A 72089-nucleotide genomic window follows, 5' to 3' on the forward strand; every position below is an offset into this window, starting at 1 on the left:
ATTCAGTGGCGTGAAAGTATATGCTGGCTGTCCTACACCGGATGGGGGTGCCATTCTTTTTCACATCACTTATTGCTCTCTTGTACACTGCGCCCACGGCCAGAGTTAGAGTCAACGGTCACGTGTCTTCCTCATTTCCAATACAGAGGGGGACGAGGCAGGGCTGCCCTCTGTCACCGTTACTATTTGCCATCATGATGGAGCCTTTGGCCTGTATTTTGCGGCAGAGATATGCTGAAGGGGCGTTGAAATTTCCTCTCAGATCTTTGGCTGTGTCAATGTACGCTGACGATATGGTCCTGTATGTCAGGGACCCGGTACTCCATCTAGACAATATACTCCGCGAATTCATTAAGTTCGGTCGGCACTCAGGGCTAACCATAAATTGGGACAAGTCTATAGTGTTACCGCTCACGGATGCAACCAACCGAATCCCACTGGAATTCCCTCTGGAATGGGCGACAGAGTCGGTTCGATATCTGGGCATCTGGGTACATAGGGATTGTCAGGAAGTCATACGGGCTAACTATGGTGTTGCCATCTCTAAGTTGGAGGATCAGGTAGCGCGATGGACTCGTCTCCCTCTGACACTGGCAGATAGGATATCCTTAATTAAAATGGTAGTGTTGCCGAAATTTCTTTATCTTTTTGTGAACATTCCTGTCCCGTTGAAGTCGCATTTCTTTGCGAGAATGAGGTCTCTCTTGATATCTCTCACCTGGGCCGGCAAGAAACCATGTGTGACCTGGGAGGTATTGATCAAGCCGTATGCACTGGGAGGGTTCGCCCTACCGGACATGAAGCTTTACTATCTCTGCACGCAAGCGCATTTCGCGAGTTACTGGATGAACGCTCCACCATATACTCCGCATGTGGCACTTGAGGCGAGTGCGGTTTTGCCATATCCACTGAGGGCCATGATCGCTAATAAACATTCGGTATTCGAGAAGGGGGAGATTGATACTGTGAGGATCACGGTGACCGCCTGGGAGGGCCTTGGTAGACGGGCTGCCAGGTTGCCATTATATGCACCGGCTATGCCACTACTCTATCACTCAGATGTTTCAGTGTCCGGTGAGGTTGTATTCCAGCTTCCTTTAAAACCTGTAATCCTCCAATCAATGGGTGACCTCTTTCCAGGGGCGTCATTTCTCTCTCTGCAGGCCATGACAGCTTGCTCATCTAATACAGGCATGGCTACCTTTATCTATGCTCGATTGGGGGCAGCGATAAGAGATTTGTACCCAACGTATCCGGCAGAGCCTTTGGCACTCGGGGCATTACAGCTTCTTTACACAGCTAAAGACAGGACTAAATTGCTCTCTAAACTATACAAAGCTGCACAGGAAGATGAGGGAGGGGAGGCGGTCTTGGCTAGAGCACGATGGGATAGGAGCCTACCAGAACCTCTGAATGATGACGAATGGAATGAATGTTGTAGCATGACTGGGGGGTATGTGATAAATGGCAACTTCCGACTTTTGCATTATAAATTTCTACATCAGTGGTATTACACGCCGGTTCAGCTGGTTCGATATGGCCTTCGGGCTGCTGCTCAATGTGTCCGGTGTGGTGCTGAAGATGCCGACTTTGTACACCTGGCCTGGGGCTGTCCGCGCGTGTATGACTTCTGGAGGGCGGTGACTGAGAGGCTGACTATCATGACGTCAAATGATGTTAAGTTGGACGTGCGCCTATGTCTTTTGGGTATTGCTTCTGGTATAGCAGCGCAATCGCGACGGCTTGTGGTACTAGCGCTACAATTGGCTAAGAGGAGGGTTGCTATAGGATGGGGAGGAAGGAGGGCTCCTGATGTGCAGCTGTGGCTGAATGACATGGCTTACTGCAGGGACCAGCTGAACTGTTACTATGAAGGACTGCCAGAACAGTCCCGCCCCAAGACGTGTGGGCACCGTTTACGCTCTATATGTTGTCTCTGGCGGATTCTGATAGTGAGAGGAGTGCGACCGCTGAATTGTCAGGGGGAGACCAGGGGTCTGCTTGAGTGCTACTCGAATGCGGGGGGGTCGAATGTGCTATGCTGTGTGCATGAGCGATGGTGCTCTTTGGGGTCTTCGTATTGATCTGGGAAGTAGATGTGACCTACCCACCTTCTGGAGTCTCGCTGTGGTTTTTGTATAACAAGAGGAATGTGTACCGATGCCTACCAAATAATGTATTTTCTGCCAACCACTGTACCGCCTAACTTTTGGACACTGTGCATGTCAGACTTGGAACACTCACTAGGACCGGGATCGGGAGGGATTGGGGGGGGGGGGGGGGGGGGGAGTTGGGGTCGGTTGACGTTTGACTTGTTTCTGTAAAAATTGGAAAAATAGACCGAGATCACATAAGGGCTGAACGGCCGGAATCACTGGTGTGCTTTGAACTTTGCAGCTAATTCATTTGTTGTGCCTTCATGAGCTAAGCATTTTCTGACCAGGCGCTTGAGCCGACGAAATTAGTTATTAAGCTTGTATGCATTATGTGGTACACTGATTGCGGCCGGCCCTGCAAGTGGGTTGTAGGCACACCGCTGTGTATATGAATAATGTGCAATAAAGGTCTGCCAAAAAAAAAAAAAAAACTGTAGGATGTTACAATCCCGAGGGTTGGCGGGACATACAGTGGCGGCTGGCTTCACGACACATGCTCGGGGGGTGTTAACTTGGGCCAACCCCTCCTCACAATTGAAATTGATCCCGGTACAGGAAGACACGGAGGGTCGATATGTCCTGGCTAGGTGTGTGGGTAAGGGACTTGACCTGCTGCTAGTTAACGTTTACGGCCCCAATTATGATGACCCTGAATTCTACGCTGCCCTGTCCGCCCACTGTAGGTCTCATGCACAGCCTGGGATGTTATGGGGGGGGGGACTTTAATTTTGTTTTTGACCCCGCAAGGGACCGCTCCGCGGGCCCTACTCGGCGACCGGTGGCCTCCGCCGCCTATATGAGAGCTGAGTTGACCAAATTAGACCTAGCAGATGTCTGGAGGGACAAACACCCCACAAAGGGCGGCTTTACGCACTATTCAGCCTACCACAACGTACACACTAGGATAGACTATTGGTTGGCGTCTCCTCCGGTCCTTAGTGGTATTAGCGCGTGCGAGGTTCTCCCGCGAACCCTCTCGGACCACTCCCCCATTCGGTTGCACCTTTCCACTGTCAGGAAGGGGATACCGGCCTTCACCTGGAGGTTCCCTCCTTTCGCTCTGCTGGATGATGCCTTTCGGGGTGAACTGGCGTGTAAAGAAGTTAGCAGTCCAGTAGCTGGGTGGGCGGAGTTAGGTGGGCAGAGGGGAAGAGGTGGGGACAGGACAGGAAGGAAGTCAAAGGAGGAACGCATCTACGAGCACCAGAGTCACTTACAGTAACAACCGGAAGCAGCATGGGCCAGAAGTGGTAAGAATGGCTAGAGGACTTCGAGGACTATATTGAAGGGTCCAAAATAGAGCCGGACAAAGAAAAAATAATAGCCCTCCGCAACCTAGGGGGGCGTGAGATAAGTAAAATTGTGCGAGAAATCCCAACTACAGAGGCCGACACCTATGCCAAGGTAAAAGATGTGCTAAATAAACGTTTTCTGCACAAGAAAAATGTCGACTACGAACGGCACAAGTTCCACCAGCAGCGCCAAGGAAAAGAAGAACCATTGAGCTCGTTCATACATCGACTGCGACGACAATCACAGTACTGTGATTTTACAAACTTCTCGCCTGATGCAGCCATCAAATCCCAGATAATTACGGGTTGTCACTCTGAAGACGACGATTGCTAAGAAAACCGCAAGAACTAGAAGAAATTGAAGAAAACTCCCGGTTGTACGACAAAGCTGAAGAAGACGCGGCAGACATTGAAGCCGGACCTAGCACCAGTCGCGAACACGCCAACCGCATCTCGGAGCGAAGTCATGGAAGACAGACACGGCGCGACAGCGGAAGAAGAAACCCGCGAGACAGATCACGTCGCTCTAGATTCTCGCCCAGACAACGCCCGGACTACCGGAGGAAAGAACCTGAGAGGAGGGATCGACGTCCCGAACGCACGAGGCGGTGCTTCAGTTGCGGATACGACTACCCTCACATCGACTCCTGCCCTGCCATGGGCCAACAATGCAAAAAATGTGGACGGTCCAACCACTTTGAAGCCATGTGTGGGGACTACCACAGAGAAAGACGCAGTGATAATGACAGACGAGATGGCCCGCAGAGGCCCTCGAGGTCGGAGTCCAAACGTCACCAGATCAGAGCGGTTCAAGGAGAGCCCCCTAGATCTCCTGCGTCATCCCATTCCAGCCAAGACTCTCGACGCTCCAGATGGGACCGTCGCTCTCCATCGAGGGAATCAAGATCATCCTCGTCAAAGCGGTCTTCATACACCATTGAATACGTCAACATTGCTGATAATGATCAACTCAAACGATACCCACGTCTCAACATCAAAGTGGGTAACCACGCTGCCAAATTCGTGATGGACAGTGGAGCGTCGCTCAACTACATCTCGGTTGCAGAACATGAACGCATGGACCCACAACCTCGCTTGCGTTTCGCGCCTGTCCGTGTATACACCTGGATGTCGAGGAAACCGCTCCCATGTCTAGGCAAATTTGACACCACCCTTACGTACGGCGACATCTCCATCCCAGCAGTCATCCACGTCATTAAAGGACCTGATGCCGACTGTCTGCTAAGCCTTCCCACCGCTGAACGTCTTCGATTGGTGCATGTCCTCTTCAACGTGAATGACACCTCAGACTGTGCTGAGAAATTTCCGTCACTATTCCAAGGCTTGGGAAAATTGAAGGGCCGGCAAATCCATCTGCACATAAATGAGCAAATCAAACCAGTGGCCCAGCATCCGCGACGGGTGCCCTTTCACTTGCAATCGGCGGTTGATAATGAACTGCAGGAACTCCTGGACGCTGACATCATCGAGCGCACTGAGGGCCCCACTCCCTGGGTGTCCCCGGTGGTCATCGTCCCCAAGAAAGGGACCCCCAACAAGGTCCGACTCTGTGTGGACATGCGCCTGCCAAACACAGCCATTGAAAGGGAGAGACACCCCGGCCCACACTTGAGCGACATGATCACAGCGCTCAATGGGGCAAAAGTGTTTTCCAAACTGGACTTGAACAAGGGCTACCACCAGCTCGAACTGGATGACAGTTCTCGCTCCTTCACGACATTCGCCACGCACCTTGGTCTATTACGTTACAAACGGCTCAGCTTTGGCGTCTCGTCGGCTGCTGAAATCTTCCAGGAGGCCATACGACTCGTCATCCAACGCATACCTAACGCCCTCAATTATAGCGATGATATCTTGGTCTACGGGTCTGACACGCGAGAGCATGACATCGCCCTTGATCGCGTCTGCCACGCCTTAATGGAAGCCAATCTGACCCTCAACAGAGGAAAATGTGAATTTCATCAATCCACCTTGAAATTCTTCGGTCACATCTTCTCGTCGAGTGGCATGAAACCGGACCCTGACAAAATCGCCACGCTCAATAACACCAAGAGTCCGACTGACGTCAACGATCTACGCTCCTTCCTCGGAATGGCGAGTTACTGCGCCCGCTACATTCGTGATTATGCCACGGTTAGTCACCCACTGAGGCTCCTCACGAAAGCTGGCCAGCCATTTGTATGGACCCCGGAGTGTGAGCGTGCTTTCAAAGACATCAAACACGCCGTGGAATCGGCCGATTGCCTCTCCTATTTCAACCCCAGGAGGAAAACGGAAATCACCGTGGACGCAAGCCCCGTGGGTCTAGGAGCCATCCTGGCACAATACGACAATGAGTCGGATCAGAGGCGGATCATCGCCTACGCCAGTCGGAGCCTAACTGACCCGGAAAGAAAATATTCCCAACCAGAAAAAGAGAGCCTGGCCGTTGTGTGGGCGTGTGAGCACTTCCACATCTTTGTATACGGGAAACATTTCACACTCATAACCGATCACCAGGCACTCGTCACGATCTACGGAAACCCCAAATGCAAGATGCCCCCCAGGATCGAAAGATGGGGTTTACGGCTACAAGAATACACTTTCACAATTGTCCACAAACCGGGGAAGGCGGAGAATCCAGCCGACTACATGTCCCGCCACCCCCGAGAATCCTCAGAGACTGAGCCTTCCATCGCGGAGGAGTACATCCACTTCGTGACTGGTCATGCTCGTCCACCGGCTATTCCCATGCACGCCATTCGGGAAGTGACCAATCAAGACAACATCTTACAAATAGTGCTGAAGCGCATACAATCCAACCGGTGGAGATATCACCCACAGGAGGAAGAGGAAGACTCTGCCGTCAAGAAGGAACTCCAGGCCTTCCGACACGTCTCTGATGAACTCTCTGTAACTGCTGACGGCATCCTCCTAAGAGATCACAGACTAGTCATTCCTGCGACACTGAGGCAAGGAGTAATAGATCTCGCTCACGAAGGCCATCGAGGAGTCGTGTCCACCACCAAGAGAGCACTGAGAGAGCACGTCTGGTTTCCGGCCCTCGACCAAATGGTTGAAGACACATTGAAAGATTGCCACCTCTGTCAACTGACCAGCCACAGCAGTCCACCCGCACCTCTACAAATGACCCCGTTGCCGGATGGGGTGTGGCAGGAATTGCCATGGACTTTTATGGGCCCCTGCAATCAGGGAAATACGTGGTCGTCATCATGGACGAATACTGCAGATTCCCAGTAGCCCAGTTCATATCATCCACCAGTGCCGCCTGCACCCTCAAGGTACTTGAAGAAGCCTTCGCGACATGGGGCATCCCCAAGGTCATCAAGACGGACAACGGACCCCCATTCAACAGTCATGAATTCAGCGATTTCGCGAAGCAAATGGACTTTCAACACCGCAAAGTCACGCCCCTCGGGCCACAAGCCAACGGCACTGTGGAGAGATTCATGTCCACCATTAAGAGAACTTTCCAACAAGCCACTGCCGAGAAGAAAGACCTGAGGTCAGCGCTGAATGAGGTCCTTAGCGCCTACAGAACCACTCCACACTCCACAACAGGCCAGTGCCCTGCCACTCATGCTCGGGAGGACAATGAGGAATCGGATCCCAACCTGGGACGGAGCCCTGAAGAAGCCCCTCTCGGACCAACAACATCGAGAGATGGCCGCAATCGATCGGCTTCACAAAGATAAAATGAAAGAGTATGCTGACCGCAAGCGGAGAGCCCGGTCCCCCTCCCTGAAGGAAGGTGACAGAGTCTTTGTCAAGCAGGAACAACGCCAAAAGACTGACTGTCGTTTCAAGGATGAGCCGCTAACAATTGTCCAACAAAAGGGCACCATGGTGACTGCGGAATCGGAAACCCGGCGAGTCACCCGCAACGCTTCTCACTTCAAGAAGTGTTCTCCCGAAGACCATGAAAGTACAACCTCAACCACTACGCCTGAGGGCCGGGACAATCCTTAGTCTGTCGCACCCAACACCGGACCTTCATCGGCAGAAGAACTAAAGTAGAGGGCCCTGGGCCCACACCGACGAGACCCAGACGTCACGTGCAGCCTCCCAAGAGACTGATCGTGGAGATGGACTAATCTCTATTTCATTTGTTGCTTTAATAAGAAAGGGGGAGATGTAAAGAAGTTAGCAGTCCAGTAGCTGGGTGGGCGGAGTTAGGTGGGCAGAGGGGAAGAGGTGGGGACAGGACAGGAAGGGGTTAGTTAGAGTAGGGACAGGGTTGAGACAGGTTGCAGATAATAAAGCTCCTGAAATATAAGAACCTGTGTCTGTGGTTCTTTGTAGCAAGACGCTACATGGCGGAAGACATAGAAAAATATTTTGCAACTAATCTAGGCACGGTCGATGACTTTTTCACGGTCTGGGGAGGCTTTCAAGGTGTTCATTAGAGGAATGGCTATGTCAAAGCACTCCAGTGTGCTACGTTCCATTAGGCGGGAACTTGCCGCTTTAGAAGCTAAGCTGGCAGAACTGGAGAGCCGCCAATTATTGGCTCCTAGCACTGACGATGGCCCGGCGCTCGCCCCGTTACTGTCGGAGTATCAGTCACTGGCGGACAGAGAAATTCTCTATATGGGCAAATACGCCACGGCCCGCGTTTACGGTGAGGGGGGATAGGCCAGGCACACTGTTGGCTCGCATGGTTAGGGGCTCTCGGAGGCCTCTGGTCGTGGAAGAATTGAGATCCCCGGAGGGTGACACGGTCGCGGACGAGGAACAAATCCTAGAAACCTTCAGACGGTATTATGCTGAGCTTTACCAGTCCAAGACGCAGGGCGTGGAGAGCGAAATGGACGATTATCTGGACCATATTGCCATGCCATTCCTGCAGAATTCGGATAGGAAGTTTTTGATGGCCCCCTTCCATGAGAACGAAATTCTGGAGGCCCTGGCGAGCATGAAAGCGGGAAGTGCGCCAGGTTCCGACGGGCTTACGGTTGGCTTCTATAAAGCCTACAAAGACATTTTGCTCCCGCACTTAGTTACCCTCTTTGACACAATCTGCGAGGACGGTGAGATGCCACTCACCATGCGTGAGGCGTTGCTGGTCACTATACCGAAGCTAGGGACACCCCCGGATCTCTGCAGTTCATACAGGCCACTTAGTCTGCTGAACGTGGACGCAAAGATTTACGCCAAAGTCCTTGCCAACCGACTGGCTCTATTAGTACCAGAGCTGGTCGCACCGGAACAGTCTGGATTCGTCCCATGTAGAAATTTAACCTACAACATACGCACAGTGCTGGGCACGATGCAACATGTCAAGCAGGAGAACCGAGCGCTGGCGATATTCCTAGACATGGAGAAGGTGTTCGACTCTGTCGAGTGGCCCTTCATGATCGGAGTACTACGGAAGTTGGGCTTGGGCGAACCGTTTCTGCAGAGGATCGGGGCGCTGTACCATCGCCCGTCGGCCAGACTGCGGTTGGGAGATAGAGTGTCGGAGCCGATCTACATTGGCAGGGGAACCCGACAGGGCTGCCCTCTGTCGCCGTTGCTCTATGCGCTGGTGGCGGAACCCCTAGCTTGTGCTATAAGGGAGTACCACAGTCTGGAGGGGATAAGGTTTCCCACCTACAAAATAGGGATCTCGACGTACGCTGATGACACCTTGCTGTACGTCCGGAACCCGGAGTCGAATCTGTCCGCGGTTCTTCGGGAGGTGGTCCGATTTGGATCACTCTCGGGTCTGCGGGTGAATTGGGACAAATCCATCGCTTTCCCTCTCACCCCGGTGATACATCCCTTTGACATGGAGTACCCTCTGCAGTGGTCCACGGACTCGGTCAGGTACTTGGGCATTCGACTGCACACTGATCCCGAGGTCCTGGTTCGGGACAACTACGGCGTAGCATTCAATAAATTAGTCGAGGATGTCGACGCCTGGATTAGACTCCCGCTATCCCTCCTAGGCAGGATCGCTATCATGAAAATTATAGTGCTAGCCCGGTTCCTGTTTCTTAACATTCCAGAGGTTCTGTCGAAGACGTTTTTTAGGCAGCTCACACAAGTCTTGATCCGACTGGCCTGGGGCGGCAAGCAACCAAGAGTACGATGGGCGACTGACTCTCCCCTGCGAGATGGGGGATTTGGGGGCTCCGGACTTGGAGCGCTACTACCGAGTTGCGCAAGCTGCTCATCTGCACTCATGGGTTCACGGTGACGCACGCACGCCGCATCTCATTCTGGAAAGGCTGTTTTTGCGGACCCGCTCCCCTTGCCTGCCACGATCTGCCTCCCGGCGGATCGTTCAATCGGACGGATGGACTCCCTTAAGGCGACCAACCACGCATGGCATGCCCTGGCGCAAGCCCGCGGCTGTGATCTGTTGTACTCCCCACTGATGCCGGTAGAATGGGCTCTCTGGCTGGACCCCTTGGGCGAGAAGGGTGTTGTAGAGGCTTTACGTGCTCTTGGCATAGTGAAAATGGAGGATTTGTTCTCCGAGGGTACACTGAAGACCTGGGATCAGCTCATTCCTACGGAGTCGGGCCCCTCTTTGCTGCAGAAATTCCAATTTCACAGGCTCCGCTCGGCGTTTCGGGAGGTTCTGGGCTCTTCCATGGAGGAGCCTGAGGAGATCCCTGAACTGACTCAAATCACCCGCCAAATTAATCTCTCAAGTCAACAGGTTGGGGGTGACGCATCAGCGCTTACAATCCTCTAAGGCTAGAGCAGCATGGCAGGACGATCTGCAATCACCCATTGATGACATGTGGCGATATTGCTGTTCCAGCACGCGCAAGATCTCCCTAAATGGCAGGCACAGGCTGGTGCATTTCAAATTCCTTCAGCGGGTGTACTACACCCCTGAACGATTACACCGATATGGCCTCCGCCCCTCGGCGGAGTGTGAGCGTTGCCGAACACTGGTAGCTGATTTTTTTCATATGACGTGGCTCTGCCCTGGGGTACACGCTTTTTGGGGGGGGAGGTATTTACTGAAATCGATCGGATTTTGGGGGAGTCGCTGCCTCGAACACCAGCACTTGCGCTCCTCTGTTACTCTAAACCTCTCGCCCCTTCCCTGGGCGGCTGGTCGATATGGCACTGCTATTAGCCAGGAGAGTAGTAGCAGCCTGTTGGATGCGTGGGTCTCTCCCTGCCAAGACAAGATGGCTAAGGGATTTACAATACTGCTGTACTCAAACAGAACTGTACAGCGAACTGCTGCCACCCAGGAGCAGGCCGAAAAATTTCTGGGACCTCTACAAGGAACACCTGCAAAAGGGGGAGGGCGACGGCTCGGAAACCTCCGAGGTAGTGGATCTCCAGGACCAAGTGTTGGAATAGTGGGTTGGACACATAAGGTCCTCTTCCCGAGGGGCGAGGGATGGAGTGGGTGGAGGGGCGGGAGGGTGTTGCATTGAAGTCCATGATCCATGGGGGCGGGTAGGGGTGGCGACTGGGGGGGGGACACCTACACCGACGGGGGGTTGGCACGGGACACACTGCAGACACACCATGATTCGCTCATGATTGGATGATGGTAGTAGTTCTACAATCACACTCAGGGGAGGGAGGGGGGAGTTGGGATGGTAGTTCGGGTAGTTTTCCTTTGACCTTACTTCAACATAAGACCTTGCTGCCGCGTTTACATTCTGGGATGGCCAGTTGTCGCACTGCTCTACTTACTGACTACGGAGGGGGTATCTCTCTTGGTTACATTGGACTAGCGCCACTACATCACGCCGCCGGGCCTCCGGGATGCCGGCTCTATGGCTGTGTACAGTATTTCTTTGTTATTAACCACAAGGTCCTTGTGTTGTGTAACCCGTGCACTGTGAAACTGTAAGAGAATCGGTGGCGTCAATGGCTTTGCTGTCAATAAAGGTCTTTCAAAAAAAACCAAAAAACTTATTAGTATTACTCTTTTCCTTTTTATACAATGCAAGTCTCATTTTTCCTACAGATGGTTACATTTCATTATCCTTAACAAAATGAACCCCCTCTGATGTAATGACTTGCTGCGTCGTTCCTTTTTGCTTAAGAGGCAAGTCTTTTTTTTCCCCACTGTCCTTAAAACAACCTATCATGTTTTGAGTTTATTCTTGATATCCCAATCGTGATATTCTTATGTTTATTCTTCCCAGTTTAAAGGACACAGGGTTTTGGTCGCTTGCAACCTGGTAAATAGTTGTTTCGATCCCTTATATCACATTGATCCCGATTGACCTCTGACAGATTGTAGTCAATTACTTCTTCCTTTGTATTTGATCCCTCTTTTATCCGTCACGGTCTCCTAATATCCCTTTTGATCTTCAGCCAAATCGAGGTAATGGCTTCACTATCTCTGTATCTCACCAAAACCAGCCAGTGGTTTCCTGACCCATTTTTCCTCAATAATTCCTGTGCCCATGGGTATCTCCACCAGTAGCTAATTATCTAATTCCCATAACCTTAAAACTGCTCACCCACGCATACAAGGTCCTTCACAACATCGGGCCTGCATACCTAAACAGCCACCTCTCCTTTCACACACCCAAAAAACACCTATCAGCCCAGCTCTCTCTGGCCACCGTCCCTCGTATGAACAAGTCCTTCTCCTACCTCGCAGTCAAAGCTTGGAACACCCTACCCTCCCTTATCCACCTCCGGCAACCTCCCACATTGCCAGAGTTCAGGAGAGACCTGGCTCTTCAGATGACTCCAGTACTCAACGGAGCCGCCCCCAAGCACCTTTGAGACCCTCACGGGTGAGTGGTTGCGCTTTATAACCCCTGATTGATTGGCAATTGTGTTGCTATTGTCAACAGAATGTCAATTTAAGTGTTCATTTTGAGAGGCAGTCTGCTCAGAGCCTCCACAGCAGACAGTAATATTGTCATGGAATTTAGAATCAAGGCTAATGGGTCTGATTTTTCTTCTACCATCCTTTCGGGTCTTATGCACCCTTCAAAGCTATTGAGGCTCAATATATTCATAACTCATGGCAAACAAAACTAGGATTCATTTTGGGTTTGCACGTTCTATTACTAAGCCGCCATTGGGTAGCTTGATTTTTTATTCTCTCCTTCCTCCGAGTAAAACCTCACTTGCTCTGAATCGCTAACTAATCTGGGTCCATTACAAACCATTGTTTTCATATTTATCGCCTAATTGTAGTCATGTGTTACATTGTAATTTTAATCTGTCCATTTGCTATCTGGCTGCAGGCATGGAGGGTTTAATAGTCTAGCAGTGGCCGCACTTATCTCTCGCAGTGGCTTGTGATATAGCCTATTTACGTGACTCAAGCGGTCTGATTTCTTCGTGCTCCAGCTGGTGCTTGTTAAGCAGTCCCAGTCAGTTAGTATTGCGCAGGGAGAGTCCAATACCAGAGTACAGAATTCATATTATGAACTTGAGCCCTGACAAAAGCGGATAGTGAAGAAAATTTTAGGGATTAAGGCAAAACGTATGCACCACTATTTAAGTACCGTGTCTAGATCCAAAATGAAGGTGCTAGAACCAGGAATGTAATCCCTATACAGACCCAACAAAGAAAGTAAGGAACCCTACTTTCTTGGCTTACTAGACTTTGAAAAATGGACAGCACCCTTTAACATTAAATACACAATGTAAGATAGATGATGTCTCAGCATTTGTTAAATCACATGCATCCAAAACTGAATAAAGGACAGAAAACTGAAGACAGTCTCTTGTCTATGTATTTGTTGGGAAAACAATCATGATACTGTAACATGTGATTTAACAAATGCTGAGACATCTATCCAAATGCCGAGACATCATCTTACATTGTGTATTTAATGTTGAAGGGTGCTGTCCATTTTTCAAAAACAAAAGCTGATAGTGTTCGCTCTGGCCAGTTGAAAGGGGTTCATTGTTTCCTTTGGATTCCAAATTGACATTAGAACCCCATCTGCAGGATATCAGGCCCCGATTAACAAATGTTTTGTCTCCTTCTGCTTTAGAATTCCAAGACAGATGGTCACGCAACTTTGATGCCTGCGGTGTTAATTCACACAGCACCCCCTTGCTACGATGCTGCTTTCTTACTTCTGCGGTGTCTCTTATTTGCTTACAGGCTCTACCAAATAAGGTTGGTGGGCATTTCTAGTAGGTTTTATGGTATTCCTGCTTCCTCCCTCCCCCGATGTTAAAGTTGCACGCTGCGCCCCCCCCCCCTCAAGAGTGCATTCAATCTTACTTTACACCTCACAAGGGTAGCCCCCTTCATATCGGTGCACTTTATTAGCCGCATACATTAAGTGTGGTTCACACAGACCTCTCCATATATGGAAGGTAGATGCTTGTGCATCATGTCTATTATCAGAAGTCTATTACACACAATGGTGTAAGTAATGTGGGGGTGGGTGAAGCAAAGGGTGCTATTTAACACCCATATGGATCCTTGCCCTCAGCTTTCACAGGGATTCAGAGCCACACAGGCCCACCAACCAAAATTCACACTACTGATCTATCACAAAAACATGATAGGCCTTTTACCCCACTGGGCATTTTCCTGGTGGGTCATAGGCTTATTTTGAAGCCTGTCACTTTCCCAAGCACCCCTAATTAACTGCAGCAGACACGAGGAGGCTTCAAGAGAAAAAAGGAATGTAGAGCGGAAGGAGAATTAGAGACCGAATGGATGAAAAGAGGTTGCAAGAGGAGACTAAAGACAGGGGGCTGGATTAGAGCATTTTTGCAAGGGCTGCTTTTGGTTCCACAGTCCAGCTCTGTAACCTGCATTACCCCCCCCCCTCTTCCTTCCTCATCTTTTTTTCTCTTTCCCGTACACACATTTTTCTTTTCCTCTAAGAGGTCTCTTTTTCATCATTCGATGTGTATTAGCTCTCACGCAGGTCTCGCCTTCCTTACTGTTCAGCTATTTTCACCTCTCCCCCATCTGCTTCTCAGTCTCAAATGTCTTTCATATTGATCTATCTTTATTACTGCTCTTCCCATTCGCCCGCCCACAGCTGATACTCAACAGTATAACGGTCTCACAACCGTCCCCCATAGCTGTTTCCTATCACTCATACCTGTTCCTTCCTAATCCTTTCTATGGAAAAGAAAAGCTATCCCCCCTGTATCTCACTCACATTTCCGTCTCACTATCACATGGCCAGATCCATCTTGCTCAGCCATTTCTTTCTTTCCTCTCTATTACCTCTAACTGTCTTTTAGATAATTTTGGTATTTCCTGACTCTGTAGAACAGTAGTCTTGTGAAACTGTTGAGGTAAAGAATTTGCCAAAACCTGTTCTTAACTGTTTTTAGATATTTATTAATGAATCTATATTATTTATTGTTAAATAAAACATGAGATTTTATGACTTTATTTAGGAAGGAAAATGTGTGAGTTGATATACTGTTTCTTCCTTTGTACAGGGAGGTAATTTAAATTTTTCTATTGACATATTGTTTATTTTAAACTTTGTATTGCAATGGTTTTAAGTAACTATGCAATAATAAACTAAATCTACATCTCACCTCTTACTCACCCGTCTCCCCTTCTATTTCTCTCAGATGACTCGCCTGTTACATGCACAGATGTCTGTCCCACCTTTCTTTCACACTTCTTTACCCAAGTCTCAAATGTCCACACCAATATTGGTCACGCTGAACTGCCCTGTACTCAACTTTCATGCACCTTTCCATCTCTCGAACTCCGAGCTGTCCCTTTATTACCCCATTCTCACACCAGTCTCCTGCCCTCTCTCTTTATGTACTCTCTCAACTACATTTTTCTCTGCTCAAAAGTAAACAGTGTTGTGGGTTCTCATCTACCAGCAATATCCCAATACTTTTCAACATTTTTACTTGTGCTTCCTGACTAAGACATGGTGCTGCCGGGGATATACTGTGCTGCAGGTTGCAGAAATAGATACGGGCCCTCGTCCATGGTGGGGGGCAACAACACCCCCCACACTGCAGGGCCATGGGTTACACTACTGCCTAAACCTATTCGAAGATGCAGCTACAAGCTTGTTTATGACTAACCTCCAAATCCACAGGAAAACACTTCAAACAGGTCAGACTGCACTAACATACTTGTGTACTTCAGTTAGAATGAAATGCTGAAGCAACATCTCATGCTCATGTTCTCTTCAAATTCACATACAGGTATAGCAACATTAAGTGCATACATCTGTTGACACAGGACTGCAGAAAAACTCCCCATACGGGTGAATCAATGAACACACACTTCCATCTATGGCACTCAATGGGAGTTGTGTGTTATCCTTCCACTAATGTGACCTGGTAGGAGTATGAAGCACTGTATAAATACAAACTACCTGAGAGCAATTTCACTACAAGGCCATTATATGGGCAATACATATCAAGGCTACTGCATGGACATATCCGATCCCTCCCTTCCATAAAGATACTTGCACCGCAGTTCACAAAGCTGTATTTTAAATTCAGATCCAAGCGCAAATGGATACTTGCAAACAGTAATTCTGTGCTGTACACCAATTATGACACTCCGCAACAACCTTCCAGATTTCACCAAAAAGAGACAGGAATTCTCAGGATAAAATGCTAGGACATTAAATTCAAAACATGCAGTAATCAGTGTGATAAACACAGGTGGAGATGTTAGGCTTCATTCTGAGGTTGGGTACTCAGAAGAAGTTACTATGTTACCCACACCAGGCTAGCTGTAATTACTGTGTGCACTAATTATCGCTAGGATTCAGTTTAACTTGGAACAAGGCCCTGCATCTCTCGGAAGGAGGAAATAAAAAAAGAAGAAAAAATAGAATGAGCTCACTCAAGTAACAGATGAAATTGGCAAAAAGGGCCATCATCTTGAAACCGCTTTTCAAAAATTGTATCTTCAGAAGCTGCTTTTTAGTTGTCAGATTACTTATTCAGTAGCCTATAAACATGGTCGAATTCACCTTTTTGCTATAATTTTATTGGGTTTGATCAATGGTTAAAACGCAGAATTTATCACTATTTTCTTGTAATGGCTCCAAGGATAGCATTGTCCCATTGTTTGAAGTATTAGCCCTGCCTCCTTTGTGTGACTTGTTAACCGTCCCCAAAGAACAGGGCTAGGTGCGCCCCTGCCCAGTCTTATATGCATTAAATATTACAAAGAGACATCCTAACTGTCCACATAAGTCATCACACATCCGTTCCTCCTCCAGTCTTCGTCCCCAGCAGGTTCCTGCTTTCCACATTACTGCTCATTTAGCTTCACAACCTCAAATAAGTCGCTGTGTTTCCCGCAGATTTAGTCAGTCCAGTTTCTACCTCCTCTGAAACTCCTCGCCTGCAATTATTGGCCTTCTGTTATCTTCAAGTACTTAACAGTTCAGCATACACAAAAGCACAGTTTAATTACAGAACAGAGTCATCACAGTAGACAGCCAGTTGGAATATTTATTTCATGGACATAAAATTGAAGGAAAATGTAATTTCCAATATACAATCCCGGTTCTGGGAGACTTTACAGACAAACCAACCAAAATAAAAAATAAAAAGTATAGATCTATGCATGGACGAGGATGAGAGCTGGGGCGAGAAAACCACTATAAACCCCCAAACATATGTTTGGTCCCAGTTTAAATAAGTGCAATCATTAAATTCCATCCTGAGCCACCATGAAATGCTGACTGCAGAGATGAAGGACTCTCAAATGAAGATGAACTCTGGGCTAAAGGCGACATGGCATGCCCTTGCCACCAGCTGGCTGTGGAAGATTCCTCTGTCATTCTCCACTACCGAGTGACGACGATTCAATCTTATCAACAAGGCAATAAATATAGAGAGGCTAGGCACAATAAATCAAAGGCAGAAAGAAGGTCATGCAAGACGGTTATATATAGGTACCTGTGGCAAGCCACGATCAGTGTGGCATGGGCAACCTTCACATGGGGTTTCCCTGCTTAGAACACCTCTTATTTTATTCCAGAGATCCCCAGAAACATACATTTTAAGGGTATTCTAGGTCTAATCTTTTCTGATCACAGCCTTTTACAATCATCTGCAATTCTGAAGTCTCACAAGAGAGTTCTCGAACTGCTAAGAAGCAGCAGTTTTCCTACCACAAGCAATACCAGACGTGACAATGGTAAAACAGGATTTATATATCCAAGGCCGTAAGATCAAAATCTGGCAGAAAGGCTTGAAGATCTTTGAGCATCATTGACATCAGCATGTAGGATCCTTCATGCAGTGCCACAATCTCTGTCACTAACCAAGCTGACATACAAGGCGGTCTTACACAAACTGAACCGGTCACAGGTAAGCCATAAAGCTTTTAGATTGGACGCTGATTTGGCATAACAAAGTGCTACTTCAGGGAAAGAATGGAAACAATGGCACTAGGATCCATACGAAATACAAGAGAGTTGAGCTGGGTCGTATACAGTCTCCTGAGGAAGAGTGTTGACGTCGCAAGCTGCGGATCGTAGATACTGTTGGAATAACCACATGATTAAAAAACAGACCACCAAGCATTCAAGGTCACTGTTCAGGTCTTTATCCAGACCTTTAGCAATAAATATCTTAAGATATTCAGCCCAACACCTACACTTGGTACATGCCATTGGTAATCAAGAGACATACTAAAAAACACAGTCATCAAGCTCAGCTGTAAAACAGACTTGGCGTTCACACCAAGGCAACATTGGTGTGAGGCACCAGGACAAGGTTATCCCACAATTTCTGATAAAGGATTAAGCCAATGATCCCTACAAGCCGCCATGTCAGATATGGACCTAATAAGTATTGGTTTAAGTCTAAATACTGCCCCCTCAAAAGAGAAGAGCCATCATGATTCATTTTCAGGGCAAAACAGTAAAGCCACCAAACAATTAACTATGCCCCCTCCTCCATATCCTGCATGCTCCATCTTGTTAACTTACTATTCAATTAACATGGAGCACCCAGATTCCTCATCTCAACTATACAGTCTACAACGAAGAGGCCCTTTTTAATAAAAGTGAAGCTTTACAGGCCCTGTAGGAATTGCCATTTTGAGATGCGACTTTCAGCCACCACTAAGACACTTTTGCAGATAGTACTGGCCAATTGTGAATACTGGACATTTAGAAAAAGTAAGCAGACAAGTTCAGTTTTTTGCACAATTCCCTTCCCAGGAGCACAGAATTAAGGCAACACGGTAACACAAACAGCAATGGATGAACAGACAGCATCACTAGAAACACTGCAGAGATTACGTAATGTGCAAGAGTAAAAAAAAATACGAATCAGATGAAGGGGCAGCTCTCCATAACACAATATTCTGATAAGTATTCAATATTCAAGGAAAGGAGGCGATTTGAGAGAAAAAAGGCTGCTGTGCACTCTTCTCAGTCCTTCCCATTAAGAATCAGTGGGAAGCTAAGCAAAATACAAAAAGGCTTGGGACTAAAACACCTCAAAACCAGATTAATTCCTAGGGGATTCAGCATATCCCTCAAACAGCATATGGACAAAGCTGCAGCAGAATCAGCAGGGAGGGGGGCAGGACATAGTTTAAGTTTGGGGGAGGGAAGGTTCCACCAGTAGATTTTTTTTATTTTAAGTATTAGGTATCTGGAAGAAAAAAAATCTGCTGCTTTCATCTGTGGAAAGGGGAAGCGAGGAAAAGAATCAGAGCGCCAAGGGCTTGGGAAAGAGGCACTAACTAGCAAGGATGACAACGTAGAGCTTGGAATATAGATGAGGAAATCAGACAGTGGTAAGGGCAGAACTTGGAGAGGAAGGAATACATTTGTACTTTGCAAGAACTGGATTCAGAGTGAGGGACGTCGGCACTCGTAAGCAGTTTGGTTCAGAGGATAGGCATTACTTGTCAGTTGAGCTTGGTACAGCATTAGGAAGAGTGAAAAACGGTGGGGGCTTAAAATAACATACGCCATTAACACTTGTGAGGAATGTCAACACTTGGGATGGTCTGGAATAGAGTCCGAGGATATCGGCACTAAATGGGATGGGGTCATCAGGACCCGTTAGGGAGGGGTTCCTGGAGGACTGCTAAATTTCTTGCACTCTCTCGCCCCTTGTTGGCAGCTGGAAAATTCAGTTTTTCCAGTCCTTGCAGATGTTCAGGTTCCACTCCCAGGAAAGATGGTCTGTTTTGTCGTCATCTGTAAAATAGGATTTGATGTTGTAGCTGCCCCTGGCCAACATGCCCTTCGGTGCTTCTTCTATGGGGGTCAGGTACTCGTACTCTTCCAGGCGTGGCCCGTAACTGCCAACCATGTATGTTGTCTTGTCCACTAGAAACAAAGAAAGCAAAGAATCTGGTTACGTTCAACAAACAATTCAGTCAAATGACTACACCCTCAGAACTTCAAAAAACCCACACAAGGTTCACAGTATAAGAGGAGATTCAGTGCCTGCAATTTTCTTCCATCACTGAACATTCCCTTCTGCCTGCTAGTCCCCGCTCTAGTGTCCTCCATGGTTCCCGATCCAAACTATGCCCCTTTAGGCACTAAAATACTGATTACCTGCTTTAAGTGTCTAAATCCAGCCATCAATTATCTTTTGTAGCACGGGGCTAATTTGCGATCCCAACTTCAGTTCAAGCATGCTGGATAGTGTGTGTTGATGCATGAATACATATTTGACAAGTATGTCGGTATGTTGAACATTGTCAGTCTTCTCGAGTAAATAGTTTTGAAGTCCATTCTCATATACTACCCAGTTGGAACGCTATTATACTGAAAACACAAGTGAGATACTTATTACTAGAGGGCACAAACCTTTCCCATTTCGGAGGGCATTCTAGTAGTATTTTAAGAGACATCGAATTAGTTGCGGTGGAATTAAAATGGGCAGGTCTCTCACAAGTACAAGGTAGTTAGTTCACTCGCAGACTAGCATGAAGGCACCGCTAATTTGCTAGGCTAAACTGGAGGTACAGTTTCTATCCTACTCTACCGCACAGTACTTGATAGTAAGTGGAAGGGGATGCTCAACTACTGAAGGGAGACAATTCGACATTTAGGGGAAAGGAGGACGGAAATATTCTTCTGATAGGAGGAAGTGAAGATGCGCTACTACTGAAAAGAGAGAGAATTCTTAAACCTTTTACTGCTAAACAGCTTAATATTACCATACCCCAATTTGCACCCTCACAGTCCTTCTGAAGTAGCTATTGGCACCCTACAAATCATTCATCCATTCACAACATTTAAAGATGAATGAGAACATAATTTGAGGACATCATTGCCTAATCACACATTGCAAATGCCCTAAAATACACATGGCATTCATATTGCAAGACTAAAATAAACTGGAAAGGAGCTAAAATTCAGACGTTTTTATAAAAAGAAACAAACATACTGTAGATACATTTGTATCTATCTTTTGGCTTAACTTACAAAAAAAATGACATTGATAGTTCATAGCAGCATTTTAATGATACATACACCACGCCACGCCAATGCCTCCAAAGGGCATCTCAGGACAGAGATTATTCTTAAGAACATCAAATCATGTGCCATACAGGAGCTGTGGCACGTGTGGTAGGGGTTGGAGAAGAATAGGGAGGTCGGAGTTCTGTCTTTAATTTCTCCCTCTAGAAGCACGACTCTTTGATGGGTATGTGTCACTGCTACAACCTCCATGCTGTATAATCGGTCATATGTCAGTCACTTACCTTTAATCCCTTTCCTATAGGTCTGCTGCAGAAACTTCAAACCAGATACAATCTCTTTTTGCACCTGAAGAAGAAAAAATCATAAGAGCGCTGCACAACCTTGATACCTAACCATCCCAAGACAATATCGATTCGCCCACAGACACCAAGACCCCTAGCAGCATTTTGTAGAAACTAGGCACCCCAAAACGTTTTCTGTACCAACATACATCAACAGAAAGAAAAATAACTAAGAAATTGTGCTGAAAGCTCACGTCTATGCAAATCTGCCAAGGCAACTGACTACTACACGGTAAAATGACTGCCTTGAAATTGTTAGGGTCGAAAACAACCGTAGCACCAAGACAGCCGTAACACCATATACAGTGATCCTGCAGCCAGTCAGAGGCTCAAGAATAAATAGAATGGCCCACAAGCTTGTGCCTGGCACGCTGACCATCACAAATCAGCTGCCTTATTAGTGTAATAATCATAACAATGGACAGCAAATCAACTCACCTTAAAGCAGATTTTTATCTTGTATTCTACACCCTCCTTCAGCAGGAATGACTGTTTCTTAAAGCTCTCTAGGTCTCCTAAGGAGAGAAACACAAACATGGCAAATGTTCAGCCTCAACCAGAAATCACCAGGGGCAAGAAGATGTGGGTTAAGGAAGTAAGGATAAGAAGCTTAGTAAATTTCGAAGGGTCGGTGTATATAAAAAGGTACTTTAGCTTTCATTTTTAAACTAAAATCTGTCCGATGGGATTCAGTTGGAAAAGTGGCAACAATACAATTAAGAACAGGTTGTGGAATTCATTGCACGGAAATGTCACAGCACAGAATTTTAATCACCTCACATCAAGAATAGCCTTCACAGATTGTGTGGTACAAAGTACGATCTTGTTGCTTTACCTCACAAGAAACAAAACTAAAGAGAACACAATGCCCCGGTTACTTACCGGTAATCTTCATTACTCCGAGTCCATGTCTTCCTCGCCACAGTAATATACATATGAGCCTCCGGCTCCACACAGAACTCCAAGTAAAATAAAAGAGCAGCGCTCTAGTTTCCCCTCCCCCCTCCAATAGGGCCCCAGAGGCTTCATCCAATCCTATAAAAGGATACAGAACAACCAGCCCAGCCTGAAAAACCAAGCCGCAGACATGAAGCCACCACCAGGGCCGGGAGGGAAGGGAAACTATACTGTGGCGAGGAAGACATGGACTCGGAGTAATGAAGATTACCGGTAAGTAACCGGGGCATTACCTCCTCGTCCTGTCTTCCTCGCCACAGTAATATACATATGAGCCGATACCAAAGCAATCAGCTTCATGTAAGGAAAACAGACCACACCAACAGTGCAGCGAAACATATTTTAATATACAGAGGCACAACAACCCAAAAAATGGACAACCTCTTAAGGCACCCCAGCAGTCAAAACAGAAGAGGCAAACGAAACAGAACCCCCACCCCCAATCTGGAGGCGGTAATGGGACATGAAGGTATGCGGAGAAGACCACGTAGCAGCCCTGCAAACATCCTCCATAGACACCCCTTTGAAAGAAGCCCAGGATACAGCAACAGACCTGGTGGAACGACCCTGAACAGGAAGAGATGGAACCACAGATACCGAAGCATAGGCCAAAAGAATGGCTTCCTTAAACCACCGACTGATCGCGGACAGGGAGGGCTTCATACCCTGACGCGACAAACCATAGTTTACAAACAAGCAGTCCACCTTACAAAAGGGAGAAGTGCGAGAAATGTAAATCAGTAAGGCACGCCGAACATCTAAGAGGTGCAAAAGGGACTCCTCAGCCGAGGAGGGATCAGGACACAGAACCGGAAGAACCACCTCGGCAGACCGGTGAAAAAAAGAATCCACTTTAGGAACAAAGGTGGGATGAGGGCGCAAGACCACACGGTCCGCCAAAACCAACAAAAACGGGGCAGAACGAAGGAAAACACCCAACTCTCCCACACGGCTGGCAGAGGCAATCGCCACCAGAAACACCACCTAGAGAGTCAAAAACTTCAGGTCCACCGACTCCAAAGGCTCGAACGGAGCCAACTGCAAGGAACGCAAAACTAAAGGAAGGTCCCAAGGAGGAGGACACATGATAGGACGTGGCCGCCGGAAAGAAAGAGACTTAAAAAGTCGAGCAACCAACGGAGAAATGGAAACCAAAGGCAGGACATGAAACGCCCGAATGGCGGCCCACTGAGCCCGAAGGGTCGAAATGGCCAAACCCAACACAAACCCATCGTCCAGAATGCGAGCTGGATCCAAAGAATCCAACGCCAGCCCACGATCAACACACCAAGAAGCAAAATGATCCCAATGCTTGGCGTAAGACTTAAGCGTAGAAGGCCTCCGTGACTGCTGAATGACACCAGCCACAGCCACCGAACAACCGCCACGTATCAGACTCCCTCTCAAGAGCCAGGCCCGCAGACCCAGGTAACGGAACACAGGCAGCGGAAGAAGAGGACCCATCAGAGGATACGGCACGAACGGCAAGGGCCACCCCGGAGACACAGCCAATTCCCTCAGAAGGGGAAACCAAGGGCGACGCTTCCAACAAGGTGCAATCAGAAGCACCAACGACCCCTCCCTCTTGATCTTCTGTAGCACAGCCGGAAGCAGGGGAACCGGGGGAAAGTCATACAGCAGACCCTCCGGCCAAGGGAACGAAAGGGCGTCCACCCTCCAGGCGTCCCGGCAAGGCATAATCGTGCAAAAACAACGGGTCTGGGAGGCAAACAGGTCCACAATCGGACAACCAAACATCATCCGCAACCTCCTGAACATCCACCTCGTGAGAGACAAGGATCCCATGGAAGGAAACACCCGGCTCAGACCATCCGCCACAGTGTTCTCCGCACCAGGTAGGTAGATGGCAGACAGGGACATCAGATGCACCTCCGCCCAAGAACCAATCCGACGAGCCAGGCAACTGAGGGAGCGAACCCTGCACCCCCCTTGATGGTTCACAGAAGACATCACAACCAGATTGTCCGTCCGGATTGTCACGTGGTGACCCCGAACAAGATCTGAGAAGTCCAACAGACCCAGAAGTTCCTTGTAGTTGGAGGAACACGACAAAAACTGACTGAGGCCAAATCCCTTGAGTCGCCGAAACCCCCAGAGTAGCACCCCATCCCAGCAGGCTGGCAACGGTAGTGACCACGCGGGTGGGAACAATCAGAAAAGGGCGGCCCTTGGACAGAAGACCTACGTCCAACCACCAACTCAGGACCACCCGAACCCCCTCCGACATAGGAACCAGAACATCCATATCGAGGGAACAGGGGTCCCAATGCGACAAAATGAGGGACACCACCGGGTACATATGGAGGCGAGCCCACGGCACCGTCAACAATGAAGCCGACATCAGACCCTGAACTCGTAACCACAGGCTCACAGGATGAGAAACCCCCACCAACCGGGAACGAACAGTAGACATCAGGGACAAAACACGGGGAGGGGGTAGGAACACCATCCCCAACCGAGTCTTGAACAGAGCCCCAATGAAAGTCCATTCTTGTGCAGGAACCAGGGAGGACTTTGGCACATTCACGAGGAACCCATGAAGCGTCAGGACATGGCACACCTACTGGACATGCAACTCCGCCTTAGGAAGAGAAGAAGCAGAAATTAGAAAGTCGTCCAGACGAGGAAAAACACTAACTCCCTCACCATGCAAAGTCCAATAAGAGGAGCCAGAATCTTAGTAAAGAACCGGGGAGCAGAGCAGGGCCCAAAAGGCAATACCTGGAATTGGTAATGACGACCCTGCACACAAAACCGGAAAACTACTGAAAGACCGGATGAAGAGGAACATGAAGGTAAGCATCCCTCAGGTCGATCGATGCAAGGAAATCCCCCTGAGAGATCAGAGGAAGGATCAAGGGAAGGGAAACCATCCTGAACCGCAGGTGAGGGATTAAAGTATTCACCCACTTCAGGTCCATCACCGGACGAAGATCCCCTGTGCGCTTGGACACCAGGAAAAGTATCGAAAACACCCCTTTTCCCAACAGATCGCTGGGCACAGGAACGATCGCCTTCTCGACCACCAGGGAAGCAATGCCGTCCAAAAGCGCCAAACGTTTCACAGGATCTCTGGGACAAGGAGTGGCCCTGAAACCGTCTGGGGGCGTCCGGGCAAATCCAATGCGCAAACCCTCCGAGATCACCTGAAGCACCCATTGGTCTGACACAGTCTCCCGCCAAGAGTCCAGGAAGCAAGTGAGTCGACCCCCAACCGGACCAACACCAGGAGTGACCCAGTCAGGATTTGGAAGCAGGAGCGGAGGAGGCAGAAGCGCCGGAGAACCGGGACTAACCAAAGGAGGGAGCACCCCGGCCACGCCCCCGTCCACGAAAGGGCTGACCAGCCCGACCCCTCTTCGAGGTACCAAAAGACCGCCGAGAACCAAAGGCACGGAACCTGCCAGGACGGTCAGGAGCAAGCAGTGTACGGTCCTCCGCCGTCTTCTTCACCATGTCGTCAAGAGACGAACCAAAAAGTTTAACCCCCGAAAACGGGATATTCATAAGCAAGTTTTTCTGGGCAGCATCAGCCTTCCAGGAGCGGAGCCACAACCGACGCCTCGCAGCCACAGAGGAACCGGCCGCAGAAGCAGCAGCCCCCAGCGAATCAAAGGAGACATCAGACAGCAGACGAACCTGCTGCTCCATCATCGCCAGGGTAGAAGAAACATCCTCCCCCTGGTCCAACAACTCCGACAGAGACAGAAAATCCTTGAGCAAGGACTGGATCGTGTAAGACGAATAGGCCGCAGCCCTGATAGAAAAATTGGCAGCCGCAAAAGTGCGTTTCACAGCACCATCCACCTTACGGTCAACCGGGTCAGCAGGAGAAGAGTCCTCCGAGACAACGGACCCATGCGAAGACATGCTCGCCAACAAAGTCCACATCCTTCCATACATCCTCCAGGACCATCAAGACAGAGGAATGGAGAGGCAAAGAATCAGGCTCGGGACGACGATATTGCGAAAACAGATCGTCATCCAGAGGCACCACAGAAGCAGGGAACATCAAGTTTTCGCGAATGTGTCCCAGCACCTCCTTCAGGTCGGCACCATGCACAAAGCGACCCCTGACAACAACCACTTCCTCATTCTCAGAATCAGCATCATCAGCAGCGCCATCAACCCTCGCCTTTTTAGGAGGAGGGACAGGAACATGACCCAGCAAAGCAGCAGAAACAGCAGTATTTACCATCTGCGGCAAAACTTCCATAGAGGGAACATGCACCCCCGAACCGGAAGCCACGGCCAAAGGAACAGGATCATCCCGGTCAGAAGAATCCATGATCGACAGCCCAGTGAAAGTAAACAAACACAGGCATCACGAAGAACAGCCCGGTAAAGAAGGATCCCAGTTGCTAGGCAACGGAACAAACTCCACCCGGACCGAAGCCGATGTCAATAAAGCAACCGGAAGAGCCGCGCGCCGCGGTAGGAAGAGGCCCTAGACCGCAGCGCGCCAAGCCCAATCATCCCCCAAACGCGCCTCCCGCTCAGCAGGAAACGAAGAGGCAGAAAACGCCGCCGGCGCGGAGACCGGCATCAGGTAAGCCCTCAGACCGGATCACCACGAAGCCCCGGCTTCCTGAGATCCCGCACCCGGCCGTGCAACGTCCGCTCAGCAGGACGCGCGGCCGGGAAATGCGAAAAAATTGGCATCATGTGTAGAAGATCCTAAACAGAACCAAACCATGCCGGAAAACAAACCACGCAAGTCCGCTTAAGCAGGACACGAGGTAGCAAGGCAATAGCAGGGGGAAACAAAACTTAAGAAAAACGAAGGTGATAAAGTAATGTAAAAACCAAACATAAGGCAGTAAACGAACATCCCCCAACTAGATACCACAGGACAAGGGGAAACCGCTAAAGCAGGAACCCCCTCCCACTCACCTGACCAGCAGGGAAACCACAGCACTCGGAGAAGTGCAGAAAAAAAGAACAGGCTGGGCTGGTTGTTCTGTATCCTTTTATAGGATTGGATGAAGCCTCTGGGGCCCTATTGGAGGAGGGAGGGGAGACTAGAGCGCTGCTCTTTTATTTTACTTGGAGTTCTGTGTGGAGCCGGAGGCTCATATGTATATTACTGTGGCGAGGAAGACAGGACGAGGAGGTAATGATTTCTACAGTATGGCAGTACATACGAAGATCGTAAAGTGAACTAAAAGGCTGTGTGAGGGCTTAAGATTGGTGGAAAGTTACCATGTACGAAAGAGGCCAAACACTAAAAATGTATGAATATTTCTCAGTTGAAACCCGTGGAGCAACGCCCATACTCATCACAACCAAGTCATAGACTGCTTTCCAAACATCCAACAAATGTGGAGTCAGAAATCGCACCTTACCTGTAAGGTCAAGTTCCAATGGACCTGGAGCTTCACTGCATACAAGGACGAGTCTTGTCACCAACACATTAGGGGCGTTCGGATCTAGAGAGAAAAAAGGGGGGGGGGGGGGGGGGACTTAGGACCACAATGAATATAAAAAGGAACGGAGTATCGCATGCAGGAACACGGGCAACAATGGAAGTTCAATCAAAAAATTGTAAGCGTATCAGAGAAAAAAAGCACAAAAAAAAAAAAGAGAAGAAAGGCAAGCCCATGAGAGCAAAAGAGGACGTATGGTACAACACGGGAACTAAGTAGTTGGATTGGTAAACCCAACAAACTTAAATTTGATGAACCCGACACTCACCTATTGTGTCTGGCACAGGACCCAGGAGAGCCTCTTTGTATTTGCGAAGGCTCTCATCGTCCTTGTCGAGCTCCTGAATCTCTTGAATGCTTTTCTGAGCAGGTGGTCGGTAGTTAACAGAATGTTCGTCATCCTCGTTCTCGGCTGCAATCTGTGCAAGCTGCTCTGCGGTGGGCTCGTGTTCTGCCATCTCTGAACTGGGAGAGAAAGGCATGTGTCACCTGCAAGTGCATTACAGGCACTAATGTTGTACGTTACTAAAAAAAAACTGCCTGAATCCATCACTTAGCCAGCAGTGGCTTTACAGAGAACCAGACACTTGCAGCAATGTTCTCTCCATAACAGCCGCAAGATCTTTGTAACACTCCTGTACATACTTTTCACAATCTCGTTCATCCCATGCTTTGCGGTGGTTCTCCACTGTATTTAGTAGCTTTGCGGAAATGTTGGCAAATCTCTCCACATTCCCACTAAAGCCTGTTAAAATGTCTTCATAAGCAGTGGTCTTTCTTTTGTACAAAATGTTTATTAAAATGAATTTCATAGATCCTAAACAATACAAAGAATAATACAGAACAGTAAGGTATAGGAACATATTGCAAATACAAGGATTATAAAACATCCATTAGCATCTAAATAGAATACCTTTCACAAAACTATTATATACATGAGATATAAATAATAATATAAACAAAAAAAGAGCTACATTGAACATATATTGAGTGGTGAAGACTAAAATATGATAAGCACTGTAGTCTTGATACACTTCCAACTCCTCAGTAGTGAACCACTAAACCAGCTGCTTTCTATTCCAACATAGGGCAAGACTTTACAAAGCACCTACTGTGAACCCCTTCTCAAAACCGCAACTAGCCACCCTAACATGCTAGCCTTACCTGGCACTCCATGCATGCCAATATTCACAGCCTGTGAAGCTACACCAAGTCTATCTCAAGTAGCGGGCAACTTTAGTCTGCCTTCGATTCCTTTGTAATCAAATGATGAACTGTGACTGCCTAACCACAGGATGATTCTTTTAAGCTTCTTATTTAAGGTGTCCCAAACACGCACAATAAGGCAAACAACACTGTATCTTCTAAACTAGCATATGCTAAGTACTTGTTCCACATACTAGGGTTCTGCCCAATAGAAATGCTAGTTAGCTAAGCCATGTGTGCAAGTTCACTACAGAAAACCCGAAGTACTCTTTAAAGAACAATTATCTTGAATCTGGCCAAAATAAGGGCATAAAATAACATTCCATATTGAAGTGTCGGTATTGAAATAACTGCTGTTTCTTAAGATCGATCGCGGTCAAATAATTCATCAAATCGAATCAAAAACAAAGACTGGAAGAGAAGCTTTCCTGGATACCAAGTTACAAGCGGGTCTGCAACCTTCAGAATTCCGTGTCTGCATATCCCCCTGGACACGTCGCTACAGTAGTCGTTTGCTTTTGGGCGTCTTCTAGTCTAAACAGTCGTGGCATGTGCAAACACTACCTAAAATGGAAAAACATTTGCACCCAGTGGTCACTGAAAACCTGCCAGTCAAGTTTTCTGCCCCAGGACAACATAGTAGGAGTAGTTCTTGCTCAATAGCTAACCGAAAATAGCATGTTAAGACCAAGTGCCTGCAGTGATTGGAATATTTACAAAAAAGAAAGCAAGGAGTAATCTGGGAGCAGTGTGACAATTGGCAGACATGGCATAATAAATTAAAGGTCCCTGTGCCAGACAACGTGAAACCAGTCTGATCTTAGCAACAAGACGTTAATTCTGTATAAACACATCAATGCAGCACCAACCTTGGGGGACGCTACTTCCAGGTTAGTTTCAACACGGTTATGTGGTCATTTATAAGGAAACTTTCTGCGATACCCTGCAAAATACTTCTTCCGTTTTGTATTAAATGTAATATTAGCTTTTCGGCAAGAAATGTATGAAATGCTACATAAAGAAAACTATTCGAAGTCGTGTTGGGATGCATGTTAGAGTGACTCTTGCATGAATCTGCTACCTGCAGGTAAAGCAACTGTTCTGACGTTAGAATGGGCCTGCATACGCAGCCTGGACAACCCTGACTGTTAAACATTGTCTGCCACCAACTCATTGCACCCATATAGCGTTAGAGGTCAAATAGAAGTGCCTTGTGACTGGGCAACACGTTAAAGGTAAAGCAAACCAACAGTCTTCAGCCATAAAGAACGGGATAAAAAAAAGCTACAAAAACACCTTGCTAAAATGTCCAGCTAGTCACAGACAGCACAGAAAATGAGCTGTTTGTATGTTTCTAGAGCAGAACGTGCATCAGCATATGTAGGCACAGACAAAAGTGTCTAATTGCAGGCAGAAAAGCACTGAACTGTGTTGGTCCATTACTCACGACTTTTCCGCATTACGATTTTGGATGATCTTCAAGCATAGTACATCTATCCATCCATTTCCCCCTTCACTGCTATGCTTCCAGTCGGACGAGCTACTCTAATAAGGCTTTACTTCCAAGTAAAGTTCAATATGCAAGTGTTTTTTTCCTTCATTAATTTTTGGTACGGGACTAATTTATGCCGTTTTTTAATTCACATTTAAAGAGAGGGCGGGTGAAATCGACAAGTGTTTTATTTAAGTTTTTGAGTTATACAAACTCAAAATAGAAAAACTGGCTTGGCATCCGGGTTCTCACGTCTGAGTTTTTTGTTTCTTTACATTACGTGGCATATTAGGACTGCTGTTTAAAGAGCGCGTTGTATGCCACATTTAAGGCACTTTGAATTTAGAGGACACCCAATATGAAATCCATAAAACAAATATAACGCAGAACTTGATTATTCCTTCTAATTTGCTCTGTAATACCAGTGCTTTGCCTTCACTGGCCTTCAAAGACTCCTCACAGGAGCATTAATAGACGTGCAGGCTCTGAAAGTAAAGGCAGCTTTCAAAAATGGACGATTATTCAAGACAACTTATTTAAAAAAAAAGGATTTTAAGTTACAGCTTTAATACTGTAGCCATGTTTAAACCTAAATAAATGCACAGCCTTTGTCCAGAGGATTTAAAGAGCACTGCAGTGGGGGAGAGAGAAGCAGTAAGAAAGTACTGATAACTTGTACTCGAGATTTAGCCACAGTGCTGGAGCATGCACTTCTCATTACCTCACTCTTCAAACTGTAGGTGGCTACACCCTCACGGAATCACATTCCTATACCAAAGACACTAGACAACTTCGCATTCCCCCTCCGAGCAAGACTCTCCTCTGACCACACCTTCACAACCACTTTTCAGGTATAAAACAAGTTGATGTGGGAAGCACCTAGTCAAACATATGATTTTTTTCAGATATGTAATACTTCTTCCCTTTATATGCTTCATATAAAAAGGACATACATTCATAAAAATTGATACATAGGCCGAGTTTTTCAATGCCAATCCATAAATGGGGGTACAGTTCAATAGTGAAGGGGCAATATGTCCACTTTTGATACTAGGACCAACTGAGGTCATAAGGCTGTCATTTATAGGAAGCACAAACCCTAATCCTCTAAAAGGTGACATTCTTTATCATTGAACATGCTCCTTACCCTTTATGACCTCAGTTGGCCCCATCACAAAAAGTGGACATATTGGACAATCACTACGGAACTGCACACCTATTTATAGATCTGTATTGTTAGGGAGGACGTGTGCTGGACCGAAACCCCGCTCTTTAAGCAGAACATATTTTCCAATTGACAGTTCAATCTTAAAAGCTTTCACAGAAAAATCAAGTAGTTCTTTCACAAATTGAGTAGATCCGTCATAATCTTGGCTGCGTTGCAAATCGTTTGTCCTTTCAATGATTAACGGACTCTCACAAGGTACAACCAAAACGCGTTTCTCGTAACAGCACTGCTACTTCAGGGTTATCATAAATGAACAGAAAGTACAACTAGCGAAAGGGTTCGGTCCCAGTAGTGTACGTCCTAATAAATGGGTTTGTTCTGTTAAAACAAGATGCCCAAATGGGAGACCCTTACCTAAACTATTATTATAGTAAGCCTGAAGTGGTGAAGGGCAGAGGTGAAACTGTTGCCTTTTCCAGGCATTTTCAGGACGTAGAGGTAATATCTATTGACAGCATGGATGACTTCCCGATTTTACATTTGCTGAGACTCAAGCTATCCAGGACCACAGAACTTGCCCTTTTCTCCCAAGGGCGATAATTCATACTACCTCCAAACATTTTTACTGTGACTCCACATTCGTACCACAGGTCAGAACCTTACATCTACGCCTTGAAATAGCTCCAGGCCTGCGCGCCACATGGGGGTGGGAGGACACGTGTTTGCTATTTTACTTTTGTTCTTCACTTTGGATTACCAGAGCATACTGGATTAATAATTAAAAAAAATCTAGAAAAGGCAACACCATCTGTCCCTACTCTGGATCACCAACATAACTTGGATCAATATTAAAAGACTGACCCATTGTGGTAGAGGATTTTTCAACCATTTATTTTGCCAGCTCTATCCTTCACCACTTCAGATCATCATAAATTAATCACTTCTCTCCTATCACGCTACACAATTGTTTTTTGATATTACTCAAAATAGCGTTTTATGGGTGTGAGTTCATGTCTAATTACGGGATCATTAGTTCTTCTTTAATGTCTAGCTAGTGCACTTCAAAATCAAACAACATTTTGGATTATATTCTAAGAGTCCAAAAAAAGAGTCCATACCGGAATTCCACAACAACTAACAAATCAAATCGCATTATAAGACATCTCAGCGATGGGCTAGATCTTTATGGCCCGGTCAGTTCCATATCAGTTAATTGGTGTATACTTTTCAGATGCCTCAGCATAGTGAGACTACAACAACTGCCAACAGTTTCAGAGTTGACACCCCATCTTAAGTATAGCTTAATCACACTGGACCTTCTAACCTGTTCCACTTTCCCTTGACCCAACCATTGTATTTACTCACAAGCTTACACCATGCAGGGAACTAAATCACCCAAATACCTATCATTTCTGCCCTAGCTCACTTCAAAACATACCATGGTGTCAACTTGCACCTTGCCGCGATCAGTGTCCAAAGACAGTCATCTCTTCCCAAACACTATACACCAAACGATACAGGATCCTTGTCCTCACTCAAAATCGAATAGCCCTCCAACACTTTTAAAATAAATAATTTGCCTACAAACTTACATTGTCTTATCATGAGGTGCATCTTTCACACACTTCCAATATTTAAATATCGCCTCAAAAACACCTTCAAGAATAGCAAGGTGGTGATTTAGTTGTTACACAGTTAATAGCAAACATTTAGTGTTACTTGTAAATATTGTCCAATAAAAAGTTCTCACACCAACCACCTACATTTCTGTGCCCACACATTTTCTTGGTCATCAACGTTTCCCCAATTTTTAGGTCAAAGCTTGCCAGATAGCACAAATGTCTTGTTACGAAGGACTTATTAGGGACGTGTCGATAGCGGACATGGAAATTAATTCTGCTGTTGCTTTCCTTTTTCTGCTTTTTTATTTAGCAGAAGACAGATTAAAACGGTAATTAATACACAGAATTCAATTTCATGAATGGACACCATTACCGTAGATATTTGAAATGACTTTACAGAAAAACATAACATTCTCAATGACTTCCATTTCTAAAGTGCAAAATGCAAATTAGTCATCCATAGCAGTACTTGTTTAAAAAATGTGAAATCTGGGGGTACCCCAAAAAAAGCTTGCTCCGATCACCACACCTTGTTTGGACCTCCTGCCAAGTAATACATCTCCCGCCGACTATAAAATGACCCAGCTCTTTAAAACCGTTGGCTTCCCAAAACCTTAAATTACTCTTCTGGATTTGGAGGCCCAGGCTTTTACAATCTGTAAGCTGCAAGTGCTCACGCCCTGTGGAATGAGCCTTCATAGAGCAGAATGCCTCGAGTCTGATGGAATACTCCTGCAATGTCTTGCTTTCCATTGGCTTTTGTTTTGTCACTTTGTTTACTTGCTTTCTGTTCACTGATATGGATTAAACTTCTGAAGCACTCAAATGCCAATGGTGTCTTGGCGCCAATGTCAAACCTCTGTCCAATAAATAGTTCAGGGCAAAGGCCTACTGAATAAACATATAATGTGCCAGAAAATAACCATGTTTTAGGCGCCTTCCTAAATCTAAGCAGATTAGGCTGTCTTCTCAGACGTTCAGGGAGATTATTCCATACTATAGTTCAATTGTGGAACAAACTCCTGCTGCCCCACGTCTCTTGATTTTATGTATGATTATTGTCCAGGAGTTGATTGTACTGTCCTGTTCAGTCTATACCAGGAAGGATTCTTTTTCAGGTATGCTGGGGCATTTCCATACAGGGTTTTATGAGCCAAGTTTAGAGCCTTGAACTTGACTTCTTCAGTGGAAGCCAGGAGAGTTCTGGGATAGACTCAGCCACTGACTCGGATTTGGTTCAAAAGTCTTGCCGCATCATTTTGTTAAACGTGAAGCTTTTTCAGAGAACGCTGATGAATGCCCAAGCAGAAGGCATTACAGTAATCCAGCCTCGATAGCCCTACGGCTGTGACCAGTAACTTTTTTTTTTTAATTCAAAGGGAATAAAAGGAAGAGTCTTCTTAGTCTTGTGTAGAAGAAACAGGAAGAAGTGAGCTTGTTAATCTGAACCTTGAAGGACAGATAAACGTCACCAGGATTGGTCCCAAGAGACCGGATTCTTACTAAATAGAAGGACCTCAGTTTTGGCTTATTTAAGCGCAAGGCTCCTGTGGTCCATCCATAGCTCAATGGTTGACATACAGCCCTTGAAGCGGTATGCACTCATCAAGATCATGTGTGATAGCGACCACAATTTTTTTTATCATCTGCATAGGCGACTGTAGCAAAGCCAGAGGACCGGATTCATTTTGTGAGAGGGGCTACATATATGTTAAATAGCATGGGGATTAAAGGAGACCTCAGGGGAACTCCTCATGGCAAAGAAAAAGGCTTGGAGGGCAGGTCCCACAAAGTGACTGATTGCACTCTGTGCGTAAGGAATGACCGAAGCAACACCAGGGTGGACCCTTCAATTCCTATTTCTGCCAGGTGATCGATCAGAACCTTGCGGTTGAGAATGTTGATGGATGCCGAAAGATCAAGCATTATCACTGTAGCCTTCCCTCCACTGTCTAAAACACTTCTCAGCTCCGTACTATAATTCGGTCTAAAGCCGAATATAGGGCAAAGTCTAGGATACTCTTCACCTCTACAAATTTGGACAATGCCAGTTTCATGCGTGTTTCAAGGACCTTATCTGAGAATGGTAACCTGGAAAGAGGGCGATAATTCTTTGCCTCTTTAGGGTCCAGCAACAGTTTCTTCAGTAGTGGGAGAATGGAGGTTTCTTTCTATTGTGTGTGTGTGGGGGGGCATTTTAAAATGGAGTTGAGTAGCAGTGTGAGGATAGGTGTGATTGCCCCAGATCTCAGAGTATTTTGGGGGGACTAGATCGGAAGGAGCCCCCAATTTAATTTGACCTAGGACCTCAGCCACTGCCCTTCGTAAGCAAGGGAAACTTGTTCAGAGGCAATTTGTCTAAAACTGCCCTATTTGGTACCTTAGGCAGAGATCTAACATTGGTAATTAATTTCATATAGATTTCCACCACCTTATTTTTAAAGAAACCCGCCAGTTGATCACAATAGTTGACATGCAGAAGGTAGAGCATAGAACAGAAAGAATCTCTGTTTTAAAGAGTCCTCTTGAAGAATTCTTAGAGAAGTATATTTTTGTAGAGAAGAGTCTGGATTTTTCAATCGCAATCAAACAATTTTATTCTTGAATATGTTTGTTATATTTGATCTTTTTTCCCCTCCTATAGCGTTTCCTTCACAATTTTTCTTGCCATCTGCATTTTTGTTTTAATTCTTTGATCTGGGGGGGGGGAAACAAGGGGTAGAGGGTCTACTCCTGCAGTTTTTAACAATGTTGATAGGAGCTAATCTGTGCAAGTACATTTACTGGGCCATACTTTCGTTATGTGCAGCAGGTGCATTAGAACTGACCCAAAAAAACATTCAACCAGGATTTCTGCTTTATTTCACAACTGAAGCGGGAGCCCATTCCCTTACTAACACTACACTCTATGACACTGCCTAGACCACTGCGCATTTGAAAAAATATTTTGTGGCTTCTGTGTTCACCTGCAAACAATGCGGATACGTCCTTCGGTACGAATAACTACCCTCTAAGACTGCGCCTCTATGGCCCATCAACATACTCCAATGGGCATACTTTCAATCTGTGCAGCTGGTTTCCTTCCTTGCATTAGGGGATAAAACACTGCCTACTCTACTGCACACTTCATAGATTTTGTACTTGGCTCTGCTGTTGACTACAAAGTATGCTGTTTGTTGTCCTTCTTTAAGCCCCCACCTTGCCTCTCCAACTTCCTTTTCCACTTCAGAGCTTCACAACCTCTCTTTACATTTTTACCAACACTCACATGATGTATATGTTCCAGCACTTTACTTTCACCAATTGTTGAATTAGGTTTTATACCAATTGCACTCCATCTTTCATGGTATTCTTAGGTATTTTAAAATATTAGGTATGCTCTTTCCCAGCTGTGTCCTTTACTTACAAACCCACCTAGCAAGCCGTGTTCTTGTTGGATCTCGTCAGAGACAGAACATGATCGCTTGAGATTTTGCTCAAATACAGTGGCTTAGAGATCGCTTATTGGTTGGCTTAATGTAGCTCATTTGCTTGTGTCTCATTTGTTAACATGTACAGTAGCATTAACTTCCACTTCTGGTGTTTGTCCCTCCCTTGGCCCAAGTACTTGTATCCTTTCACTGCTCTCATTTCAAGCACTAATCTTTTCTTGTACTTCAATCACTCAAATAATGCATGTATTTTCAAGCAGTCTCCCTTGTGTACTCTTTCCCCTCCACTGCACTCCTGATGCAGGTGCCCCCGCTCCACCCCCCAAAGTGGTTCTCCCCACTGTGTTCCACATTGCGATCCATTTTCTCGCACCCTTGGTGTTGCTTGCCCCCAGCCCCAGCGTTTCTTTACCAACCCCTCCTGTCCTCCATGTTGCTTTGCCCCCCTCAAGCCCTCAGTGCTTCATCGCACCTCCAAAATGCACACCCTCAGTGTTGGTTCTCCCACCTGCCCTACTTTTTTCTTTTTTGTCTACCAACCCAAATCGGCAAACAAAATGAAAGAAAAAAAAAAAGGTGTTTGCATCTTTTTGTAGGTGCGTGCCTGCATTTTGCTCGCTCCTACAAACAATAGGGGGCCATTCTGCACAGCATCATGGGTACTCTGCACATGGCTATAACCATTGGCAAAACTGATCAGTCCCAAAGGCAAGACATACATGGGAGAACAGGCAGTGGCGGCTGGTCCATAGGGGCGCTGGGGCTGGGGCAGCGCCTCGCAAAAGAAACTGCTCACTGCAGTTCTGGCCGGCAACAGGAATGTAAGCAGACAAATTGTTTTCACAATTTGTCTGTTTACATTTCTAGGCCGGCCTGTGCTTCACTTGTTAAAGTGCGCATGTGAACGCACACAGGCAAGCCGCTAGAGCAGGAGTCCAGCAGATGGGCCATCTGACTGCGCATGTGAGTGAGGAGCGTTGCCCCTCACTCACCTTCACGACCCATTAGGTATGCTGCGCATGCCTAGTTTAGTGCAGGCGTCTAAAGATAGGCTCATGTTGGGGCGGTGACGTGTTTTTCGTAATGTCTCCCCATGCCCTATCAAATGCCAGCCGCCTGGCCCCCCCGTCGCATCCAATCTCCTGATTTGGCACTGCAGTTAGTTTCCTGTTGAGCAGCAAAAGAAAAGAGCGGGGAGAAGTTAGTTTGCGGGACCGGAGGAGATGCATGGTAAGTTCTATTCATAAAATTAACTCTCGCCCCTTCATGCCAGCCGCGACGGGTCAGGGGGTCATTTGCATATGCTTAGGGTATGAAACGCGTGGGGGAGCACACAAGGTAAGATATGTGGCGAGTCGACATCTAGTAATACTCCAAGATTAAACGTAAGTGCTGCCACATTTCCCGGCTGCTGTGAACTAATAAACGCTGCATCCTAAACGCCACATTTTCATTGTAACAGTGATGAGGTTTTATGGGTGATGACCACTGACCAGAGAGGTTTCAGAGGATTGATTTCACATTGGTTTCCGGGTTATTTAACACCGTTAATATTTCTTGTAATGGCAAAAGTCGGCGCAGAGGCACCCATTCCCTTTGTTTACTTACGATAACATTCACAGCAAAAACGATTTATGAACTTATTACTGGGGCTCTGCAAAAATCCGGCGACCTTACATTTTAAGAGCCTGTCTGTTTTTTATGTGTGTATCAGAGTGGCCTGATAAAATATGAAATATAATCTTCAGCTTGTATCATTAATATGCTACTTTAGGGGTATAAAAGAACGAGGTTTTGAGGCCCACTGAGTTATCACCAACGTAGAGAGAGACACACAAGACGGGGCACCAGACAGATACTCAGAAAGACAGTGAAATCGACAGAATGACAGAAAGTGACAAAGGAAGGCATAAACAGGCTTACAGTGAAAGACACGGAGATAGAAAAGCAGACACACTTGCATACGTTCTGCATACGCCACACCACTTTCAAATTCCACCAGCCGCCACTGAGAACAAGCATTTTCAATGTCAGTAACATTACCCCACTCGGTAAGTTTCCAAATTGCCCCATAATATATTACCAATTTTACTCTATTACCCCATGCATTTCCTACTCCACTGATTTACCAATTCCTACCACATCACCCTCAAGGAAAAAACAGAACAAGGTGGCTGGACAGGATTATTCACAAAACAATTCCCCAATCACACAGCCAATATGTACCGTGTGACCACTGGATTTGTATTCCAAACGAATTTATTTTCTTTTTCACATAATTTCCACACGATATTTTAGAAAAACAGGCAAAAACAGAACTACTGTCAGATCAAAAGGTTCATATATACAGTATCTACAAACATACACATTTACAAATTTGCAACAGTGAATCAAGCAAAATTGGTTTAACACACCAAAAAACATTAAAATATATAATGATCCAATTGAATTGCAATTATATACAGTGCAAAAATTAGTACATAAACAAAGAAAGAACACCAGTCCTAGGAACTAAAAAAACCATAAGACAGGCGGGATTGAGATCGAAAAACCAAGCCTGCCTGTCTACAAGGACCTGTGGTATAATGTTTCTATAGGGTTGCAAGGCTAGGGTCCAGAGTGGTGATATAATTTACATCCTAGCGGCACCCTTCATTGTTGCCACAGGGTGGTAGTGTCGACGCGTTTCGAACCTGGATGTTCTAGGTTCTCTTCAGGACGGGGACTGGGGGAATGATTCTGCACGGGGGCACAAAGATTGCCGTAGTGTAGGTATAGCGTGGTTCGCAGTCAAACCTGCAATTTACGCAGAGCAGGACTGGCGACGTGATGTCTGCCTTCGGAGAGCGTTCGAGTATGGAAACAGCTCACATTATGTAGCGCAGTAGTAGAGGACTGAGTCTGAGAAACGCGGAGCGCCCGGTCACTGAACCCAATTCAGGCCGGCAGGCGAAGTTGGCCCGTCGTGTGAAGGAATTAATCCAACGCCTCAATTCAATCGGTATTGCACGAATCAATCAATCAATCTACATGTCATCTGGAGAGATTGATTGATTTGTGCAATACCGATTGAATTGAGGCGTTGGATTAATTCCTTCACACGACGGGCCAACTTCGCCTGCCGGCCTGAATTGGGTTCAGTGACCGGGCGCTCCTCGCTCCGCGTTTCTCAGACTCAGTCCTCTACTACTGCGCTACATAATGTGAGCTGTTTCCATACTCGAACGCTCTCCGAAGGCAGACATCGCGTCGCCAGTCCTGCTCTGCGTAAATTGCTGGTTTGACTGCGAACCACGCTATACCTACACTACGGCAATCTTTGTGCCCCCGTGCAGAATCATTCCCCCAGTCCCCGTCCTGAAGAGAACCTAGAACATCCAGGTTCGAAACGCGTCGACACTACCACCCTGTGGCAACAATGAAGGGTGCCGCTAGGATGTAAATTATATCACCACTCTGGACCCTAGCCTTGCAACCCTATAGAAACATTATACCACAGGTCCTTGTAGACAGGCAGGCTTGGTTTTTCGATCTCAATCCCGCCTGTCTTATGGTTTTTTTAGTTCCTAGGACTGGTGTTCTTTCTTTGTTTATGTACTAATTTTTGCACTGTATATAATTGCAATTCAATTGGATCATTATATATTTTAATGTTTTTTGGTGTGTTAAACCAATTTTGCTTGATTCACTGTTGCAAATTTGTAAATGTGTATGTTTGTAGATACTGTATATATGAACCTTTTGATCTGACAGTAGTTCTGTTTGTGCCTGTTTTTCTAAAATATTGTGTGGAAATTATGTGAAAAAGAAAATAAGTTTGTTTGGAATACAAATCCAGTGGTCACACGGTACATATTGGCTGTGTGATTGGGGAATGGTTTTGTGAATAATCCTGTCCAGCCACCTTGTTCTGTTTTTTCCTATTGTTGAGATCCGGGCTGGTCAGATGTAGGATCCGATACCTTCACTGTTTCACAACATCACCCTCAAGGCACACTGCCAACAAAAACACACAAAAAAAGACATCCGGATACCAGTTCTCTAAAAAAAATGTTTTAAAGTCAAAGTTTCTTCTAGAGCGCTTCTTCGGTATAGCTGGTGGCAATACTGCACCATAGCCTCCCAATCTACAAACTGGCAACCCCTAAGTGCATGTCACAGCCACCAAGCGACAAAAGACACCTAATCGCATCACCCCATCCCGACAGAACTTCAATGGCTCCCCTTACTGGTGGTCAGCCTCTGATTGGTAACGAGGGCACTCGGGCAATGCCAGACGGGTCGGTGTCCAGTTCGAGCAGTGGGCTGCTTTTTTGCGCAGCCTGGGGGCCGATTTTGGCGGTTTCTGCATTGTTTGATGCCGCCAGCGGCCCAGTGGGTGCCTGAGTGGCCTTTCTGGAGGTAAATGGGCGACCATTATCTCCCTCTTATCATCGGCAGAGGTGTCAGTCCCTTTCTCTCCCTGGGCCGGCCCATTGATATATATATATATACTGAGTGGGGCAGGGGGCCTGAGCAAAAGTGGCCTCACTTGTTTTCAGGTGTTTCATCAGTGTAAACCAATCCGTGCATTTTTTATCAACCGCCCCCCCCCCCCTTTTTTTAATAACATTTCGCTGAAGTAGTGTTTTGCAAGGCAATATGCAAATGTGGGCCACTTTTTTCAGTCTGCCCGGGCCGATTTTTAATTCCAATCCAACCCTGCTGATGGTACTATCTTTAAAACCAACAGCATCGTGAACGTAGACAGCGTCACCAGCACTTCCTCCTTATATTGCCGATAGCTCGCCATTTCTGATAGCTCTCGGCCACACCCACTGCCAGGCCACAAACGGTCTGGAAATTTAAAAATAAAGAACAAGGCAGCAGGCCTTTTCTAGGTAGGCATCCGATATCTGGACCAACGTTCCAAAGCTGCTTCCAACTTAGTTTAAGAAACCTCTTTAAAGAACATTACCTCAAAATGCAGTAACATCTAATAATAAACATCCTGCACCACTTGCTATCCTTACTCTTCTTTTGACCATGTAAAGGGTTCTCCTGCCCTTCTGCCTGGGTTCGCTTTATACAATATAGAGAATACATAAGTAAATTCGGTACAATGAAGCTAGTCATTATCCTCTCCTGGGCCATTCGGCTATTCTATACAAATACCTCTTTTTTTCGAAAACAGTTTCCGCCCAAGTCACTTTACCAAAGCTTCACTAACGTCCGCAATTTTCTGGAGTAACCTGTGGCCTTCTTTCTAATGTACTATGTGCATTTCCGCATTCTTGCCCCTTCTCCCTCTACGAGCCGTTTCCTCTTGCATCGCACCCTTTGCCCCACTGGCCTTCTCTACCGACCTCTAGCCCTTGTTCACCCTCGACTTAACGTGCCTCGCCATATATCACATCCATGCCCCAATCTCTACCATCAATCACCTCACCGTATTTTTCTGGTTCCCACTCGCGTACTCGCTGCCTCCCCCAGGAATGGCGAATGAAAGCCGCACCCGGTCCCGCCCGCAGCGCGCGCGCACCCAACACACTTCCGGTTTATGCGCCACTTCCAGTGGGTGGGACTGCGTACCAGAAGGACCAATCATTCATGTGGTAGAAACCTCTGCTGCAGCCATTGTGGCGAGAAGCAAACTTATTTGGTCGTGATGCAGCGGTTATAGCGCTGCAAAGCACGACCAGACTTCTAGCGGTGGCCGCTAATGCCGAATACTGTGGACGTGAAAAACACAAAATGTTTTTTCGTGCCTGTAATGAAAACCACCCTCCATCATGGCCCTTGGAATGCTTTTACCGCACAAGGAGAGAAGCGCAATGGAAATAGAAAATGGACAAAGAGCAAACCCAGAACCTCAGACCTGACAACTGTATTATAATAATCATAGAATGTAACATTCCGTAGGAAATCTGAAGGCCAGTTATAACGCGATGTCAGGATCAGAGACGGAGACTATGCACTCCTTTCCCCCACTTTATTGAATAGCAGTAATTTAAAAGAGCATCAACTATTTCAATAAAAAACATTGAACTACACAACCCAGCAACCTCTGGGACCCATACCCGTAGTAACAATCCTCCAATCACAGTGCAGGCCCGTGTGTGTGTGTGTGTATATATATATATATATATATATATATATATATATATATATATATATATATATATATATATATATATATATATATATATATATATATATATATATATATATATATATATATATATATATATTCACTTGGACAGCGCTCCTGCTGCAACCCCTCGCCTTCGTGGGTGTGGCTCGAACCGGCGGAGCAGCCGGAATCAATATGCAAAACGTAGCGGCGTTCCTCTCGAGCACTCGGATAAGGATCACACAGCAAACTCCAGGGTTACCAAGATTAAAGATTTATTACTTCATAAATCTCTCCGTGACGCGTTTCGCACTCCACAGAGTGCTTGATCACACAATTTGCCCCGAGTTCAATTACATTTTTTATGTTAGTTACACAGTAAACACCAAGAAGGGACTCGTTATGTTAAGCCAATAACATAAACTTACGCAAAACAGGAGGCCATATTGAGCTGGTATAAAACACAAACTTTGCCCCATTACTGCATAAGTAGGAGTGAGTTAATAGCACTCTCCTACTCGAACATTATGAAATAAATGTTAATACATTGTTTTTACTTTAACAAACAACCATTGTTTAGTAAAGTTTAGTGAAAATTGTTCTTAATGCGAACTCAAAAGAAAAAGAAAATAAATGACATTGTGTTTAATAACAACATTCAATCTCATGACCTAGAACTCCCTTGTTACTGGGATATGAAGGTTAACTAGCTAGTAGTTTAGGTTACGGGGCTCCTCCCTGTGTGCGTCATGCAGGAATGTGGTCATGGCAACGAGAGGTAAACAAGAACTGTTAAAGTGCGATATATGGAGCGAAATAATCGCATCTTAATATGGTGGCGCACTCACACACGTTGGGGATGAGTGCACACATGAAGGCGTGTTATAAGCTTGCCTTAATGTCTATAATGTGTAACTCGTCTGGCTCCATATTGTACTCCGGCAGTAATCGAGGCTGTCCGGGTTGTGCACTATCTGCACGTGAAATGCGTGTGTATCCCTCTAAATAGTAAGATAGGGGGATAGGGGGTTATGGGTTTGCTCTGCTCTGGTTAGTGAGAAAGGGAGCCCCCCTAAATGATACGCATCTGTTTTATTGGCGATAGCCTCAAAATTGTATGGTTGTACCTGGTTAGTGGAATAGACTATTGTTCTTCAGATTACCCTCTCTGATGTCTCTTAGAGTCCCAAAAGTTTTGGTGCGCATGTGTAGTAACTCTGTGTGTATTACTGCATACAACACGTACAATACTAGGCTCAGGTGCATGTTTAAAAAAGATTAGAGTACAATTCTATTTAAAAGATGGAAGAGGATAAGAGAGGAGATTCACTGTGCAGCTCAAGATGACTCATGTGAAAAGGATAACATCACCAGAGTTATTCTCACCTACAATGGGAATTCAAAACAAATTCAAAAAAGTTTAGTGAAAAATTGGAACCTTCTAACCTCTGATCCAATAATAGGAGATAGTCTACCCAAACGCCCCAGCATAACATATAAGAGAGGACCTACTCTTAGAGACCTCTTGGTTAAGAATGATGTTAGTACCATCCCTGTCTCCAGAGGCATTGATCTACAGGGCTTCTACCCCTGTGGCCACTGTAAAGCCTGTGCCAATAGCCACATGAAGAAGGAATTTTGGAATTCTAGCATCAATAAGATGCAACAAATCCAACAATTCCTCACATGTACCACATCATTTGTTATCTATGCCCTGACATGCCCGTGCAACCTATTATATATAGGGAGCACGACACATATGGCGAAAAAAAGAGTGTTGGAACACACCAGAGCTATCAGTAACTTAGATCAACAGTACCCGATAGCACGTCATTTTGAGAGCCATCATTATTCTGACCCCAAAAAACTAACGTATTTTGTGTTGGAGCAGGTTAACATAGGCCCCAGAGGAGGAAATCGTTTACTTAAATTAAGACAAAAGGAATCTAAATACATAATCAGCCTCTGTACCCGTTACCCTAAAGGGCACAATATGGACGAAGAATACAATGTACACCTACAAGAATGAAATGTGTCATTGCATTGTGTTTGGATTAACTATACTTGGAAAAGCAATTTGTATTTTCTGCACTTTACTTATTGTCTCTAGTTCACCTTTCTTTTTCCTTATAGTCTCTATTCTCTCTGTCTCTCTGCAGATATATCCAACCGAGGGAGATGTCTGAATAAGAATCACATGAGTCATCTTGAGCTGCACAGTGAATCTCCTCTCTTATCCTCTTCCATCTTTTAAATAGAATTGTACTCTAATCTTTTTTAAACATGCACCTGAGCCTAGTATTGTACGTGTTGTATGCAGTAATACACACAGAGTTACTACACATGCGCACCAAAACTTTTGGGACTCTAAGAGACATCAGAGAGGGTAATCTGAAGAACAATAGTCTATTCCACTAACCAGGTACAACCATACAATTTTGAGGCTATCGCCAATAAAACAGATGCGTATCATTTAGGGGGGCTCCCTTTCTCACTAACCAGAGCAGAGCAAACCCATAACCCCCTATCCCCCTATCTTACTATTTAGAGGGATACACACGCATTTCACGTGCAGATAGTGCACAACCCGGACAGCCTCGATTACTGCCGGAGTACAATATGGAGCCAGACGAGTTACACATTATAGACATTAAGGCAAGCTTATAACACGCCTTCATGTGTGCACTCATCCCCAACGTGTGTGAGTGCGCCACCATATTAAGATGCGATTATTTCGCTCCATATATCGCACTTTAACAGTTCTTGTTTACCTCTCGTTGCCATGACCACATTCCTGCATGACGCACACAGGGAGGAGCCCCGTAACCTAAACTACTAGCTAGTTAACCTTCATATCCCAGTAACAAGGGAGTTCTAGGTCATGAGATTGAATGTTGTTATTAAACACAATGTCATTTATTTTCTTTTTCTTTTGAGTTCGCATTAAGAACAATTTTCACTAAACTTTACTAAACAATGGTTGTTTGTTAAAGTAAAAACAATATATTAACATTTATTTCATAATGTTCGAGTAGGAGAGTGCTATTAACTCACTCCTACTTATGCAGTAATGGGGCAAAGTTTGTGTTTTATACCAGCTCAATATGGCCTCCTGTTTTGCGTAAGTTTATGTTATTGGCTTAACATAACGAGTCCCTTCTTGGTGTTTACTGTGTAACTAACATAAAAAATGTAATTGAACTCGGGGCAAATTGTGTGATCAAGCACTCTGTGGAGTGCGAAACGCGTCACGGAGAGATTTATGAAGTAATAAATCTTTAATCTTGGTAACCCTGGAGTTTGCTGTGTGATCCTTATCCGAGTGCTCGAGAGGAACGCCGCTACGTTTTGCATATATATATATATATATATATATATATATATATATATATATATATATATATATATATATATATATATATATATATATATATATATATATATATGCGGTGAGATGACCATACTCAGGTGAGTTGTTTTTCGCCACCATTTATTGAGCGAAGACAAATACAGCAGCGGACATCACAGCACTTAAATCGTCCATAAATCGTCCATCCCGACGCGTTTCGTGCTTCCGAGCACTTCTTCATGGGGAACTCGCCCGTCAGTGAATGAAACAGGCAGTTTCGCAGTTCGACATTTCTGTGGCCTGATGGTCAATGTAGTACTGCTTAATTCCTTCAGTGAGTTGCCTCGTTTCAGTCCTGTATTTCAAAAGATAACTTTCAAGTGGATGTGCACACTGCATGCCAGCCAACTGCAGTGTCGTTTGTTTTGCTCAATCGCACTCTCCTGATCTTGAAGCCGAATTGCCGGTTGACATCTCAGCAGAACTGCGATTAGCGCAGTGGGGTCAAGCTGTTGGCTGGCATGCAGTGCCCACATGGGCGGAGAATTATCATTGAAATTTTATTAACTTCGAAACTGCCTGTTTCATTCACTGCCGCGCCAGTTCCCCATGAAGAAGTGCTCGGAAGCACGAAACGTGTTAGGATGGAGGATTTAAGTGCAGTGATGTCCGCTGGTGTATTTGTCTCTGCTCAATAAATGGTGGCTGAAAACAACTCACCTGAGTGTGGTCATCTCACCGCAGGCAACTTTGTGTGTTCAATAGTTGCGGCCCCGCCTGAGCCGCGAGCTTGACCCCGCTGCGCTAGTCGCAGTTCTGCTGAAATGTCAACCGGCAATTCGGCTTCAAGATCAGGAGAGTGCAATTGAGCAAAACAAACGGCCCTGCAGTTGGCTGGCATGCAGTGTGCACATCCACTTGGAAGTTATCTTTTGAAACACAGGACTGAAACAAGGAAACTCACTGAAGGAATTAAGCAGTACTACATTGACCATCAGGCCACAGAAATGTCGAACTGCGAAACTGCCTGTTTCATTCACTGCCGCGCCACTTCCCCATGAAGAAGCGCTCGGAAGCACGAAACGCATCAGGATGGACGATTTAAGTGCCGTGATGTCCGCTGCTGTATTTGTCTTTGCTCAATAAATGGTGGCTAAAAACAACTCACCTGAGTGTGGTCATCTCACCACAGGCAACTTTGTGTGTTCGATAGTTGCGGCCCCGCCTGAGCCGCGAACATGACCCCGCTGCGCTAGTCGCAGTTCTGCTGAGATGTCAACCGGCAATTGGGCTTCAAGATCAGGAGAGTGCGATTGAGCAAAACAAACGGCACTGCAGTTAGCTGGCATGCAGTGTGCACATCCACTTGGAAGTTATCTTTTGAAATACAGGACTGAAACGAGGCAACTCACTGAAGGAATTAAGCAGTGCAACATTGACCATCAGGCCACAGGGGTGGCCACGCCCACATGGGCAGAGAATTATCATTGAAATGTCGAACTGCGAAACTGCCTGTTTCATTCACTGCCGCGCCAGTTCCCCATGAAGAAGTGCTCGGAATCACGAAACGCGTCGGGATGGATGATTTAAGTGCCGTGATGTCCGCTGCTGTATTTGTCTTTGCTCAATAAATGGTGGCTAAAAACAACTCACCTGAGTGTGGTCATCTCACTGCAGGCAACTTTGTGTGTTCCATAGTTGCGGCCCCGCCTGAGCCGCGAGTTTGACCCCGCTGCGCTAGTCGCAGTTCTGCTGAGATGTCAACCGGCAATTCGGCTTCAAGATCAGGAGAGTGTGATTGAGCAAAACAAACGACACTGTACTTGGCTGGCATGCAGTGTGCACATCCACTTGGAAGTTATCTTTTGAAATACAGGACTGAAACGAGGCAACTCACTGAAGGAATTAGGCAGTGCAACATTGACCATCAGGCCACAGGGGTGGCCACGTCCACATGGGTGGAGAATTATCATTCAAATGTCGAACTACTAAACTGCCTGTTTCATTTACTGCCGCGCCAGTTCCCCATGAAGAAGCGCTCGGAAGCACGAAACGCGTCAGGATGGATGATTTAAGTGCCGTGATGTCCGCTGCTGTATTTGTCTTTGCTCAATAAATGGTGGCTAAAAACAACTCACCTGAGTGTGGTCATCTCACCGCAGGCAACTTTGTGTGTTCGATAGTTGCAGCCCCGCCTGAGCCGCAAACTTGACCCCGCTGCGCTAATCGCAGTTCTGCTGAGATGTCAACCGGCAATTCGGCTTCAAGATCAGGAGAGAGCGATTGAGCAAAACAAACGGCACTGCAGTTGGCTGGCATGCAGTGTGCACATCCACTTGGAAGTTATCTTTTGAAATACAGGACTGAAACGAGGCAACTCACTAAAGGAATTAAGCAGTTCTACATTGACCATCAGGCCACAGGGGTGGCCACGCCCACATGGGTGGAGAATTATCATTGAAATGTCGAACTGTGAAACTGCCTGTTTCATTCACTGCCGTGCCAGTTCCCCATGAAGAAGTGCTCGGAAGCACGAAACGCGTCAGGATGGACGATTTAAGTGCCATGATGTCCCCTGCTGTATTTGTCTTTGGTCAATAAATGGTGGCTAAAAACAATTCACCTGAGTGTGGTCATCTCACCGCAGGCAACTTTGTGTGTTCGATAGTTGCGGCCCCGCCTGAGCCGCAAGCTTGACCCCGCTGCGCTAGTCGCAGTTCTGCTGAGATGTCAACCGGCAATTCGGCTTCAAGATCAGGAGAGAGCGACTGAGCAAAACAAACGGCACTGCAGTTGGCTGGCATGCAGTGTGCACATCCACTTGGAAGTTATCTTTTGAAATACAGGACTGAAACGAGGCAACTCACTGAAGGAATTAAGCAGTACTACATTGACCATCAGGCCACAGGGGTGGCCACGCCCACAGGGGCGGAGAATTATCATTGAAATGTCGAACTGCGAAACTACCTGTTTCATTCACTGCCGCGCCAGTTCCCCATGAAGAAGTGCTCGAAATCACGAAACGCGTCGGGATGGACGATTTAAGTGCCGTGATGTCCACTGCTGTATTTGTCTTTGCTCAATAAATGGTGGCTAAAAACAACTCACCTGAGTGTGGTCATCTCACCGCAGGCAACTTTGTGTGTTCGATAGTTGCGGCCCCGCCTGAGCCGCAAGCTTGACCCCGCTGCGCTAATCGCAGTTCTGCTGAGATGTCAACCGGCAATTCGGCTTCAAGATCAGGGGAGTGCGATTGAGCAAAACAAACGGCACTGCAGTTGGCTGGCATGCAGTGTGCACATCACTTGGAAGTTATGTTTTAAAATACAGGACTGAAACGAGGCAACTCACTGAAGGAATTAAGCAGTACTACATTGACCATCAGGCCACAGGGGTGGCCATGCCCACATGGGTGGAGAATTATCATTGAAATGTCGAACTGCGAAACTGCCTGTTTCATTCACTGCCGTGCCAGTTCCCCATGAAGAAGTGCTCGGAAGCAAGAAGCGCGTCAGGATGGACGATTTAAGTGCCATGATGTCCCCTGCTGTATTTGTCTTTGGTCAATAAATGGTGGCTAAAACAACTCACCTGAGTGTGGTCATCTCATCGCAGGCAACTTTGTGTGTTCGATAGTTGCGGCCCCGCCTGAGCCGCAAGCTTGACCCCGCTGCGCTAGTCGCAGTTCTGCTGAGATGTCAACCGGCAATTCGGCTTCAAGATCAGGAGAGTGCGATTGAGCAAAACAAACGGCACTGCAGTTGGCTGGCATGCAGTGTGCACATCACTTGGAAGTTATGTTTTAAAATACAGGACTGAAACGAGGCAACTCACTGAAGGAATTAAGCAGTACTACATTGACCATCAGGCCACAGGGGTGGCCACGCCCACATGGGTGGAGAATTATTATTGAAATGTCGAACTGCGAAACTGCCTGTTTCATTCACTGCCGTACCAGTTCCCCATGAAGAAGCGCTCGGAAGCACGAAACGCATCAGGATGGACGATTTAAGTGCCGTGATGTCCGCTGCTGTATTTGTCTTTGCTCAATAAATGGTGGCTGAAAACAACTCACCTGAGTGTGGTCATCTCACTGCAGGCAACTTTGTGTGTTCGATAGCTGCCGTCCCGCTTGAGCCGCGAGCTTGACCCCGCTGCGCTAGTCGCAGTTCTGCTGAGATGTCAACCGGCAATTGGGCTTCAAGATCAGGAGAGTGCGATTGAGAAGAACAAACGGCACTGCAATTAGCTGGCATGCAGTGTGCACATCCACTTGGAAGTTATCTTTTGAAATACAGGACTGAAACAAGGAAACTCACTGAAGGAATTAAGCAGTACTACATTGACCATAAGGCCACAGGGGTGGCCACACCCACATGGGCGGAGAATTATCATCGAAATGTTGAACTGCAAAACTGCCTGTTTCATTCACTGCCGTGCCAGTTCCCCATGAAGAAGTGCTCAGAAGCACGAAACGCGTCGGGATGGACGATTTAAGTGCCCTGATGTCCGCTGCTGTATTTGTCTTTGCTCAATAAATAGTGGCTAAAAACAACTCACCTGAGTGTGGTCATCTCACCACAGGCAACTTTGTGTGTTCGATAGTTGCGGCCCCGCCTGAGCCGCGAGCATGACCCCGCTGCGCTAGTCGCAGTTCTGCTTAGATGTCAACCGGCAATTGGGCTTCAAGATTAGGAGAGTGCGATTGAGCAAAACAAACGTCACTGCAGTTGGCTGGCATGCAGTGTGTCGTCAAAAAGGAGGGACAGCGATCATTTGATCAGCCGGGCACTAATTACCTCCCTGGGAGAGGGAGGAAGGTCCAGTAACAGCTTGTGCCCTTGTAAATTACACGTTTCAACAAAAGGGGGTTGCTGAACTGTTCCTAAAGAAGTTGGGACAGATTGGCTCGACCGAAGGTGTGTATGTTACACCTTTGGGCATCCATTAAGTTGGACATGTTTGCCTCACACACCCAGAAGGGTGTCATGCTTCATCATCGGCGTTTGCTCCTCGTCGGGGAGGCGGTGCAATCCCCGACGGGCTCACCTCAGAGAGGGGCTCTTTGGCGGAGATCTTTTTGTCCAGCAGCCTATTGGTGAAGTGCGGGTGTCTGGGCCAGGGCTGTCAGTATCCTGAAGAACAAAGGGTGAATTTAAAATGTAGCAGGGGGTGCCGGAAACCACTTTATTCTGGGGGTCCCCATACTGCAGTTAAAAAAGTGGAAATAGCTCGCTGGGTTGCGACAGGTTAGGTAGCGCAACCTAAGCCGAGACTAAAATTGAGGGTTAGTCAACATGTTTCTCGCATGGGAAGTTCCCGCGATTCGTCAGGACCTAGTGAAGGAGAAGAAACTGTAAAAGGGGATTAAAAGGAAGTCATGCTGGTGTCATGCGTCTCGTGTGATTTACCTCAGGGGATAATCCTATGCCTAAACAGTAAGGAGAAAAAGGGAACATGGTTAAACAGTTTGTAACATTCTCCAGTAAAGGTATCAACGGTCATGGCCAATGCAACAACGCAGTGCAGTGAAAATAGCGGTAGTGTGAGGTGATTCACACAACCAAAGCATGCCGGTGTTGTCGTCGGGTGTAGTTTATAGTGACCACTCTATCACACTATGTACATGCCTAGAGTGGTGTGAATTAAAAACAGTGTAGTTTAAAACAGCAGCAGCAATCTCAAGGAGAGTATCTTGACTATAGAGTAAGAACCGCCAACAGTGGTGGTGGTTGGATGTTGACTCACCTAAAAGTCTTGGACTAATTGCCACCTGAGTAGTCGGCGGGTCGGTACAACTGGGTTTGCCTCTAGTTCTGGCTGGAGGAGGGGAAGAACTGTTAGCTTTGGGATGTATGAGTGTGATAAACCCCTGGTAGAGGTTGAGGGAATGTTGACTATGGTGTAAAGTGTTGCCAGGAATGGGAATGGGAGGGGATTGTCTTACCTCAAATTACCCGTGTCCGTGCGAAGTCACCTACCCACTTGGAAGTTATCTTTTGAAATACAGGACTGAAACGAGGCAACTCACTGAAGGAATTAAGCAGTACTACATTGACCATCAGGATGGACGATTTAAGTGCTGTGATGTCCGCTGCTGTATTTGTCTTTGCTCAATAAATGGTGGCTAAAAACAACTCACCTGAGTGTGGTCATCTCACCACAGGCAACTTTGTGTGTTCGATAGTTGCGGCCCCGCCTGAGCCGCGAGCATGACCCCGCTGCGCTAGTCGCAGTTCTGCTGAGATGTCAACCGGCAATTGGGCTTCAAGATCAGGAGAGTGCGATTGAGCAAAACAAACGGCACTGCAGTTAGCTGGCATGCAGTGTGCACATCCACTTGGAAGTTATCTTTTGAAATACAGGACTGAAACGAGGCAACTCACTGAAGGAATTAGGCAGTTCTACATTGACAATCAGGCCACAGGGGTGGCCACGCCCACATGGGCAGAGAATTATCATTGAAATGTCGAACTGCGAAACTGCCTGTTTCATTCACTGCCGCGCCAGTTCCCCATGAAGAAGTGCTCGGAATCACGAAACGCGTCGGGATGGACGATTTAAGTGCCGTGATGTCCGCTGCTGTATTTGTCTTTGCTCAATAAATGGTGGCTAAAAACAACTCACCTGAGTGTGGTCATCTCACTGCAGGCAACTTTGTGTGTTCCATAGTTGCGGCCCCGCCTGAGCCGCGAGCTTGACCCCGCTGCGCTAGTCTCAGTTCTGCTGAGATGTCAACCGGCAATTCGGCTTCAAGATCAGGAGAGTGCGATTGAGCAAAACAAACAACACTGCAGTTGGCTGGCATGCAGTGTGCACATCCACTTGGAAGTTATCTTTTGAAATACAGGACTGAAACGAGGCAACTCACTGAAGGAATTAGGCAGTGCAACATTGACCATCAGGCCACAGGGGTGGCCACGTCCACATGGGTGGAGAATTATCATTGAAATGTCGAACTACTAAACTGCCTGTTTCATTTACTGCCGCGCCAGTTCCCCATGAAGAAGCGCTCGGAAGCACGAAACGCGTCAGGATGGATGATTTAAGTGCCGTGATGTCCGCTGCTGTATTTGTCTTTGCTCAATAAATGGTGGCTAAAAACAACTCACCTGAGTGTGGTCATCTCACCACAGGCAACTTTGTGTGTTCGATAGTTGCGGCACCGCCTGAGCCGCAAGCTTGAGCCCGCTGCGCTAATCGCAGTTCTGCTGAGATGTCAACCGGTAATTCGGCTTCAAGATCAGGAGAGTGCGATTGAGCAAAACAAACGGCACTGCAGTTGGCTGGCATGCAGTGTGCACATCACTTGGAAGTTATGTTTTAAAATACAGGACTGAAACGAGGCAACTCACTGAAGGAATTAAGCAGTACTACATTGACCATCAGGCCACAGGGGTGGCCACGCCCACTTGGGTGGAGAATTATCATTGAAATGTCGAACTGCGAAACTGCCTGTTTCATTCACTGCCGTGCCAGTTCCCAATGAAGAAGTGCTCGGAAGCACGAAACGCGTCAGGATGGACGATTTAAGTGCCATGATGTCCCCTGCTGTATTTGTCTTTGGTCAATAAATGGTGGCTAAAAACAACTCACCTGAGTGTGGTCATCTCACCGCAGGCAACTTTGTGTGTTCGATAGTTGCGGCCCCGCTAGAGCCCCGAGCTTGACCCCGCTGTACTAGTCGCAGTTCTGCTGAGATGTCAACCGGCAATTGGGCTTCAAGATCAGGAGAGTGCGATTGAGCAAAACAAACGGCACTGCAGTTGGCTGGCATGCAGTGTGCACATCCACTTGGAAGTTATCTTTTGAAATACAGGACTGAAACGAGGCAACTCACTGAAGGAATTAAGCAGTTCTACATTGACCATCAGGCCACAGGGGTGGCCACGCCCACATGGGCGGAGAATTATCATTGAAATGTCGAACTGCGAAACTACCTGTTTCATTCACTGGCGCGCCAGTTCCCCATGAAGAAGTGCTCGAAATCACGGAACGCGTCGGGATGGACGATTTAAGTGCCGTGATGTCCACTGCTGTATTTGTCTTTGCTCAATAAATGGTGGCTAAAAACAACTCACCTGAGTGTGGTCATCTCACCGCAGGCAACTTTGTGTGTTCGATAGTTGGGGCCCCGCCTGAGCCGCAAGCTTGACCCCGCTGCGCTAATCGCAGTGCTGCTGAGATGTCAACCGGCAATTCGGCTTCAAGATCAGGAGAGTGCGATTGAGCAAAACAAACGGCACTGCAGTTGGCTGGCATGCAGTGTGCACATCACTTGGAAGTTATGTTTTAAAATACAGGACTGAAACGAGGCAACTCACTGAAGGAATTAAGCAGTACTACATTGACCATCAGGCCACAGGGGTGGCCATGCCCACATGGGTGGAGAATTATCATTGAAATGTCGAACTGCGAAACTGCCTGTTTCATTCACTGCCGTGCCAGTTCCCCATGAAGAAGTGCTCGGAAGCACGAAACGCGCCAGGATGGCCGATTTAAGTGCCATGATGTCCCCTGCTGTATTTGTCTTTGGTCAATAAATGGTGGCTAAAACAACTCACCTGAGTGTGGTCATCTCACCGCAGGCAACTTTGTGTGTTCGATAGTTGCAGCCCCGCCTGAGCCGCAAGCTTGACCCCGCTGCGCTAGTCGCAGTTCTGCTGAGATGTCAACCGGCAATTCGGCTTCAAGATCAGGACAGAGCGATTGAGCAAAACAAAGGGCACTGCAGTTGGCTGGCATGCAGTGTGCACATCCACTTGGAAGTTATCTTTTGAAATACAGGACTGAAACAAGGAAAGTCACTGAAGGAATTAAGCAGTACTACATTGACCATAAGGCCACAGGGGTGGCCACGCCCACATAGGCAGAGAATTATCATTGAAATGTCGAACTGCGAAACTGCCTGTTTCATTCACTGGCGCACCAGTTCCCCATGAAGAAGTGCTCGAAATCACGGAACGCGTCGGGATGGAGGATTTAAGTGCCGTGATGTCCGCTGGTGTATTTGTCTCTGCTCAATAAATGGTGGCTGAAAACAACTCACCTGAGTGTGGTCATCTCACCGCAGGCAACTTTGTGTGTTCAATAGTTGCGGCCCCGCCTGAGCCGCAAGCTTGACCCCGCTGCGCTAGTCGCAGTTCTGCTGAAATGTCAACCGGCAATTCGGCTTCAAGATCAGAAGAGTGCAATTGAGCAAAACAAACGGCCCTGCAGTTGGCTGGCATGCAGTGTGCACATCCACTTGGAAGTTATCTTTTGAAATACAGGACTGAAACGAGGAAACTCACTGGAGGAATTTAGCAGTACTACATTGACCATCAGGCCACAGGGGTGGCCACACCCACATGGGCGGATAATTATCATTGAAATGTCGAACTGCGAAACTACCTGTTTCATTCACTGCCGCGCCAGTTCCCCATGAAGAAGTGCTCGAAATCACGAAACGTGTCGGGATGGACGATTTAAGTGCCGTGATGTCCACTGCTGTATTTGTCTTTGCTCAATAAATGGTGGCTAAAAACAATTCACCTGAGTGTGGTCATCTCACCGCTGGCAACTTTGTGTGTTCGATAGTTGCGGCCTCGCCTGAGCCGCAAGCTTGACCCCGCTGCGCTAATCGCAGTTCTGCTGAGATGTCAACCGGCAATTCGGCTTCAAGATCAGGAGAGTGCGATCGAGCAAAACAAACGGCACTGTCGTTGGCTGGCATGCAGTGTGCACATCCACTTGGAAGTTATCTTTTGAAATACAGGACTGAAACGAGGCAACTTGCTGAAGGAATTAAGCAGTACTACATTGACCATCAGGCCACATGGGTAGCCACGCCCACATGGACGGAGAATTATCATTGAAATGTCGAACTGCGATACTGCCTGTTTCATTCACTGCCGCGCCAGTTCCCATGAAGAAGTGCTCGGAAGCACGAAACGTGTCGGGATGGACGATTTAAGTGCCATGATGTCCCCTGCTGTATTTGTCTTTGCTCAATAAATGGTGGCAAAAAACAACTCACCTGAGTGTGGTCATCTCACCGCAGGCAACTTTGTGTGTTCGATAGTTGCGGCCCCGCCTGAGCCGGAAGCTTGACCCCGCTGCGCTACTCGCAGTTCTGCTGAGATGTCAACCGGCAATTCGGCTTCAAGATCAGGAGAGTGCGATTGAGCAAAACAAACGGCACTGCAGTTGGCTGGCATGCAGTGTGCACATCACTTGGAAGTTATCTTTTGAAATACAGGACTGAAACGAGGCAACTCACTGAAGGAATTAAGCAGTACTACGTTGACCACCAGGCCACAGGGGTGTCCACGCCCACATGGACGAGAATTATCATTGAAATGTCGAACTGCGAAACTGCCTGTTTAATTCACTGCCGCGCCAGTTCCCCATGAAGAAGGGCTGGGAAGCACGAAACGTGTTAGGATGGAGGATTTAAGTGCTGTGATGTCCGCTGGTGTATTTGTCTCTGCTCAATAAATGGTGGCTGAAAACAACTCACCTGAGTGTGGTCATCTCACCGCAGGCAACTTTGTGTGTTCAATAGTTGCGGCCCCGCCTGAGCCGCGAGCTTGACCCCGCTGCGCTAGTCGCAGTTCTGTTGAAATGTCAACCGGCAATTCGGCTTCAAGATCAGGAGAGTGCAATTGAGCAAAACAAACGGCCCTGCAGTTGGCTGGCATGCAGTGTGCACATCCACTTGGAAGTTATCTTTTGAAATACAGAACTGAAACGAGGAAACTCACTGAAGGAATTTAGCAGTACTACATTGACCATCAGGCCACAGGGGTGGCCACACCCACATGGGCGGAGAATTATCATTGAAATGTCGAACTGCGAAACTACCTGTTTCATTCACTGCCGCGCCAGTTCCCCATGAAGAAGTGCTCGAAATCACGAAACGTGTCGGGATGGACGATTTAAGTGCCGTGATGTCCACTGCTGTATTTGTCTTTGCTCAATAAATGGTGGCTAAAAACAACTCACCTGAGTGTGGTCATCTCACTGCAGGCAACTTTGTGTGTTCCATAGTTGCGGCCCCGCCTGAGCCGCGAGCTTGACCCCGCTGCGCTAGTCTCAGTTCTGCTGAGATGTCAACCGGCAATTCGGCTTCAAGATCAGGAGAGTGCGATTGAGCAAAACAAACGACACTGCAGTTGGCTGGCATGCAGTGTGCACATCCACTTGGAAGTTATCTTTTGAAATACAGGACTGAAACGAGGCAACTCACTGAAGGAATTAGGCAGTGCAACATTGACCATCAGGCCACAGGGGTGGCCACGTCCACATGGGTGGAGAATTATCATTGAAATGTCGAACTACTAAACTGCCTGTTTCATTTATTGCCGCGCCAGTTCCCCATGAAGAAGCGCTCGGAAGCACGAAACGCGTCAGGATGGATGATTTAAGTGCCGTGATGTCCGCTGCTGTATTTGTCTTTGCTCAATAAATGGTGGCTAAAAACAACTCACCTGAGTGTGGTCATCTCACCACAGGCAACTTTGTGTGTTCGATAGTTGCGGCACCGCCTGAGCCGCAAGCTTGAGCCCGCTGCGCTAATCGCAGTTCTGCTGAGATGTCAACCGGTAATTCGGCTTCAAGATCAGGAGAGTGCGATTGAGCAAAACAAACGGCACTGCAGTTGGCTGGCATGCAGTGTGCACATCACTTGGAAGTTATGTTTTAAAATACAGGACTGAAACGAGGCAACTCACTGAAGGAATTAAGCAGTACTACATTGACCATCAGGCCACAGGGGTGGCCACGCCCACTTGGGTGGAGAATTATCATTGAAATGTCGAACTGCGAAACTGCCTGTTTCATTCACTGCCGTGCCAGTTCCCAATGAAGAAGTGCTCGGAAGCACGAAACGCGTCAGGATGGACGATTTAAGTGCCATGATGTCCCCTGCTGTATTTGTCTTTGGTCAATAAATGGTGGCTAAAAACAACTCACCTGAGTGTGGTCATCTCACCGCAGGCAACTTTGTGTGTTCGATAGTTGCGGCCCCGCTAGAGCCCCGAGCTTGACTCCGCTGTACTAGTCGCAGTTCTGCTGAGATGTCAACCGGCAATTGGGCTTCAAGATCAGGAGAGTGCGATTGAGCAAAACAAACGGCACTGCAGTTGGCTGGCATGCAGTGTGCACATCCACTTGGAAGTTATCTTTTGAAATACAGGACTGAAACGAGGCAACTCACTGAAGGAATTAAGCAGTTCTACATTGACCATCAGGCCACAGGGGTGGCCACGCCCACATGGGCGGAGAATTATCATTGAAATGTCGAACTGCGAAACTACCTGTTTCATTCACTGGCGCGCCAGTTCCCCATGAAGAAGTGCTCGAAATCACGGAACGCGTCGGGATGGACGATTTAAGTGCCGTGATGTCCACTGCTGTATTTGTCTTTGCTCAATAAATGGTGGCTAAAAACAACTCACCTGAGTGTGGTCATCTCACCGCAGGCAACTTTGTGTGTTCGATAGTTGGGGCCCCGCCTGAGCCGCAAGCTTGACCCCGCTGCGCTAATCGCAGTGCTGCTGAGATGTCAACCGGCAATTCGGCTTCAAGATCAGGAGAGTGCGATTGAGCAAAACAAACGGCACTGCAGTTGGCTGGCATGCAGTGTGCACATCACTTGGAAGTTATGTTTTAAAATACAGGACTGAAACGAGGCAACTCACTGAAGGAATTAAGCAGTACTACATTGACCATCAGGCCACAGGGGTGGCCATGCCCACATGGGTGGAGAATTAGTATTGAAATGTCGAACTGCGAAACTGCCTGTTTCATTCACTGCCGTGCCAGTTCCCCATGAAGAAGTGCTCGGAAGCACGAAACGCGTCAGGATGGCCGATTTAAGTGCCATGATGTCCCCTGCTGTATTTGTCTTTGGTCAATAAATGGTGGCTAAAACAACTCACCTGAGTGTGGTCATCTCACCGCAGGCAACTTTGTGTGTTCGATAGTTGCAGCCCCGCCTGAGCCGCAAGCTTGACCCCGCTGCGCTAGTCGCAGTTCTGCTGAGATGTCAACCGGCAATTCGGCTTCAAGATCAGGACAGAGCGATTGAGCAAAACAAAGGGCACTGCAGTTGGCTGGCATGCAGTGTGCACATCCACTTGGAAGTTATCTTTTGAAATACAGGACTGAAACAAGGAAAGTCACTGAAGGAATTAAGCAGTACTACATTGACCATAAGGCCACAGGGGTGGCCACGCCCACATAGGCAGAGAATTATCATTGAAATGTCGAACTGCGAAACTGCCTGTTTCATTCACTGGCGCACCAGTTCCCCATGAAGAAGTGCTCGAAATCACGGAACGCGTCGGGATGGAGGATTTAAGTGCCGTGATGTCCGCTGGTGTATTTGTCTCTGCTCAATAAATGGTGGCTGAAAACAACTCACCTGAGTGTGGTCATCTCACCGCAGGCAACTTTGTGTGTTCAATAGTTGCGGCCCCGCCTGAGCCGCAAGCTTGACCCCGCTGCGCTAGTCGCAGTTCTGCTGAAATGTCAACCGGCAATTCGGCTTCAAGATCAGAAGAGTGCAATTGAGCAAAACAAACGGCCCTGCAGTTGGCTGGCATGCAGTGTGCACATCCACTTGGAAGTTATCTTTTGAAATACAGGACTGAAACGAGGAAACTCACTGGAGGAATTTAGCAGTACTACATTGACCATCAGGCCACAGGGGTGGCCACACCCACATGGGCGGATAATTATCATTGAAATGTCGAACTGCGAAACTACCTGTTTCATTCACTGCTGCGCCAGTTCCCCATGAAGAAGTGCTCGAAATCACGAAACGTGTCGGGATGGACGATTTAAGTGCCGTGATGTCCACTGCTGTATTTGTCTTTGCTCAATAAATGGTGGCTAAAAACAATTCACCTGAGTGTGGTCATCTCACCGCTGGCAACTTTGTGTGTTCGATAGTTGCGGCCTCGCCTGAGCCGCAAGCTTGACCCCGCTGCGCTAATCGCAGTTCTGCTGAGATGTCAACCGGCAATTCGGCTTCAAGATCAGGAGAGTGCGATCGAGCAAAACAAACGGCACTGTCGTTGGCTGGCATGCAGTGTGCACATCCACTTGGAAGTTATCTTTTGAAATACAGGACTGAAACGAGGCAACTTGCTGAAGGAATTAAGCAGTACTACATTGACCATCAGGCCACATGGGTAGCCACGCCCACATGGACGGAGAATTATCATTGAAATGTCGAACTGCGATACTGCCTGTTTCATTCACTGCCGCGCCAGTTCCCATGAAGAAGTGCTCGGAAGCACGAAACGTGTCGGGATGGACGATTTAAGTGCCATGATGTCCCCTGCTGCATTTGTCTTTGCTCAATAAATGGTGGCAAAAAACAACTCACCTGAGTGTGGTCATCTCACCGCAGGCAACTTTGTGTGTTCGATAGTTGCGGCCCCGCCTGAGCCGGAAGCTTGACCCCGCTGCGCTACTCGCAGTTCTGCTGAGATGTCAACCGGCAATTCGGCTTCAAGATCAGGAGAGTGCGATTGAGCAAAACAAACGGCACTGCAGTTGGCTGGCATGCAGTGTGCACATCACTTGGAAGTTATCTTTTGAAATACAGGACTGAAACGAGGCAACTCACTGAAGGAATTAAGCAGTACTACGTTGACCACCAGGCCACAGGGGTGTCCACGCCCACATGGACGAGAATTATCATTGAAATGTCGAACTGCGAAACTGCCTGTTTAATTCACTGCCGCGCCAGTTCCCCATGAAGAAGGGCTGGGAAGCACGAAACGTGTTAGGATGGAGGATTTAAGTGCCGTGATGTCCGCTGGTGTATTTGTCTCTGCTCAATAAATGGTGGCTGAAAACAACTCACCTGAGTGTGGTCATCTCACCGCAGGCAACTTTGTGTGTTCAATAGTTGCGGCCCCGCCTGAGCCGCGAGCTTGACCCCGCTGCGCTAGTCGCAGTTCTGCTGAAATGTCAACCGGCAATTCGGCTTCAAGATCAGGAGAGTGCAATTGAGCAAAACAAACGGCCCTGCAGTTGGCTGGCATGCAGTGTGCACATCCACTTGGAAGTTATCTTTTGAAATACAGAACTGAAACGAGGAAACTCACTGAAGGAATTTAGCAGTACTACATTGACCATCAGGCCACAGGGGTGGCCACACCCACATGGGCGGAGAATTATCATTGAAATGTCGAACTGCGAAACTACCTGTTTCATTCACTGCCGCGCCAGTTCCCCATGAAGAAGTGCTCGAAATCACGAAACGTGTCGGGATGGACGATTTAAGTGCCGTGATGTCCACTGCTGTATTTGTCTTTGCTCAATAAATGGTGGCTAAAAACAATTCACCTGAGTGTAGTCATCTCACCGCTGGCAACTTTGTGTGTTCGATAGTTGCGGCCCCGCCTGAGCCGCGAGCTTGACCCCGCTGCGCTAGTCGCAGTTCTGCTGAGATGTCAACCGGCAATTGGGCTTCAAGATCAGGAGAGTGCGATTGAGCAAAACAAACGGCACTGCAGTTAGCTGGCATGCAGTGTGCACATCCACTTGGAAGTTATCTTTTGAAATACAGGACTGAAACGAGGCAACTCACTGAAGGAATTAAGCAGTTCTACATTGACCATCAGGCCACAGGGGTGACCACGCCCACATGGGCAGAGAATTATCATTGAAATGTCGAACTGCGAAACTGGCTGTTTCATTCATTGCCGCGCCAGTTCCCCATGAAGAAGTGCTCGGAATCACGAAACGCGTCGGGATGGACGATTTAAGTGCCGTGATGTCTGCTGCTGTATTTGTCTTTGCTCAATAAATGGTGGCTAAAAACAACTCACCTGATTGTGGTCATCTCACCACAGGCAACTTTGTGTGTTCGATAGTTGCGGCACCGCCTGAGCCGCAAGCTTGAGCCCGCTGCGCTAATCGCAGTTCTGCTGAGATGTCAACCGGTAATTCGGCTTCAAGATCAGGAGAGTGCGATTGAGCAAAACAAACGGCACTGCAGTTGGCTGGCATGCAGTGTGCACATCACTTGGAAGTTATGTTTTAAAATACAGGACTGAAACGAGGCAACTCACTGAAGGAATTAAGCAGTACTACATTGACCATCAGGCCACAGGGGTGGCCACGCCCACTTGGGTGGAGAATTATCATTGAAATGTCGAACTGCGAAACTGCCTGTTTCATTCACTGCCGTGCCAGTTCCCAATGAAGAAGTGCTCGGAAGCACGAAACGCGTCAGGATGGACGATTTAAGTGCCATGATGTCCCCTGCTGTATTTGTCTTTGGTCAATAAATGGTGGCTAAAAACAACTCACCTGAGTGTGGTCATCTCACCGCAGGCAACTTTGTGTGTTCGATAGTTGCGGCCCCGCTAGAGCCCCGAGCTTGACCCCGCTGTACTAGTCGCAGTTCTGCTGAGATGTCAACCGGCAATTGGGCTTCAAGATCAGGAGAGTGCGATTGAGCAAAACAAACGGCACTGCAGTTGGCTGGCATGCAGTGTGCACATCCACTTGGAAGTTATCTTTTGAAATACAGGACTGAAACGAGGCAACTCACTGAAGGAATTAAGCAGTTCTACATTGACCATCAGGCCACAGGGGTGGCCACGCCCACATGGGCGGAGAATTATCATTGAAATGTCGAACTGCGAAACTACCTGTTTCATTCACTGGCGCGCCAGTTCCCCATGAAGAAGTGCTCGAAATCACGGAACGCGTCGGGATGGACGATTTAAGTGCCGTGATGTCCACTGCTGTATTTGTCTTTGCTCAATAAATGGTGGCTAAAAACAACTCACCTGAGTGTGGTCATCTCACCGCAGGCAACTTTGTGTGTTCGATAGTTGGGGCCCCGCCTGAGCCGCAAGCTTGACCCCGCTGCGCTAATCGCAGTGCTGCTGAGATGTCAACCGGCAATTCGGCTTCAAGATCAGGAGAGTGCGATTGAGCAAAACAAACGGCACTGCAGTTGGCTGGCATGCAGTGTGCACATCACTTGGAAGTTATGTTTTAAAATACAGGACTGAAACGAGGCAACTCACTGAAGGAATTAAGCAGTACTACATTGACCATCAGGCCACAGGGGTGGCCATGCCCACATGGGTGGAGAATTATCATTGAAATGTCGAACTGCGAAACTGCCTGTTTCATTCACTGCCGTGCCAGTTCCCCATGAAGAAGTGCTCGGAAGCACGAAACGCGTCAGGATGGCCGATTTAAGTGCCATGATGTCCCCTGCTGTATTTGTCTTTGGTCAATAAATGGTGGCTAAAACAACTCACCTGAGTGTGGTCATCTCACCGCAGGCAACTTTGTGTGTTCGATAGTTGCAGCCCCGCCTGAGCCGCAAGCTTGACCCCGCTGCGCTAGTCGCAGTTCTGCTGAGATGTCAACCGGCAATTCGGCTTCAAGATCAGGACAGAGCGATTGAGCAAAACAAAGGGCACTGCAGTTGGCTGGCATGCAGTGTGCACATCCACTTGGAAGTTATCTTTTGAAATACAGGACTGAAACAAGGAAAGTCACTGAAGGAATTAAGCAGTACTACATTGACCATAAGGCCACAGGGGTGGCCACGCCCACATAGGCAGAGAATTATCATTGAAATGTCGAACTGCGAAACTGCCTGTTTCATTCACTGGCGCACCAGTTCCCCATGAAGAAGTGCTCGAAATCACGGAACGCGTCGGGATGGAGGATTTAAGTGCCGTGATGTCCGCTGGTGTATTTGTCTCTGCTCAATAAATGGTGGCTGAAAACAACTCACCTGAGTGTGGTCATCTCACCGCAGGCAACTTTGTGTGTTCAATAGTTGCGGCCCCGCCTGAGCCGCAAGCTTGACCCCGCTGCGCTAGTCGCAGTTCTGCTGAAATATCAACCGGCAATTCGGCTTCAAGATCAGAAGAGTGCAATTGAGCAAAACAAACGGCCCTGCAGTTGGCTGGCATGCAGTGTGCACATCCACTTGGAAGTTATCTTTTGAAATACAGGACTGAAACGAGGAAACTCACTGGAGGAATTTAGCAGTACTACATTGACCATCAGGCCACAGGGGTGGCCACACCCACATGGGCGGATAATTATCATTGAAATGTCGAACTGCGAAACTACCTGTTTCATTCACTGCCGCGCCAGTTCCCCATGAAGAAGTGCTCGAAATCACGAAACGTGTCGGGATGGACGATTTAAGTGCCGTGATGTCCACTGCTGTATTTGTCTTTGCTCAATAAATGGTGGCTAAAAACAATTCACCTGAGTGTGGTCATCTCACCGCTGGCAACTTTGTGTGTTCGATAGTTGCGGCCTCGCCTGAGCCGCAAGCTTGACCCCGCTGCGCTAATCGCAGTTCTGCTGAGATGTCAACCGGCAATTCGGCTTCAAGATCAGGAGAGTGCGATCGAGCAAAACAAACGGCACTGTCGTTGGCTGGCATGCAGTGTGCACATCCACTTGGAAGTTATCTTTTGAAATACAGGACTGAAACGAGGCAACTTGCTGAAGGAATTAAGCAGTACTACATTGACCATCAGGCCACATGGGTAGCCACGCCCACATGGACGGAGAATTATCATTGAAATGTCGAACTGCGATACTGCCTGTTTCATTCACTGCCGCGCCAGTTCCCATGAAGAAGTGCTCGGAAGCACGAAACGTGTCGGGATGGACGATTTAAGTGCCATGATGTCCCCTGCTGTATTTGTCTTTGCTCAATAAATGGTGGCAAAAAACAACTCACCTGAGTGTGGTCATCTCACCGCAGGCAACTTTGTGTGTTCGATAGTTGCGGCCCCGCCTGAGCCGGAAGCTTGACCCCGCTGCGCTACTCGCAGTTCTGCTGAGATGTCAACCGGCAATTCGGCTTCAAGATCAGGAGAGTGCGATTGAGCAAAACAAACGGCACTGCAGTTGGCTGGCATGCAGTGTGCACATCACTTGGAAGTTATCTTTTGAAATACAGGACTGAAACGAGGCAACTCACTGAAGGAATTAAGCAGTACTACGTTGACCACCAGGCCACAGGGGTGTCCACGCCCACATGGACGAGAATTATCATTGAAATGTCGAACTGCGAAACTGCCTGTTTAATTCACTGCCGCGCCAGTTCCCCAGGAAGAAGGGCTGGGAAGCACGAAACGTGTTAGGATGGAGGATTTAAGTGCCGTGATGTCCGCTGGTGTATTTGTCTCTGCTCAATAAATGGTGGCTGAAAACAACTCACCTGAGTGTGGTCATCTCACCGCAGGCAACTTTGTGTGTTCAATAGTTGCGGCCCCGCCTGAGCCGCGAGCTTGACCCCGCTGCGCTAGTCGCAGTTCTGCTGAAATGTCAACCGGCAATTCGGCTTCAAGATCAGGAGAGTGCAATTGAGCAAAACAAACGGCCCTGCAGTTGGCTGGCATGCAGTGTGCACATCCACTTGGAAGTTATCTTTTGAAATACAGAACTGAAACGAGGAAACTCACTGAAGGAATTTAGCAGTACTACATTGACCATCAGGCCACAGGGGTGGCCACACCCACATGGGCGGAGAATTATCATTGAAATGTCGAACTGCGAAACTACCTGTTTCATTCACTGCCGCGCCAGTTCCCCATGAAGAAGTGCTCGAAATCACGAAACGTGTCGGGATGGACGATTTAAGTGCCGTGATGTCCACTGCTGTATTTGTCTTTGCTCAATAAATGGTGGCTAAAAACAATTCACCTGAGTGTGGTCATCTCACCGCTGGCAACTTTGTGTGTTCGATAGTTGCGGCCCCGCCTGAGCCGCGAGCTTCACCCCGCTGCGCTAGTCGCAGTTCTGCTGAGATGTCAACCGGCAATTGGGCTTCAAGATCAGGAGAGTGCGATTGAGCAAAACAAACGGCACTGCAGTTAGCTGGCATGCAGTGTGCACATCCACTTGGAAGTTATCTTTTGAAATACAGGACTGAAACGAGGCAACTCACTGAAGGAATTAAGCAGTTCTACATTGACCATCAGGCCACAGGGGTGACCACGCCCACATGGGTGGAGAATTATCATTGAAATGTCGAACTGCGAAACTGGCTGTTTCATTCATTGCCGCGCCAGTTCCCCATGAAGAAGTGCTCGGAATCACGAAACGCGTCGGGATGGACGATTTAAGTGCCGTGATGTCTGCTGCTGTATTTGTCTTTGCTCAATAAATGGTGGCTAAAAACAACTCACCTGATTGTGGTCATCTCACTGCAGGCAACTTTGTGTGTTCCATAGTTGCGGCCCTGCCTGAGCCGCGAGCTTGACCCCGCTGCGCTAGTCGCAGTTCTGCTGAGATGTCAACCGGCAATTCGGCTTCAAGATCAGGAGAGTGCGATTGAGCAAAACAAACGACACTGCAGTTGGCTGGCATGCAGTGGGCACATCCACTTGGAAGTTATCTTTTGAAATACAGGACTGAAACGAGGCAACTCACTGAAGGAATTAAGCAGTACTACGTTGACCACCAGGCCACAGGGGTGTCCACGCCCACATGGACGGAGAATTATCATTGAAATGTCGAACTGCGAAACTGCCTGTTTAATTCACTGCCGCGCCAGTTCCCCATGAAGAAGCGCTGGGAAGCACGAAACGTGTTAGGATGGAGGATTTAAGTGCCTTGATGTCCGCTGGTGTATTTGTCTCTGCTCAATAAATGGTGGCTGAAAACAACTCACCTGAGTGTGGTCTTCTCACCGCAGGCAACTTTGTGTGTTCAATAGTTGCGGCCCCGCCTGAGCCGCGAGCTTGACCCTGCTGCGCTAGTCGCAGTTCTGCTGAAATGTCAACCGGCAATTCGGCTTCAAGATCAGGAGAGTGCAATTGAGCAAAACAAACAGCCCTGCAGTTGGCTGGCATAAAGTGTGCACATCCACTTGGAAGTTATCTTTTGAAATACAGGACTGAAACGAGGAAACTCACTGAAGGAATTTAGCAGTACTACATTGACCATCAGGCCACAGGGGTGGCCACACCCACATGGGCAGAGAATTATTATCGAAATGTCGACCTGCAAAACTGCCTGTTTCATTCACTGCCGTGCCAGTTCCCCATGAAGAAGTGCTCAGAAGCACGAAACGCGTCGGGATGGACGATTTAAGTGCCCTGATGTCCGCTCCTGTATTTGTCTTTGCTCAATAAATGGTGGCTAAAAACAACTCACCTGAGTGTGGTCATCTCACCACAGGCAATTTTGTGTGTTCGATAGTTGCGGCCCCGCCTGAGCCGCGAGCATGACCCCGCTGCGCTAGTCGCAGTTCTGCTTAGATGTCAACCGGCAATTGGGCTTCAAGATTAGGAGAGGGCCATTGAGCAAAACAAACGTCACTGCAGTTGGCTGGCATGCAGTGTGCACATCCACTTGGAAGTTATCTTTTGAAATACAGGACTGAAACGAGGCAACTCACTGAAGGAATTAAGCAGTACTACATTGACCATCAGGCCACAGGGGTGGCCACGCCCACATCGCGGAGAATTATCATTGAAATGTCGAACTGCGAAACTGCCTCTTTCATTCACTGCCGCGCCAGTTCCCCATGAAGAAGCGCTCGGAAGCACGAAACACATCAGGATGGACGATTTAAGTGCCATGATGTCCGCTGCTGTATTTGTCTTTGCTCAATAAATGGTGGCTGAAAACAACTCACCTGAGTGTGGTCATCTCACCGCAGGCAACTTTGTGTGTTCGATAGTTGCGGCCCCGCTGCGCTAGTCGCAGTTCTGCTGAGATGTCAACCGGCAATTGGGCTTCAAGATCAGGAGAGTGCGATTGAGCAAAACAAACGGCACTGCAGTTAGCTGGCATGCAGTGTGCACATCCACTTGGAAGTTATCTTTTGAAATACAGGACTGAAACGAGGCAACTCACTGAAGGAATTAAGCAGTTCTACATTGACCATCAGGCCACAGGGGTGGCCACGTCCACATGGGTGGAGAATTATCATTGAAATGTCGAACTGCGAAACTGCCTGTTTCATTTACTGCCGCGCCAGTTCCCCATGAAGAAGCGCTCGGAAGCACGAAACGCGTCAGGATGGATGATTTAAGTGCCGTGATGTCCGCTGCTGTATTTGTCTTTGCTCAATAAATGGTGGCTAAAAACAACTCACCTGATTGTGGTCATCTCACTGCAGGCAACTTTGTGTGTTCCATAGTTGCGGCCCTGCCTGAGCCGCGAGCTTGACCCCGCTGCGCTAGTCGCAGTTCTGCTGAGATGTCAACCGGCAATTCGGCTTCAAGATCAGGAGAGTGCGATTGAGCAAAACAAACGACACTGCAGTTGGCTGGCATGCAGTGTGCACATCCACTTGGAAGTTATCTTTTGAAATACAGGACTGAAACGAGGCAACTCACTGAAGGAATTAAGCAGTACTACGTTGACCACCAGGCCACAGGGGTGTCCACGCCCACATGGACGGAGAATTATCATTGAAATGTCGAACTGCGAAACTGCCTGTTTAATTCACTGCCACGCCAGTTCCCCATGAAGAAGCGCTGGGAAGCACGAAACGTGTTAGGATGGAGGATTTAAGTGCCGTGATGTCCGCTGGTGTATTTGTCTCTGCTCAATAAATGGTGGCTGAAAACAACTCACCTGAGTGTGGTCATCTCACCGCAGGCAACTTTGTGTGTTCAATAGTTGCGGCCCCGCCTGAGCCGCAAGCTTGACCCCGCTGCGCTAGTCGCAGTTCTGCTGAAATGTCAACCGGCAATTCGGCTTCAAGATCAGAAGAGTGCAATTGAGCAAAACAAACGGCCCTGCAGTTGGCTGGCATGCAGTGTGCACATCCACTTGGAAGTTATCTTTTGAAATACAGGACTGAAACGAGGAAACTCACTGAAGGAATTTAGCAGTACTACATTGACCATCAGGCCACAGGGGTGGCCACACCCACATGGGCGGAGAATTATCATTGAAATGTCGAACTGCGAAACTACCTGTTTCATTCACTGCCGCGCCAGTTCCCCATGAAGAAGTGCTCGAAATCACGAAACGTGTCGGGATGGACGATTTAAGTGCCGTGATGTCCACTGCTGTATTTGTCTTTGCTCAATAAATGGTGGCTAAAAACAATTCACCTGAGTGTGGTCATCTCACCGCTGGCAACTTTGTGTGTTCGATAGTTGCGGCCTCGCCTGAGCCGCAAGCTTGACCCCGCTGCGCTAATCGCAGTTCTGCTGAGATGTCAACCGGCAATTCGGCTTCAAGATCAGGAGAGTGCGATTGAGCAAAACAAACGGCACTGCCGTTGGCTGGCATGCAGTGTGCACATCCACTTGGAAGTTATCTTTTGAAATACAGGACTGAAACGAGGCAACTTGCTGAAGGAATTAAGCAGTACTACATTGACCATCAGGCCACATGGGTAGCCACGCCCACATGGGCGGAGAATTATCATTGAAATGTCGAACTGCGATACTGCCTGTTTCATTCACTGCCGCGCCAGTTCCCATGAAGAAGTGCTCGGAAGCACGAAACGTGTCGGGATGGACGATTTAAGTGCCATGATGTCCCCTGCTGTATTTGTCTTTGCTCAATAAATGGTGGCAAAAAACAACTCACCTGAGTGTGGTCATCTCACCGCAGGCAACTTTGTGTGTTCGATAGTTGCGGCCCCGCCTGAGCCGGAAGCTTGACCCCGCTGCGCTAGTCGCAGTTCTGCTGAGATGTCAACCGGCAATTCGGCTTCAAGATCAGGAGAGTGCGATTGAGCAAAACAAACGGCACTGCAGTTGGCTGGCATGCAGTGTGCACATCACTTGGAAGTTATCTTTTGAAATACAGGACTGAAACGAGGCAACTCACTGAAGGAATTAAGCAGTACTACGTTGACCACCAGGCCACAGGGGTGTCCACGCCCACATGGACGAGAATTATCATTGAAATGTCGAACTGCGAAACTGCCTGTTTAATTCACTGCCGCGCCAGTTCCCCATGAAGAAGCGCTGGGAAGCACGAAACGTGTTAGGATGGAGGATTTAAGTGCCGTGATGTCCGCTGGTGTATTTGTCTCTGCTCAATAAATGGTGGCTGAAAACAACTCACCTGAGTGTGGTCATCTCACCGCAGGCAACTTTGTGTGTTCAATAGTTGCGGCCCCGCCTGAGCCGCGAGCTTGACCCCGCTGCGCTAGTCGCAGTTCTGCTGAAATGTCAACCGGCAATTCGGCTTCAAGATCAGGAGAGTGCAATTGAGAAAAACAAACGGCCCTGCAGTTGGCTGGCATGCAGTGTGCACATCCACTTGGAAGTTATCTTTTGAAATACAGAACTGAAACGAGGAAACTCACTGAAGGAATTTAGCAGTACTACATTGACCATCAGGCCACAGGGGTGGCCACACCCACATGGGCGGAGAATTATCATTGAAATGTCGAACTGCGAAACTACCTGTTTCATTCACTGCCGCGCCAGTTCCCCATGAAGAAGTGCTCGAAATCACGAAACGTGTCGGGATGGACGATTTAAGTGCCGTGATGTCCACTGCTGTATTTGTCTTTGCTCAATAAATGGTGGCTAAAAACAATTCACCTGAGTGTGGTCATCTCACCGCTGGCAACTTTGTGTGTTCGATAGTTGCGGCCCCGCCTGAGCCGCGAGCTTGACCCCGCTGCGCTAGTCGCAGTTCTGCTGAGATGTCAACCGGCAATTGGGCTTCAAGATCAGGAGAGTGCGATTGAGCAAAACAAACGGCACTGCAGTTAGCTGGCATGCAGTGTGCACATCCACTTGGAAGTTATCTTTTGAAATACAGGACTGAAACGAGGCAACTCACTGAAGGAATTAAGCAGTTCTACATTGACCATCAGGCCACAGGGGTGACCACGCCCACATGGGCAGAGAATTATCATTGAAATGTCGAACTGCGAAACTGGCTGTTTCATTCATTGCCGCGCCAGTTCCCCATGAAGAAGTGCTCGGAATCACGAAACGCGTCGGGATGGACGATTTAAGTGCCGTGATGTCTGCTGCTGTATTTGTCTTTGCTCAATAAATGGTGGCTAAAAACAACTCACCTGATTGTGGTCATCTCACTGCAGGCAACTTTGTGTGTTCCATAGTTGCGGCCCTGCCTGAGCCGCGAGCTTGACCCCGCTGCGCTAGTCGCAGTTCTGCTGAGATGTCAACCGGCAATTCGGCTTCAAGATCAGGAGAGTGCGATTGAGCAAAACAAACGGCACTGCAGTTGGCTGGCATGCAGTGTGCACATCACTTGGAAGTTATGTTTTAAAATACAGGACTGAAACGAGGCAACTCACTGAAGGAATTAAGCAGTACTACATTGACCATCAGGCCACAGGGGTGGCCACGCCCACATGGGTGGAGAATTATCATTGAAATGTCGAACTGCGAAACTGCCTGTTTCATTCACTGCCGTGCCAGTTCCCCATGAAGAAGTGCTCGGAAGCACGAAACGCGTCAGGATGGACGATTTAAGTGCCATGATGTCCCCTGCTGCATTTGTCTTTGGTCAATAAATGGTGGCTAAAAACAACTCACCTGAGTGTGGTCATCTCACCGCAGGCAACTTTGTGTGTTCGATATTTGCGGCCCCGCCTGAGCCGCAAGCTTGACCCCGCTGCGCTAGTCGCAGTTCTGCTGAGATGTCAACCGGTGTTGGACAGGCCACATGACGGGCCGCTCTCCCCCGGCTCGACCAGGCCCGAGCCCAGTCACGCAAGCACCACACACCACCATTGCACGCCCTGCGTCCCCTCAGGGACCCCTGCCCTCGAACATGATAACCTCGTGGGTCCGATCCACTGCCGGCCCATGCACCCAGCCCGGGCCGCCATCTTGGACACCTCGCCACGAGGCCGCCTGGCCCCCGATCGACCTCAACCCTGGGCCTAGCCCAGCCTCAGACAATCCGGCACCACCCTCCACCCAGGAGGTGAGCGGGCTACTTGGCAAGTCAATGGGAGAAAGAGGTGCCGATGGCTCTCCCCCCGCCCAGTGCCGCTCGCCCATCGCCTCCCCGGGCGCTGGCTCCACCCCCCTGCTGGGTGTCTGGACTCCCTCATCCCGGACCTCCCGACCTCCAAGTGCGAGGGTCCGGACATCAAAGCACGCCAGCCCTATAACTGGGGCAGCTCCAGAGCAGGAAGTCAGTTGTATCTTGGAGTCGAGAGACGTAAGAGGAACTCATCCTGGACGGACTACTGGCGCTGCCGTAGCTCTGTCCTG

At 47.6% G+C, this 72089-nt stretch overlaps 1 protein-coding gene across 1 annotated transcript; it reads right to left on the bottom strand.

Moving 5' to 3' along the window:
• Positions 1 to 16814: 16814 nt before the first annotated feature.
• On the bottom strand, positions 16815 to 42001 carry ARHGDIA (Rho GDP dissociation inhibitor alpha). The gene is made up of 6 exons (XM_086931154.1): positions 41874 to 42001; positions 27795 to 27991; positions 27446 to 27529; positions 21561 to 21637; positions 21063 to 21126; positions 16815 to 19674 (listed from the first exon to the last, which is right to left on the bottom strand). Exons 2-6 carry the CDS (start codon positions 27982 to 27984, stop codon positions 19475 to 19477), a joined length of 615 nt encoding a protein of 204 aa, XP_086787280.1. The 5' UTR covers positions 27985 to 27991; positions 41874 to 42001; the 3' UTR covers positions 16815 to 19474.
• Between the last annotated feature and the right edge of the window lie 30088 nt (positions 42002 to 72089).

Source organism: Lissotriton vulgaris, chromosome 7 (assembly GCF_964263255.1).
Source record: "Lissotriton vulgaris chromosome 7, aLisVul1.2, whole genome shotgun sequence".
NCBI lineage: Eukaryota > Metazoa > Chordata > Amphibia > Caudata > Salamandridae > Lissotriton > Lissotriton vulgaris.

Excerpts from the sequence above, each read along its gene's own strand:
- ARHGDIA (XM_086931154.1), bottom strand. The coding sequence starts at position 27,984 with ATGGCAGAACACGAGCCCACCGCAGAGCAGCTTGCACAGATTGCAGCC. Across the intron at positions 21,638-27,445 it reads ATTGGAACTTGACCTTACAG|GAGACCTAGAGAGCTTTAAG; the intron begins GTAAGGTGCGAT and ends TTCTCTCCTTAG. Across the intron at positions 21,127-21,560 it reads AGATAAAAATCTGCTTTAAG|GTGCAAAAAGAGATTGTATC; the intron begins GTGAGTTGATTT and ends TTTCTTCTTCAG.